Below are 72,089 nucleotides of genomic sequence, written 5' to 3' on the forward strand. Positions count from 1 at the left end.
AATATAGGTTGATTTGCCTCTGTCAATAAATTATGCTTCTTCTTGACCATGTCGACCAAGAGCATGGTTGAGCATCTCTTGCATATTATTAATGTCATCTATCTCATATGTACGTACAAAAGTATTCGATCCTGAAGCCACCCCATTATCGCCAGCAGTCGAGGTAGAAGGAATTTCTTCTCCATGAAATGTCCAAATCTTGTAATTTGGCATGAAACCTTTCTGGTATAGGTGAACTTTGACGACGTCATCTTTCAAAATCCGTGTACATTTGCACTTCAAGCATGGACATCGAATCCCTCCATCAACAGCAAAATATTTATACTGTCGAGCCTTGTGAACAAACTCTTCAACTCCTATTACAAAAGTTTCCTTCAAACCCCTTCTACCGCTATAACAACGGTCATACATCCACACCCGGTGGTTGGGATTATCGGTCATGTTCTGTGACAAGCCAAAACAAAATGATGTTCAGTCACACAAAAGTGAGTTCACATTCATGTACAAAATACTTTCCAATCAAATATCTTTTTGAATTGGTCAATCCTATTCAACAATGAAGGACTAAATTATTCTCTATTAATAATAGAGTACAAAATTCGTTACCCATTGAACAGAAGAAACTCTTTCTACATTTCAGATTCATATAACATGGATCTGTTATACCTATAACCAAGTGCCAAACAACTATAATGGGTAGGGTATATAAAACTCATGCTTGAGTCATTTATGTTTGCCTTCAAACATAAATGGGTATGCTCTTAGATGATTTAAGCAGCAACATGATGGTCAATCCTTCACATGCACCGAACAAAGAAGGGTTACGAACGAAGACGAAGAAGACAACTCACACTCACACTCATGATGACGGAGCCTCTGTGAAGGAAGAGCACAATAGGGTTGAAGGGTTCTTTCACTTGAAGAAGGGTTCTAAATGGTTCTAATTGCTTCTAAGGGTATGGGTTCTTTCACTCGAAGAGGGAATGCTTAATTTAATTTCTGACCCCTTTACCGGCGGCCCAAATCCTTCGGTAATGACCGTTAACCATATCCTTGCCTTTACCGGTGACCATAATTCTTCGCTAATGTTACAGTCAACGTTCCACCGGAAGATCCTTCGGTAAAACAAAATTACCGGCGGACCAAAGTCCTTCGGTAAATATCCGCCATAAATTTCATTCTTTCTTGTAGTGGTAGTAAAAAAAATTTTACCAGCTCACGAGCTTTTTGAATGATTACTAAAAACACTCAAAAAAAGATATATATAATCTGATAGAAGTTCCAGAAACCTAACATAATCACATCTAAAAACATAACTCCAGGAGGCTTTTGAAAAGAAATTTTTTTTACTCACCATCACCACACAATGACGCCACACAAGAACTACGGCAACAAGTACATCGACGATTATGATGGCGAAAAAGGCACAACCACGAGCAAGGAAAATGACGACCATGAAACGTGACGCTGCGTGTGAACCAGGCCACCGGAGCGCTACCACGAACGATAATGCTGCAAACGGCGACCACGAACGGCGATCACGAACAGCGACCACGAATGGCAACCACGAACACATACAATGGTGGAGTGAAGTACAACAAAGAAGAGGAACCTAATCAGGTCATTAAATACTAATCTCAACAAAATCTTCTTTATTCGTTTTTACCTTTTTTAAACTCGCCAAATTGCGGTAAAATCGAGATTTTATACGATTTTACCGAGTTCGCTAACAAGACCAACGAGTTTACTCATAAACCAAGTTTATTATCGAGTTAACTCGGCAACCATGACTAAGAACACAAACTTGTCTGAGTTTACGAGTTAAGTCGAGAGTTTGATAACCATGGTGATGATTGTTGAAGGAATTTCAAGGAGAAATTATTTGTGGTGATATTATTAATGTATGAATTGACATATGGGGTCAAAAAGGAGGTATCCTGAACTCTAATAACTATTTACACTCAACTAGAATAGAATGAGTTATGTGGTGAGAGTCGTAGGAGGTTCTAGCCACTATAATGTTGGTCCTAGACATGAAAAGGGACTAACCTTATGAGTAGTAAGGTGATAACCCTTTTATTTATGTCTTTACAGAGCATAAATACTACTACAAGTGCATACATATGTTGATGCCCTATGTCAAAGTCATGTATAAAACCCAATAAAAAAATATCTAAAACATGTAGTGGTCATGAATATCGTTATTTAAAATAATAAAAGATAAGTATTATAGAAACAAAGTGCAATATAGATGGTGAGATTTCCTTGACACATTCCGAATGGAACATATAACTATCAACCCATAACAAAAAAGTTATAACCATCTAGGCTACACTTCACTTTTATAATACTTATCTTTTATTAGTTTGAAAAATGATACTCATGACTACTACCTTTTCTAAATATTTATTTTTTCTCCGTCTTACACTTTATTGCTTTAATAGGCAAAAACAAGGTTGAAACTTTGAAGACAGTCCAACAATAATTAGGGATGAGAAATAAATAACATAGATTTATTTGTCTTTAAACACTTTGTCTATTGAGTTTATTCTTTTAAACTTATCAAGTAATAAATGCATAAATTTAATCATTTTTCATTTTCAAGACTTGTAATTAATTCTCAAAACTTTTGTCACCATTTATTATGGATCCCTTATGTTTGATTATACTAACTTCTTCACAAGAAAACCTTGTATCTATCAAACTCTAGAATTTTTTTAATTTCTATTTTAACATCAAATATTGCTTTAAATATATAAAGTTATATTTTTAAAGAAAATTCTAAATGTGTAATGTCTTCTTTTTCTTCATAAGATGAAAATTTTGAATAGTTTTCAAGAATGTGGATTTATCTTATCAGCAAAGAATATTTATATTTACATGAAACATTTTTATATCTCAACCTTTTTACAAATTTGTTGTTCCTAACAAAGATATAACAATTATACTTAAACAGGATCATATTTACTTTTACCTTTGTTACAAAACATCAGCTACAGATATTGCAATGTACCCCTGTTTTCCCTGTTATAATTGCCTCTATTTTATGAATAAAAGTTGTGCATTCCATGGAAGCAAAGTGAAATCCTTAGCACTGCAATACTTGTAGAGAGCATTTTAATCTAAAATAATAGCTTCATGCGGTATAATAAAATCCAGAGTTACTACAATAATGATTCCTATTAATAGTGAAGTGTTGTACGTCGAGAGCTCTACCCTCCATAGTAAATCCACCTCAGTAAAGATATGTAAAAAACAATAAAGACTTCTAGACAATAAAGTCTCATTAGGTTAGAACATTGACTTCCTCTACATTAGATTTTGAGTAGAGGATACTAGGTTATAGATTTAATGTACTCAATAGGGCATAAATTTCAATCATTATAAGAGAAAAAAAAATAATTAAGTCTTTGTATTTCATCCACGCCCAAGCATGTAATTGTGCCAAAGTAAAATTTTCCTCTGGATCCACTTTTCCTTGTCTAAATACAATACCATGATTCCATATGTTCTAAATAATAGAAATCCATAAGCATTTCCATAATTTATTGTTGGAAATGCATATCTAATTGATTTTGTTGAACTAACATATACCTGTCCATTTATTACACAAGTCTCAAACTCTGTTTACAATATTTCACGTTAAGAATAAGTAATTTGTGTTTTCCTCCATCAACCTGCATAAAGGACATAATGTTTGTGATAATTGTGACTCTCTTCGCCTCAAATTTTTGTTTGTTGTTATTTCGTTCAACATTGTCCTCCAAGCGAAATGTTGTGGTGATGAAACTTTGTTTATACTCTAAAATAAGTTAAACATATCACAATTTTCACTAAGAAATAGAGTTTTTAGTTTTAAGTATGAAGATTAGGCTTAATTTTTGTTCCTCATCCTTCCATACCCAAAGGTCTTTTCCTTCTTTCTGCATTTGTGTTTCATTTAACAATTGTTTAAAAGGTTTAAACCCTCTTTTGGTCCTCATATTTGTTGGTAAATCTCAAGTGGGTCATCGCTTTTTAAACTGTCAAAATTGGGTCCATATATTTGTAACATTGAGCCAATTTTGTCCCTTTCGTTATGTTTTGTAAACAGCGTTAAGAGATGTTGAGCTGCAATTTTTTAAAATAGTGTGGCATTGTGTATTAAATTGAATGGATTATGTGTTAATTCCACATCAGAAATTTTCATTCACAAAAAAAAAAAATTCTCCCACCCATTAACTTCGTCTTCTCCATAGAAACCCTAGCCGTCGTTAGCCATGCCCGCCACCATCCTCGCCCAAACCACCATTGTGCTACATAACCATCAACACCGTTAAGCCACAACCTTCCACTATCAACCTTGTTGGATCCACCATCTTCTTTTGACCCAACCAGAAAAAAATATTACCTTTTTTCTTGCACCTCCTTCCATTGTGTATTTGATCATTCCATATTAAGTTCAAGAATATAAATACATTCACCAGGATGAAGAATTCGTAAAATCCAGAGTAATCCACATCCAAACAATAAGATGTGATCTGTTTGTTGGCTATATTCTACACAGTCGAAACCTCTCTTATACCTTCGTTAAACGAAATCACAATGGGTGTGTTCAACCTCGCTTCATCTTCACCCAATGACCTGAACAATAGCAAAAGCAAAATAAACTCCATTAGCGACTTTCAACGAGTCACGCACAAACCGAACTCAATGAACTGAAAATTGGAGTTGGACTCAATGACCTGCAACGAACGAGAACCTGCACATTGACGCCTTTGTCCTTATCGAACTTGTTGTGACCATTGGAACTAGAATCCGCAGGTCGCAGATCTCACATTAGCTTGTCGCCTGAGCGCGTCGTCTACGGTGGCGATAACGGCACCAATGCGTGTGTGACTCTTCCCAGAACCGGTTGGTCCATACATCATGATGGTGCACTTGTCCCCAAGCTCAACTCCATTGATCCTCGACTCCACAAACTTTTTATAGAACACATCTAGGTTCTCTTCCTCAGACACAAAAACCCCATCAAGGGTGAAATCTCGGTACCCAAAATCAGCTCGAACCCGGATAGAACTCGAGTTGGAACTGGTTTGAAGAACAGATAAAGGCTTATCCTTTCGATCTGGGTAGTCACAGATTTTGGCAACTACTTCAATTGGGTGTTCAGGAGGGGGTTCCTTGTTTGTAGCACAATTTGGGTTGGGAGAAGGGTGCATTTACAGTGCTGATTTGGGGCCATGGAAATTGAGACGGTGCTTGGACTGTGGAGTCTTCATCTGGGTGGGGTAGTTTTATTTGGAAGAAGGGGTTGGAGCCATAATGGAAAATTTGACTGTGAGAAATAAAGATTGAACTGAGAAGAAAGAATTGAGAAGAAGAAGAAATTGGCGCCGGAGACAGAGAAGAAGCTGGAGACCCAAGACCATAAAGAATTTACTTTCCCACGTGGAATTGTTGATTCTAGAACACATAACCCATTAATTTAATATATAATACCACGCAATTTTAAAAAAAATACAGTTCAACATCTTTTAACGCCGTTTGTCAAAACTTAACGGAGGGGACAAAATTGACTCAATTTTACAAGTATATGGGACCCAATTTTGACAGTTTAAAAAGCGATGACTCACTTGAGATTCACCAACAAATATGAAGACCAAAAGAGGGTTTAAACCTTGTTTAAAATCCTTAAATTGAGGCAATTCCAACTTAAAAATCTTTTCTTCATTCCATTTTCCATTCCCAGCCATTGGTAGTCCATTCACCACACTCTCTTATTGTTTTATCCCTAGTAATTGAGTTTCCATTTATTATAGGAAACTTTCTGTATAAAGGTGATGATCCCACCCATATATCTTCCTAAAATATAATCTTAGAACCTGAACCTATTTTCCACTCTAAGTTTTGGTCAAACGATTTTCCTTCCCCTTACCACATACATCACATAAGTTCTTCCACCACCTTAATGTGTAATGTTTTCTATTGTGTCCTCTTAGGCCTCTCCAAGACCCATATTTTGATTGTAAGATATCCTTCCATAATCCTTGTTTACCCGTGCCTAATCTCCACTTCCATTTAGCTAAAAGAGCTTTGTTGAACACTTATTAGGGCTTTATAAAATGAATAGTAAAGGGACAAGGTTGTGATTATTGATTTTATTAAGCATATTTATCCTGAAAAAGATAAATATTTGTCTTTCCATTTGACAATTTATTTTTAATTTTTATAATCACTGGTTGACAAAAAATTGCTTTGTTAAGTTATCTTCTACAACCATACCTAGATATTTGGAAGGTACTTCCATTGTATTACAATTTAAAATATGTGAGTATCGCATTAAATCACTTTTATCCATCTCCAAAGCTCCAATTTTGCTTTTATGAAAATTAGCATTAATCATTTGTGTTAATTGATTAGCACTGAACGATTATCATATGAGATAATCGATTATTACTAAATGTGTTTTACTCTTCTTACATTTTTAAACACTAATGATACAATAAATCAAAAACTACTTAAAACTTAAATCCTATACAATAAATTTAGATTTATTACAAAAGCTTTACGTAGAAAATTACAAGTTGTGGTGAATTCTTGGACTTATTTTCATCAGCATCCTTGTTTTAATATCATCAAACTACTTAATATCATCTTTCACAACTTCCTTAAATATCTTTGGATCTTCTTTCCAGTTACCTTGTATTTCCAACCCTTTAATAGATTAGTGAAAAAATTTAGAGTTATTATCCCCTTGTTTGATCCATTTTATTACACCAAAATCTGCATCTATCATAAGACCGGTATTGGCTTGCTCCTTATTTGAACTTCTACTGTCGTTGTGTATCTAAGTCCTTCCATGATGTCATCACATTTTCCTTTTCTTATTTAATGAGATTTATTGGCTTTGTTCTTGAGACATTTTTCTTTCCTGTGTCTTTACTTTTTGCACTCATAACAAATGATTTTTCATTATTCTGTTTTGTCTTTCTTGTATATTGTCTCCTTCCATTTGGAGGACTTCTTCAATGTCTTTCTCCTTTTTGAGTAAATTGTTGAACTTTTTCAGACATTGTAACTACTTCAGGATTTGTTGAAGGGTTAAAAGCTTTTCTTCCTTTAAATCTTGAGATTTAGTAACTTCAAACTTTAATTCTTTTCTACCTTTTTTTCACCTTTATATCTTGTCTCTTTGACTCTAGTGAAATTCTTACTCAAGAATTATTGAGAATATTTACTTAATATTTTTTTTATTTAAATTAGTTTTTAAGAAATATTTTAGCCTTAAAAATATCTTTCAGTTTTAGAAATTAGTTATTATTTAGATTTAGGAAATCAAGATTGACATATTTAGGAAATCAAGATTGACATATTGTAAATATTTAATATTTGATATTATGTTACATTTTTCTCTTATATATAAAGAATACATGAATAAAATAAAATAATAATTTTTTTCATTCAACATATCTCTTATATTTTTAATATGTCTCATATCTCTCATATTTCATATCTATAATATTTGCAAAACCCCTAAAACAATTCTTGAACAGTAACAACCACAACAAAAACACAACAATGTCATAACTATAACCACAAGGTGTAAGTAAGTCATCATACACTTAAGGAGAAATATATCATTTAAAAGGGACTCATCCTTAAGAAAAGATATAACTATGAATAATTCAAGTGAGTCTAAGTCCTATATTGAATAAAGATAACAAAGTTAAACATCATATAAGATAAAAAAAAAAGACCTCACAAATCCATTGTCTTTGAGTTTTTGAGTTAAAAGTGGTGTCAAATGTCTATTATGGGGGTAAGACTCATGTCACACATATATAATCAAACCCAATGAACTTTTTCAAAAGATAAAAATAAACCCTCTATATGAAATAGATCCATCAGTTATATAATAACACTCATGATGATGATAGAAAAAGAAATACAATAAAGAATATCATATTGAATGAAGTTATGATAAGAGAAAAACAAAAATTACAAGCACAAAAAGAAAAGAAAATCAAGTATAACAAAAAGAAGAATCAAATTTAAAGATTTAAAATTAAATAAGCAGATATTAAGCAAGGAAGGAAGAAGGTTGAAAATATTTACTTAATATCTTTTTTATTTACTTTAATTTTTAGAAAATATTGTAGTTTTAAAAATATCTTTCAATTAAAAATTATTTATTATTTAAATTTAAAACATCAAAATTGACATATTGTAAATATTTTGTATTTGATATTATGTTATATTTTGATCTACAAGCATAAAGTTTATCCATACAAAATATATCTCTCCTATTTCATATCTATTTGCAAAACCTCTCTCAAAAATTCTCAACAAGAATGGACCTTCTACTTGATCCATGATTAGTAAATACACTTCATGAACTTTTAGAATACTTAAAAAGTCATCCAAAGGAAGGTTTTTTCAATTATGTGTCTCTCTGTACAATAACAATCCAAGACTCTCAAATCTTAAGCAGCTATCCAAGATTTTAAAGTTGAATTATACCTTTAAAGAGTTTTAAAAGAAATTGAAACTTTGAGATTATTTGAAAGCGATTAAATTACTTAAAATGAAAAATTTTAAATTCCAATAAAAAGTAAGAATTTGAATTTTTTTATATTCTCAAATTTATATCTCTTCTCTTTGAATTTCATATATAGCTCGACTTTGATTAGAACAACATCAACTAAGGTTGAGACATTGTTAGTTTAATCGTTTTTTAATATTATGACCTCAACATTGTTTTTAATAAATTTCGGTGAAAGTTACTTTTTAAACAAAGTTAATCATATATATTTTCTTGGCCAACATCATTAATGTTATTTTATTGTTAATGTTATATTATAGTAATTTTTTAACTGACGTTAGTAAGGATTTTCTTAGTCAACATAATAATGTTGTTTCTATTGATGTCATATTTTTTTTTCTAACTTATGTCAAGATGTTATTTTCAGTTTATTCTAATCAATATCAGTAGTTATTTTTAGATTATGTAAGTCAGAACTTATATATATATATATATATATATATATATATATATATATATATATAAATGTTAGTTAAGATTTTAACATTAAGATTGTGTAGACTAGATTCTTTTTATTGATATTATATAAAAAAAATATTTTTGATTAAAAAAGAGATTCATATATAAGATGAGTGAAAATTTAATGAAAAAATTTGATGGGTTGTGTATTTAAAATTTTCATATACAAAAGGTAAATTTTATTATAATCTTTTAACAAAGAAGACTACATATCACCTTAAGTTGGCTCATCTTAATCAATTGAGGCAATAACTATCTAAATGAAATAATAATTGAATTATTAATAGCTTGGATTAATTAAATCTCATTGGACCTTTATTTAATTAAACTAGTGGTGCATCTGATTAAAAGTGTAACTCAACAACTATTAAACTAGGTGCTACCTTTTATTTTTGAACTTGATGCACCTAACATAATTTGAATTATTGTAGTATTTTTTACGTTCTTAATTTAGTTTCTATTTTTCCATTAATATTTCTGAGAACCTAAGGAAAAATATATAAATATATGTGTAATGTAAAACTTTACCTCTTCCAAATGTTATATAAAAAATTTATATTTAAAAATAAATTAAAGTTAGTAATATATATATATATATATATATATATATATATATATATACGGACGTCTATATTAGTTTAATTTTTTTTAAATGTAATTAAATTCAAATTGAATCAATTATAAGTTTCTTGAAAAATTTTATAAAGTTAACTGATTTAAATCTCACTTATGTCAACCTCCATCCAACTTATTTTACAAATATATTAAGGGACATTTACTTAATAGAGTGTTAATTTAAATTACAACTATTTGATTTTAAGTTTGGATATTTTTCTCTCTTTCTTATAATGAATTTTGATGTTCACTCCTCAACTATTTTTTTATAATCTAGTTTCTTATATTTTTAATCATTATGCTAATCTTTTTCTTCAGAGAAAAATTCAAACAGGTTCATTACTAAAATATAATGTTTTTTAATAGGTCTATACTGAGAGTTCATTCCAAGTATTTTGCAGCAAATCTAAAACTACCATTTCAATCTTTTTCTTTCTCCACAAATCATACACCATTGGCAACTCTCATTTCATATACCACACGCAAATAAATAAATTTAAAAAAAAAAAAAAAAAAAAACTTCCCTGATCTTGAACATTTTTCAAGGGTCACCTTTATTGTTCATCATATACAGAACAAGTCCAGCGGCATGTCTTTTTAAGCCTCGTCACCATCACTCACGCAGACACGACTATCGATATAGAATTCAGTAGAGAACTCAACTTCATCAACTATCCTTCCTCTGTTGTATTCACACACACAATGACCCAAGTTAGTATAAACACCGTAACAAAAAAAAAAAGTGCAACTAAATTCCCTTAACCAATCAACAAAAGCCAATGCAAAAATATATATTAAAGATATATATTTTCTCCTTGATGCGAAATTAAAATTCGTTTTTTCAAAATTTTGATATATTTTGATATAAATTTTTAAAAATTCTAAAAATAAATGGATATAATATTTTTAACCCAATTACATAAAAACAAATTGATATGATAAATGTTTTTAAGACATTTTTATTTCAATGTTAACTCAAAATATATTTAACATGTCAAAAAAATTTAATATAATTAAATTAAAAGAATTATATCTATTAATTTTAAAGTTTGAAAATCAAAATGTATTAAAGTTTTAAACAAAAACTAATTATAATTTTTTGTAAAGGTCTAAAACCATTTTTAACTTATAAATTTACATGTTAGTACCTTTCAAGAACAAACTTCCCTTCTTTATACTTTTGACTCTTCTCGTGTGCAGATTCCTGAAAGAAAATAGTAAATGTTAAAAAGTTTTGTGACAAGCTAACAACCAGCTTGAACTAAACAATGACGGTTGATAGATAATATTATATATGCCATCAACCAATCACAAACAAAATGATTCAGTTTGTCGACTATTACAATCACTATCTCATATCAGCCATAATTTATAAGTAGATAACATTGTAAAATTCATTTTAGAGTGATGGTGTGTTGTCATGAAACTATCTCTATATGTATTAAAAATTCTGGGTCACTGATTCCTGATTACGTGAAATCCAGAGAGGGGAAGAGAAGAGTATTACGTATTTCCAGCCAATTATTTGACCACAACAACAGCAAAAGATATCTGCCACAGTATGCAATCCTGAAAGCATCATCCTTTCTTCTGGTGCTCCGAGTGTGAAGTTGACACTGGATCATAGTCCCGAAACATAAGCAAACACATCATCAGTATAGATTATTCAGGTCTAGCGGTATTTTCAACTAATAATGTCAAACTAAATATCCCCAAACTTTATTTATTTATAATGCAAACAGCAAGTAGGTTTATAAATTTCATCTGACCAAAGAGAGCAGGTTAGACATAAAGTTGTTAGTAAGAAAATAACATGTCAAATAAGAACACAGTAAAACAGTGCCAAATTATGCGTCTTCTCTGTCAAATTATTTTTGGCTGCTTGCCTTCTTCTATTGTATTCTTTTCTATAAATAACAAATATTACATTACAGTTCCAAATGACAATTAAATATAATTCCTGATCTGTATAAGCTAAAAACTGAAATATAATAATATGAACTATTAGGAAGATTCTATTCACTAAACAAAAGGAAACAATAATTATAATTGTTGAAATAAGTAATAAGTAGTGCATTTGGAATCAATTACCTTGTCTTGTACCAAGGAGTCTAGTACACTCTATGAGTTGTACACTCTATGAGTTGTACTTAGGAGTCTAGAATAGTCTTTGTCTAGAATAGTCTTTGTGATCTTCCCATTGTAAGAGTTTTCTATCATTGTATATGCTTAATACAAATTTTGGTCCCTAATTTTGTTAGTTATATTCAAAGTGGTCCTCCTATTTTTTTGAATTGTTTAGAGTGGTTCCATGTTTTGGTAAAATAGTTCAAGTTGGTCCTTTTTGCTGACGACATTAAAAATGCTAACGGTGTAATGTTTACTTTAGCCAATAGTTAATGACCTGTCTAGTTATTCATTATGTGGCAAGCTCAGGTCAATTGATGTGTAAATGTTAAATATTGACATGAAAAAGTTAAAGTTTAGGTTAAAGAAAATTACAATTAGGTTAGAAGCAATTCGCAAATTGGGATTGAAGAATCTAGTGAAATTGGTCTTCAAATTGGGTTTGTGGTTCGTTGAACTTGCAATTGGAAGATCGTAGGTAGGTAAGTGTTCTTAACCTGATGTTGTTCTTGTTGGTTTTAGGTGTTAGGGTTTAATTTGGTGTTGAATATTTTAATTTTGTTAAATGTATTATTTTGTTTTATTGGGTATGATTTTGGTGGTAAAAGTTTTGTAATTATGTGTTATTGATTGGTTAAATGTTGAATCTGTAGTTGTTTTGTAATTCGTTGTCGGTTTGGGTTTAAATATGATTAAAGTTGTTGCGTTTTGGAGGTTTAAGTATGGTAAAATTTGTCGCATTTTGGGGATTTATAATGGTCCCATAGGTGTTACTTTAAATTAATTTAGTGGTCCAATTTCCATTTGCAGGATAGGGATTGGGATGACTGACTAAAGGTTTGAGGTAGTGGTCCACCATGGTGGGACCTTGATAAAAGAGGTGCCCTTTAAGTATATAGATGAGGAGATAGCTTATTTGGACATTGACCCTGATAAATGGAGTTGTTTCTGAAATACTAGGTGTCCTTAAGGATGTGGGGTACCTTGAAGTAAAAGACTTATTTTACAATATACAAGATATTTTTTATAAGTTGTATCATCAGGTGCAATGAATATGATCAACGTGCAAAATATTTTGGGAAAGTTAACTTGTTTGTTGTACATGGCGTGGACGAGCAAAGGTTATAGAAAATGATGTCAATCAAATTCTTTATCTTTGTCAAGGACCTTTAGAGAGTGGTGAGGATAGTGAGGTTGGAGATTTGACGCATGTTGAGGATGGTGATGAAGGAAATGTGGAGGATGAAGTTGAAGTGCAAAAGGAGGTAAAGGAAGGAACAATTAACTGTGTGAAGTGGGGATGCACACAGAGGCTGAGGTGGACTTGCAGAATGATGCTTAGTTAGTGACTGAGGGTGAGTTGGTCAGTGAGGTTGAGTTGCTGGAGACAGAGGGTGGAGTGGAGGTGGAGACAGATGGTGGAGTGGAGGTGAAGACAGAGCATGGAGTGGAGATGGAGACAGATGGTGGAATGGACAGTGAGGAAGAAGTTGAACTAGACAATGAGGATGAAGCACATATGGATCATCTTAGTGGTGACGAGTACGTGGAGGAGGTAGAAGATGTTGGTATTAGATTGGAGGTACAAGAGAGCGATGAAGAATATAAGGCTGGAGAGAGTGATATTGAACCAAAAGGACATGGTAGGGCTTGTTAGATGATGAATGGGATTTTGAATTCCTGTTAACTCCAGAAAACAGTGCAAGTGAGGAGGATGACAGGAGGATGACACTGAGGATAGACCAAGTCATTTTCCCTTTCCTGCATATGGAAAACAAAAGTCAATGACAGATTACAAATGACAAGTTGGGACTACATTTACAGATAAGGATGAGTTCAAGGAGACCATTAGAAGTTATGTTGTTCATGCTGGAAGAGCTCTAAATTTTGTGAAAAATGATAAACGTAGGGTAAGGGTGAGATGCATGGTGGCCAACGTAAGTGTCTATGAGTAGCTTACTTTGAGTTTTTGCCATCACACAAAATTTAGCAATTAATGAAAATAGTTGGTACCCATACTTGCATAAGGCAATTTAACATTAAAATGATGAATAGTAAGTGGTTGAGAGAGAAATTAGATAGGTCTTTACAAGACAATCCTAATTTAAGGGTGAATGAGATATGTTCTAAAGCATTAAAGAAATGGAATACCAATGTTTCAATTTCTAAAGCACAAAGGACAAAGTTAATGGTCTCTAGTCAACTTGAAGGTGACTTTAAAGAACAATTTAGAAGGATTTATGACTATGCACATAAGTTGTTGAGGTGTAACCCAAGGTCTATAGTTAAGGTTAAAGTAGACATTGATAATGGTGACCCAATCTTCCAAAGATTTTATGTTTGTCTGAAAGCTTGTAAGGATAGTTTTGTGAGTTGTAGGCCCATTATCGGTTTAGATGGGTATTTTTTAAAAGGTTAGTATAAGGGAGAGTTGCTTATTGCTGTTGCTAGGGATCCAAATGAGCAGATGTTACAACTAGCTTATGCAGTAATTGAAGTCGTGAACAATGACACTTGGATGTGGTTTTTACAGTTATTAGTTGAAGACCTTGGGGGTAATGAAGTGTGTGGGTCATGCACGTGGATGTCTGACCAGCAAAAGGTACATGTAGTACTTTGATTAGTTTTGACTTCATGCATTGTAATTTTGATGTGGATAAGGGTTGGTGCCAGCTATCTAGGAACTTTTGCCTGGGGCAGAACAAAGATTCTGCATGAGGCACCTGTATGCAAACTTTAGGAAAATGTTTTCTGGTTAGACATTGAAGAATCTAATGTGGAGGGCTGCCACAAGCACCTACCCCAGCTTGGGAGAGAGAAATGCTCAATATTAGAGAAGTCAATGTAGAAGCATATAAATACCTCATAACTATTTTCCCGAGGTACACTTTTTTCCTTACATGCACATTAACGAAACTCATGTATGGTAACCCATTTTCCTTACTTTTCCAGAAACAGGTATTGGTCAAGATCTCAGTTCACATGAGTGAAGCTTTCAATCGTTTTATTATTCATGCTAGAGGAAAATCCATTATCACCATATTGGAGGAAATCAGACTTTATCTCATGAAAGGATGGGCTACGAACAAAACCAATGTGGCATCTATGGATTTCTCTATTTGTCCAAAGATTAAAAAGAGACTTGGCAAGGAATCAAATTTATCAAGATATTGGATCCCAACGTAATCTCATTTATGTTTATATCCAATTCTCATTTATGTTCATGTCCATTTTTTATTAATGTTCATGTCCTTTATTTCTTTCAGCTGATCTGCACAAAAGATGTTTGAGGTTAGACACGTTTCAGTAATTGGGAACAAGTTTACAATGGACCTGGACAGTGAATAATGTAGCTACAGGAAGTGGATGATCAGTGGCATCCCTTGTTGTCATGCAATTGCAGCAATAAACTACTCAAATGTAGACCCACAAAATTTTACTCCAAGTTGGTTCAGAAGATCATCCACATATGAAGAGGCATATGTCTCCATCATTTATCCTGTGAATGGCCACCTCCTATGGGAAACAACAAGCTTCCCAGATGTATTGCCACCATTTAAGAGGAAGTTCCTGTTCACAAAGAGCCAAAGCTCAATCTACAAGATTATCCAAAAGTACCCTGACACAAGAGCTCCCTGCCTTCTTATACCTAAATTGTTTCCTCATTCCTGCACCCATTACCCATTATAACCTATCATATTATATCCTATCATAATACTTGAAACCTTTACTATTTAGTGGAATCTTTTACAGTTGGTAAGCAGTATTAGATGTGGCCCAAGGTGAATAAGTATAAAACATAGTGTTTATTTTCTATTACTCTGTACAAGCCCTCCTTTGTGAAAATATTTCTGAACATATTCCAAAACTATTAGCCAACACCTGATTGGTGTCTAATAGATATCGTGTTGTGAAAAGTTTTTCAAGTTCCATTCAACCCTCTTTCAAACCATTTATTTCACCGAGAATAAGCTCTATTGTACACATTCTCTTCCATTGGTTTAAATTTATTAGAAATTTATATATTTTGTGTGTTCCACATCTTATTCATGAACTATCGATAATTGTGTAGTTTTAAATAAGTTTTAACTCAGAACCAGTAGAAAGTGTGGCTGCTGGTACTGGCACTCCTTTTTTAATTAAATAAGTTTTAACTCAGGACCGGTAGAAAGTGTGTGGCTGCTGGTACTGACACTCCTTTTTTTAAAATTATAACTAATGCAGTGCAATAGGTTGAAATGTGAGGGCTATTGACCCATGTACAGAAAAGGAGAGAAAAGTAGAACAGGTCTGTCAGCAGAGAGACCTGTTAATAGGTAATCGGCCACATGGATTTTCAAGCATTTTCAATGCCTTCAAACATGTACATGATTTTCCAATAAAAGGACAATACTAGAATTCAAAACATGAAAATTGCTCTAGTGGTTCAATTTTACCAAGCAATAAAACTATACAAGGTTTGAACTCACATAAAGACTTTGAAGGCTTTCAATGCCTTAAAACATGTTTTGCTAATCATATTACCCAGTTGAATTCTTTCAAAACATAAATTTAAAACTTATTTTGTAATGCCAAATTCTATGCAAAAAAAAAATAAAAAAATCTAAAAGATAGTGAAATTTGTATATGTTAAAATGTTGGAATTTATAATTTTGAAATGTTAATTAAGGCATAGACAAGTTTTCATATGATTCAATAAAAGTATAAGCCTCAGAGTCTTGCCATGATGATTATGATGATAACAAATAATACTATGTTTTGTTGTGTCTAACATTTTTATTTAGTGTGAAACAGGTGATATAAGTCTATAAGACCAAAGACTAGACTAAGTCTAAGCACTAAAAACATGCATAAGAAGTTTAGACAAAGTTTTCAAGGAAAGAGTAGACCAGAGATGGAAGTCTACAAAGAAGAGTAGAGACAATCTACATGAAGTGTCGGACATTTGGCAAGAGTAGACAGAATCTACATGAAGCACCAGATGCACTCGAAATGTAGTCTAAGTCAAGAGAAGCACTAGACAAGGACTAGCAAACGAAGTCAAGAGAAGCACTACATGAAGACATGCACGAAGCGTCAGAAGAAGTCTAAATGCAAGCGAAGAGAACAAACGCTTCTCAAAGAGTAGACAAAGCTTGGTACAAGACACAAGTAGACAAAGCTAACACATGAATATTACAAGACACAATCGTAATGCAAAGAACATCTAAAAGTCATGCAAGTTTAGTGACATCCCGAAGATGACTTTGACACAACATTTTTCTAAATTTGGTACTGTGAGAAACACGGAAGAGAATGTGATAAAGGTGTTCCATGCTAATCATGTTGAGTATAACAACAAATGTTATCAGAAAAAGGTCAACCATGTTCTGTAAAATACTGACACAAAAGACAAGAAAAGCATGCAAGTTACTACGGTCCTTTTTACGACATCTGTAAATAGAAATGAAACTGTGTAAAAACAATTAATGCTCTATACACAATATACACGAAACATTGCTTGAAAAGAGATTCACAAGCTTCTAGTGCTAAGTTTAAAGATAGTTTGCTAAATGACTTAGAGAAAGGGCTAAACTTGTAAATCCTTTTGTATTTCCAAGAGTAGCATAGTGTACTGGTTCTTTATCTAATGGGAAGATAAAGGGTTACTTAGGAGTGACTGAGTTAGAAGTAATAGTGAATACTTGAAACCTTTACTATTTAGTGGAATCTTTTACAGTTGGTAAGGAGTATTAGACGTGGCCCAAGGTGAATAAGTATAAAACATAGTGTTTATTTTCTATTACTCGTGTACAAGCCCTCCTTTGTGAAAATATTTCTGAAGATATTCCAAAACTATTAGCCAACACCTGATTGGTGTCTAATAGATATCGTGTTGTGCAAAGTTCTTCGAAGTGTTTTTCAAGTTCCATTCAACCCTCTTTCAAACTATTTATTTCATTGAGAATAAGCTCTATTGTACACATTCTCTTCTATTGGTTTAAATTTATTAGAAATTCATATATTTTGTGTGTTCCACATCTTATTCATGAACTATCGATAATTGTATAGTTTTAACCCAGGACCAGTAGAAAGTGTGTTAGAGTGTGTGGCTGCTGGTACTGGCACTCCTCTTTTAAATTATAACTAATGCAGTGCAATAAGTTGAAATGTGAGGGCTATTGAACCATGTACAGAAAACGAGGGAAAAGTAGAACAGGTCTGTCAGTAGAGAGATAAGAAGCAAAAAATGGAAGGAGAACGGAAATATAATGAAGTCAAAGAGTGCAGATATCCCATGGAAGAGCTAGATGCCAAACAGACTAGACAGCTGGCGGTAGACTTAGGGGGGAGAGAAATAGAGAATCATAAGGATAATGATGAGAGAAATCAAAGGGGGAAGGGCCAGAAGGACAAATACGCTTTAGTCCTTAGCATCTATTCCTTTTCTACTTTCTTCTTTTCATTTTCAGTTTACTCCATTCCTCTGTGATTGATTTTGATATAGTTTGGGACAGTTTACTATTTCTACTTTGAATTTCTGGTTTTCAAGAGAAATATTTTGCAATGAAAGGTGCTAAGCTGCATTTCTTCTAGAGTTTTTGATAGGATCTAAGGTAAGAGGATAGAAGAAAGAGGAAATAAGAGAGCAGTTAAGAAAGGCGGGAAAATGAGAGAGCAGTTAGGAAAGGCGGGATGAGAGATCTTATATAGATAGAGTTCTATTCATTGTTAGAGAGGAGTTTTTGAGTATTATTTTATAAATATGGACTTTGGCCAGAAGAGGGGGATTATGCCTCCGTTAGGGCTAAGAGGGGGATTAGACCTCGTTAGGGTTAAGAGGGGGATTAGGCCTCCATTAGCGCTATAGTGTACTTTGTTCTCAATATCAATACAGAAACTCATTCTTTCATTGTTCTTTCTATCTTTTGAGTGTGTTCTTGTTAGGTTCCAAACCCAGGTACCTAACAAATTGGTCCAACCTGTCGGATCTATATCAGAGGAGAAAACGGAGCGCGTGTGAAGAAGAATGGAGGGACGATTGAAGGCGATTGAGTCGACGATGGAGGAATCAAAAGTGGAGGTGCGAGCGATGACTCTCGCGTTCCAACAAGCTTCAGGACATCACACCAGGAACCAGCCTAGGAGCTCCGAAGGAAGTGGTGATTCCATCAATGCGGGACGCGAACGACGACTATATGAAAACTCGAAGGAGGAATCGGAAGAAGACAGAGGAGAAGTTCGACGCAGTTGGAGGAAGCACGTTGAACTACCTACATTTGATGGCACGGATCCCACTGGCTGGATCGCACAGGAAGAGGAATTCTTCGAGTTACAAGGGGTATCGTAGGAGGAAAAGGTGCGCCTAACCGACATCAGGATGGAGGGGAGCGCTGGCTACTGGTTCAGAGCCTGGAAGGGGAAAGCCAAGAATCGTTCATGGGATGGTTTGAAGGAAGCCCTGGTGATAAGGTTTGGAACCATTGTCGAGCGTTTGGCAGCATTGAAACAGACAGGGACAGTGGACGAGTATGTACAATACTTCAAAATATTGGCGGGTTGAACGAGGAGGATGCCGGACGAGCAGCTGTTAGGATATTTTCTTGCGGGATTGCAAGAGGACATCCAGAATCAAGTCCGACCGTATAACCCGAAGGAATTAATGGTGGCGATGTGGATCGCAAGGGATATTGAGGAGTTTCAGGGAGGCGCAAAGGTGGGGAACGGGAGCGGGATTGAAGACCAGTCGTCTTGGGGACGAACGAGCGCAGAGGTGACACTGTCTGAGGCCAATCATTATAACCCAAGCCGATCGAGGGTTGCTGAGCGGTCCGAGGCAATGCGCTATAGCCCAGGCCGATTGGGAGCCGCCGAGAATGTGGGGTTAGTACTGAACACCCGGAAACTGCCTTACTCAGAATTCCTGAAACGGAGAGAGCAAGGAAGAAGGTGTTTCAGGGGACCATTCGGTCCAGGCAACTATTGCCCAGAAAGGAGTCTACGGATGGTTAGGTTGGCGGAGGATGAAGAGGAGGAGACTGAAGGAGCTAAGACAGAATTAGACTTGAAGCAGACGGAGTTGTCCACAATTGAAGATCTTACAGCAACTCTGCCAAGGGTTGTTAACACGAGCCGAACGGTTGAAGGCAAGGGGGAGGAGCCAAACGGTATAAAGATAGGGGGAAGAAAGCCGAACGGTGTAAAGATAGGGGAAAGAGAGCTGAACGGTATAAAGATAGTGGGAAGAGAGTTGAACGGTATAAAGATAGTGGGAAGAAACCCAAACGGTATAAAGATAGTGGGAAGAGAGCCGAACGTTAGAAGAAGTTATTTTTCAGGGAAGAATAAGAAGCTCCTTACCTTCAAGGAAATAATCCAAACACGAAAATGGTCCCATAAGTTCTGTCTCTCATTTCGACCACTACCCAAGCCTCTAGACAGGAAGTTGTAGGTAGTAGCAGGTAGTAGCCAGAGGGTTCCCTTCCTATGATAAGACCATATCACAATGCTATGGGCTCAAACTTCATTGTTGCAACCTTGAGGACAAGGTTGTTTTGCAGTAGGGTGTAATGATAGGATCTAAGGTAAGAGGATAGAAGGAAGAGGAAATGAGAGAGCAGTTAAGAAAGGCGGGAAAATGAGAGCGCAGTTAGGAAAGGCGGGATGGGAGATCTTATATAAATAGAGTTCTATTCATTGTTAGAGGGGAGTTTTTGAGTATTATTTTGTAAATCTGGACTTTGGCCAAAAGAGGGGGATTATGCTTCCGTTAGGGCTAAGTGGGGCATTAGGCCTCCATTAGCGCTATCAATGTACTTTGTTCTCAATATCAATACAAAAACACATTCTTTCATTGTTCTTTCTATCTTCTAAGTATGTTCTTGTTAGGTTCCAAACCCAGGTACCTAACATTTTTGGTTGACTACTATCGTGAATTTTAGTTTCTATCAAAAAGCCTCAATGATAAATTGTTTCCAAAGATGTGGATGCATTACCATTAAATCCAGTTAATATGGTAAAAAAATGCGGAGGATTTCAAGTATAGAACAATTTAGTACTCATGGTAAATTACACAATGCAATTTCAATAGAGCTTTGACTTTTGCAGAACATGCAGAAGAACTCCGAATATGTTGCAGGCAATTTTCATCTAGCAATAAAAAATGAGTACCAGGCATGTCAGCTTATCAGTAATCATACACGACACAGTACGGTCATTACCTTTAATTTCTTAGTCACCAATGGATTATCCAAGAAAAACTTAAATATACTCACACGTTATTGAATAGGTATGCTTTTCCCCTCCGGCAATGAAACGACTGAAAGAAGGGTCACAGAAGATTAATATGAGAAGTAATTTAAGAATCCATGAAAGCAGTTGGAAACTTAGAGCATTATATTGGCAAAAACCAAGCAAAAACAGATGTACAGACATTATGCATTACTTTAGAAGTAATACATTTAGCTTGTTATCTTTTCCCAAATCTCAAACTATATGTGAGGTATATATTTAATTGAATGAAACATGATTTTATGAATATCATGGAAAGACACCACCACAGAATAAGAAGGATACAAGGTATCAAAAGCAATCAGGCAAGAGAGCAGTCCAAATTTACAAGGGCATATTGTGAGTTCCCCCTAAAACTTGGTACATGAACCTCTACTGTATATTCCTTGGATAAATAGTTTCTGAACTCATCATTCAGACAGATTTGGCCCCCTTGAGTATTTTACAAAGTACATCATTAATGGAAGAACTACCCGTTTCATCACAGTTCAACTATTTGCAAAGCACAAGGATTGAACTGAATAATATCAAGGACTCATACAGCAAAGCGCATATTATCCATCAGGATTTGTTGCCAACGTATCCATCTGAAATTCTTTTCCAGTAAGAATAGATGAGCAACTATGCGATCCACACTCAATCCAAAGGCTATTTATTGGCCTTTTTCATTAATCAGATGAGCCAGTGTATAATTTTGACCTTTTTTTTTAATTCTTCAGTGGATGTAGCAGGTGATGCAAAACGGGAATGCTTACAGGGGATAAGTATAATAGCAAAGAGTATTCATAAAGGGTACATAAGGCTAAGATCCAAAACTACGGTAATTCTCTAGAAAACCTGAGTTCAGAAAAAAGCACAAACTTTGCATTCAGATAGAGTAAGAAACACAACAATAAGCCAAGAACAAAACACAAAAAATTCCAATAAACATCCCCCACCCCAAAATTCGTTGCTGACCCGGATTTCAAAATTGCATAAACCATCTCAAATTTAACTAACAAATCTACCAACACAATATTCATATATTAACAATAACCTAACTCAATTCAGATACTCTGATCCAGCTTCAATCATGGTACAACCTACGATTACAGTTCAATGGGGCAAGTTGTGTTCATATTCCACATATGAAAACGTCCATAAAATGATTAACTGTGTCTGAAAATTGAATATGCCCTAAAGGGTAGTGTTCTTCATTCACAAACAGATTCAGAAATATAATCAAAGCAAGCATAAGGTTTGGTAAAGTACCCTTGAAATGAGATCATCTGCAAGGGCCAAGTGAGTACTACAAAACTTGCATCTATAAGACCTTCCCTCAAGCTCCATCACAAAGAATCTACCCATATTCTTTCTGCTTTCTCTGTTGTTTTCTTGTGTCACCACCGTCACTTGCTTCTATTGCTCATAGCGGTTCATGGGAACAGAAACGACAATACAAGTGCCTCTTTCTCTGGAAACTTGCTCTTCAAAGGGACACGTGTTGGTCTAGAAAATAAATTAAAAATAAAAATATTAATATTAATATTATTTTTTCTGAATTAATTAATATCTCTTATAGTTAATAGGTGTCTATTACGACCACCGTACACGCAAGTTTTAGTTTTCAGTATTCTGACTCCAAATTTGTTACCAATTGGTTGATGAAAGTTACTGATAAATAATTAAATAATAGGTCATTATATTATACTAATGATATATTTAACATCGATGAGTAAGTTTCCATTCAAAATTTTAAAATCGTAGTTTTTTTTAATCAATTTTCTTATTTTTATTAAACGTGAGAATTTTCTATACTTGAATTTATAATAATTTTATATAATTTTGAGAAATATACAAACAACAACTTCTTCGTCTTATAATAAATAAAATTATTTTAAGTAAATAAATGCGATTGGTAAAGAAAGAATTGGTCCTTTAATGTGATTAGTCTTGACAATAACTTATGATTAACTTTGTGTTGTGGCAATCTTTTACTAACCATGATGATGATGTTACATTTGGTTATTGAAAGTAATTCTTTGACATAATCCACGGTTTTGAATGTTTCTCCCTTCTCAACGTTGAATTTTCTGTTTTCTATTCCTCTCAAATTAAAAATTATTATTTTTACACATGATATTACATTACTTTAATTTATTTATTTTATATGTTGAATAAAAAAATATAATTTCAAGTATCATCTAGTATCTTAATCTAGTAGTATAAATATTAGAAAACAAGATACTATCTTATTGTCTATACCTCCTTTAAGGACACATATGCATAGTGTTATTTTTAAATGTGAGATTTTTGTCATTTTCAAAATGTGGATTTATCATACTAACGCAACCTACTCATCTCTCCTTTTGTGACACATTTACATAATGTTCTTTTTTTTCCTTCCGTAAATGTTCATCTACGTTTACTTTTATGATATTTATCCACAATTTGGCTTTTTGGTCTTTTACATGCGCATAATTTTTTTCTTTATTCTAGTTTGTTTGCTTTCCTGCAAACACTATTTTGTTAAAAAGAGAAATGATGGAGGTGAAAGACATCCTGGAGCAGGAATTTTAAATTGAGTTATTTGGTTGTTGGCTAACGAATGGGTTTGCTTTCTGCTTAAATCCATCTTCTCTACCACTTGTTTGTACTCGGTGAACTACAAAATTTAGAGAATGTGAGTTTATCCATACAGAATAAATAAATCTAGCAATATATAGATGAAATAATTATATGAATCTAATAACTAATAAATAAATTTAATATATTAGATGAATTTGTTCACCAACAAAATATATGTTTATTAATACACGTTAAACGAGTTTGTTTACTAAGTATAATAAAAATATTAGATAAATCATTTCATATATTAATTAGACAAGTTAAAAAATACATATTAAATAAATACATATTAAATATGTATGTTCAACATTAATTAAATAAGTCTAGCAACCACATACATTAATTAGACAAATCTATGAAATATAAATTAGATGAATATATAAATACACATTAGACAAAATTGTACATATATTTATTAAATAAGTCTATCAATACACATTAAGTTACATATATATGTCTTGTACATCGAATCAAGACCAGGGTACGCGTTTAGAACCACTTATCAACAAAAAAACCTAAAAGAACACCTAAACGACACATGCAATAGAGCCAACATCACATGCATTTGAAAACGTGAAACTAGAGAAAAGAGTAGAAACTAAATTACTCTTTTGAAATAACTAATAGGATGAAAATGAAGACCTTACCATGATCATTTAGGACCTTCATGATTAAAGAATATAAATAACCCAACAGTTAGAAGATAAGAAAAGATAGTAGAGAACTATTAAAAAAAGAGTTTTAAAGAAATTGTGTGTCTTGAATAACGAGACTTGATAGTTAAAATTCTATTTATACTTCAAGCTTTTTAATAGTAAAATAATTTAATCTCTCCGTTTAAAACACATTATCAACACTAAAACTCTATTTTCCAAACTCTAACAAATATTTCTTTATAATATTTTCTTAATTATTTTATTGTTTTTTCAACAATAAAACACAAATTTATTAATTTTCCCCAAGTCGTAAGTTTTGTTCCATTTCTAAAATGAAAAAAAGAGTAAAATACAAATTTATTATTTATTATTTATTTTTTTCTCATCTGTTTTATTTTATTTTTGAAAAAATAAAATAAAAAAAAATTATTTTGATTCACTTACCAATAAAATATAATTTGATAATACGATATTTTTCAGGTACATGAGTTGTTATTGTTTCTCATATAATTTTTTTTTTCTATTTCTGAAAAATATTTGAAATGATTTCTGAAATACTTATATTCTCCTGAGCGATTCTAGAGCCAGGTTATTATAGAAAAAAATTCTAAAGAAATAATAACTTAAAGTAAATTTATAAAATAATAATTTTAATTTTAAAAAAGTATTTATTTAAAAAAGTGGAGAAGCTTTGTGACTTGAAAGACTTACCATCTGGCTGCATATGGGTAAAATGCTGGTATACAAAAGTGGTAAAATCAAGCTCTAGGCAATACCCTTTATGATGTTTCTTCGGGTATGAATTGTGCCTTTTCCCAATTTGTCAATACTTGACAATTTGTCTGATTTGTGACAAATTTAAATCATTTTTTTGTTTTCAGATACTTTACATTTTACCAAAAGAAGGATAGTTTCCATTTACAAAAAAAGGATAGTTTACATTTTTACATATAGTTATGAATTCGTTGAAATGATGTCATAAACAGTGAACTGAAAAAAAAAAAGAAATTCTATAATAAAAAATGAAAAAAAAAATCTCTGTTTCTGGGCTTTAGGTTATATGAACCTAAAAAATCTCTATTTCTTTTACACAACTTCCTATTGCTTTCAAAGACACTGTTTCCTCTCTTCGTCAAACAAACCGTATACTTTGGGATCAGCATTACACTCTTATGTATTCAGAGCCTTCTCCACAAAGAGCACCACCCAGTCTTGTTCCAAAGAAAGAAATTAAAACCCAAGTGGTTGAGAATGTTGAGCTGATGCGAACCAGGCTAAGGATCTACTACAGCGTTTCAATGACAGTGCTTTGAAGGCAAGGAACAAACCTACATTTGTGTTCTATAATTAAGAAAGCAAAAATCGTAGAAGTGAGTAGAAGAAGTTTAAGATGACAAAAACGTGGAAAGGACAAGAGACTAATATCCATTGACCATCTTTACGTACCTCTTTTCCCATCATCGAGAATTGTCTCAAGTTTCGGTTTTTACGTGCTAGCTGGGATTGCTCAGATTCGAATCTGAGAATGTTCATCTCTCAGAGCATGTGAGTGGTATGTCACCTGCTGAATTGGCTCGAATCCAACTACAGATGATGTCTAATCCAGAGCATATGTGAGATGGCCTCGGAGAGCATGAAGAACATGAGTTCTGAAAACTTTAAACTTGCTACTAGCAGTTGAAGTATACTCATTCATAAGAAATGGTTGAGATTGATGAAAATATGGCCAACGCCTCAATCTCAGCCATTTCTTCTTAACGAATGTGCTTCGTCTGCAAGCAGCAAGTTTAAAGTTTTTAGAATGTTCTTCGACCATCTCATCAGCTCTGGATTAGACATCATCCGTTGTTGAATTTGAGCCAACTCAGCTGGTAAGATGCCACTCATACTCAGCAATTCTAAAGCCAGGTTTTTATAGAAAATTTTTTCTAAAGAAATAACTTAAAGTAAATTTGTAAAATAATTATTTTAATTTTAAAAATGTATTTATTTAAAAAGTAAAATTGGAAAAGTAATGTCAACACAAAAAAGAAATATATATATATATATATATATATATATATATATATATATATTAAATATATTAAATATATTATTTTACTTTTCAAAATTATTTATCATGATTCGGTGACTCTTGGGTATGTTAACGTATGTTTCAGAGTTTTGCATGTCTGAATATTATGGAATTATATAACCCATGCCTCTTGTAATACCTTATGTGATACAAAATTCTAATTTAATTTTCTGATAACTATCTCGTATTGACTCTATTATTATTTTCAAAAAGAAATATTTATTTCTCTATTTTAACACACTTATGGTTGTAATTTATGCCAAAAAAGCAGAAAAGTCTTACCTAGTTTCTTATATTTAAGAACAACTTGGATAATAAAAGTTGTGGACTTTGTACACAAGTTGTGGGTCTTAATTATTTTTATATGCGAAAATGTTTTACCTTAATTAATATATTATATTGATGGCAGTTTATAAACATTTTTATAATTTCTATAAGAATTATGAAATTATGAAACTGTAACATCACAATATTTAAAATGTGATAATCAATAATAATGTTAAAGAACTTGAAAGTTAGAATATGCTAAAAAGAGATGTGAACCACTTAATCAAGCCCTAAATTATTTAGAAGTTTATGTTAATATTAATTTTTGTAGTCTTTTATTTCTCTCATTACTTTTTTAAGATAAAAATTGTGATATAAAGTTGAGGTAAAAAATATAATAATTAATTATTTGTTTTCTTTGAGCTTTTAAATATATAGTTGGTATATTCTTTTTATTATTTGAATCAAATATGCATTTTTAATCCTATTTTTGTGGACAGTTTTGAATTACCCTTGTACTTAGTAAACAATGAAAATAAAAACTAATTAAACATTGAATAGACAAAATACACCCAATTTGATACTGGCAATTCTTAAAATAAATAACAATTAAAAAGTTATTATCGTCGATTTTAGAAGCACAAGAGTATTTAGATTATACTTTTATATTAAATAATTAAATAATAGTGTCAGTCTATCATATCAAAGCTTAATTTAAATAAAATATAATAAAGTGTTGCTTGGTTTATTTAACGCAAAAAAAAATTCTTAAATTGTTGTTGATTAAATTAATGTTATCAAGATGGTATATAGTCGACACTTATTAATAGGAAAAATAAATAAATAAATAAATAAATAAACTGAGCTATGTAAATCATCAATCAAGTATTCGTGTCATTTATTTCATATTTTTTTCTCTTTTTTTTTTCAATTTTCAATTCTAATTCTGACATTTAAAGTGACATTAGTTATATTTAAGGATGAACTAATATATTAACAAATTGTTATAAAGTATCAAAATCAAGATACTGAAAAACGGTATGAGGCAAAAACATAAAAAAGAATGATGTGATGTAAGTAAGAGAAGGATGTGGAGAATAAAACTAAAAGAAAATCGAGACACAAGGTATCAAGAAAGAATATAAAAATAAAAGTCAATATAGGAATTAAAGTGACCCAAAGAATGGTCAAGAATTCAAGCAATGCATTAAGAAAGGCAACATCTAGAAAAAGGTTAACTGGGCAGATTTTAGGTCATTGGTTTTGTAGATTTCTTATATCAATTTCTAGTTTAGCTTTAGTAATTTAGTTTCTTGCAATTTCTATCCTTGCAATTTACATTTCTAATTGATTACTCTAGTCCATTTTCATCTTCTCCACTTTCCTTTGTGACCTTTCACTACCCATACATCTTTCCATCTTTATACACAAAAGTACAAATTAAGATTATTGAAAAGAAATGCATTACTTTCTTACTAAAATCCACATCAAAAGAGAATCAGCTAATTGAATATCTTTGTAAAATTAATCCATTAATATTAGTGGCTTACACAATTTCATCTTAGTTGTGAAAACATAAAAGTACACACTCTAATGTAGATTGAAAAACAGTAGTTTACTAGTCCACTTGACAAAGAATGTACAAGTTGATTTTATTCATAAAAGAACAAATAATTGAATAAGTATTGAACCAAAATCCTCGAAGATATATGAACATGTTCAAAATGAAGTCCCTGTTGAAAGCCCTAATCGTGAAGTAGATGAAAAACATACAAGTGTGTGGTTGCGAGGAGGTAGAGATCAAGTGGTGTCCTTATTGAGCAAAGATTCTTGGATTGAGATTTAAACCTTTTATCATCATTGTTCTAAAGGTGGTTTCTCGAGTGAGTTTTCTTTATCTTTATGGGATTTTTTGTATTAAGTTTTTTTGTTTGGTGTTGCATTCAATAGTTCGAGTGATGGTGGAGGTATATGTTGGAATTGTCTAACGTGCACTAGTGCAGAAAAGACCTTTAATGTCACCCTTTAGACGTCTGATCATCGAATATTCAACGTAAAAAATGATCGGTGACATTTTTCATAAATAAAACAACTATTTAGACGTCGGCTATGGCGGAGCCCGACGTCTAAATACTCATATACGTCGACTCCCCTGAATAGACGCCAAAACTAAACGAAAAGGTAAAAAATAAAATTTATTCTATTTAAATGTCTGTTATGGGGGAACCGACTTCTAAAGCCATTTAGACGTCTGTTATGGGGGAACTGACGTCTAAATACATAACCCAGAAATTTAAAAAGTCACTTTTTGACTCTATTTAGACGTCTAATCCCGCCACTCCGACTTCTAAAGTCATTTAGACGTCTTTTATTGGGGGAACCGACGTCTAAATGTCGGCATTAAAACACTGCGAACGCGAGGTAGCCGTTACGCGTACTCATTGTTCATCATCTTCGTTGCGTTTTCTCTCTACGGGTTACGCTTTTCAGGTTCGTTTTCTCACTTTTGCACCGTTTTAAATTAATTTTACTCCGATTACATCACTCTTTGATGCATTATCTTTCATTTGAACCGATTAAAATGCGTTTTCGTTGGGTTTTGGTACAGTTATTCTCGTGTCCTTGGGCGGCGTTCTTCGACAGTGGTTTCTTGCGTTTTGCACTCCTCCAATTCTCTCCACTACGTTTTTAAAACCATCCAATAAAAAAATGTACAATACATTCTCTTCAACTAAAATATAAAGTTGTAAACTCGAATCACTTTGAGTCAAAAGCAACCTCAGAAACGTCTGACCTGTATGGATCCGACGTCTATATAGACGTCTGACCTATAGTGTCGGACGTCTCATTAACGTCACCCATATAGACGTTGGACAGAGATCAGACGTTAAAAGCCCAAAATAACAGACGTCTAAAGTCTTTTCTGCACTAGTGGTGGTTTTTTATAGTCACTCTTCATTACAACGTTTGACTTGACAATTTTAGTCTTGTCCTTTGCCATGATTTTCACTTGTGATGTGTCCATTTCTTGGATGAATTTGTTTGTTGAGTTTGTTATTCTTGTTTCGTGGTAGTAAACTTTTGAAAGATATGGTCAATATTTTATTTACAGCCAACTTTAAGACGAAGTTATTCGTCAGAATTGGAAAACAATTTCATAAGATTTTGACAAGTAGAATATTAAGATTTAACATTCCTAATTATGTATTATAATAAAATGTCACTAGTGCAAAAAAGGCCTTTAACGTCACCCTTTAGACTTTCGACCCTCGAATATCCAACGTAAAAAATGACCGATGGCATTTTCCGTAAATAAAACAACCATATAGACGTCTATTATGGAGGAAACAGACGTCTAAAGTCATATAGACGTCTGATGTGGGAGGGGGGAACAAACTTCTATGTACTAATTTTTGAAATCTAAAAAGTCACTTTTTAACTCCATTCAGACGTCAGATTCCGCCAATCCGACTTCTAAATCCAAATAGAGGTCTGATGTGGGGAGAACAGACTTATATATACTCATTTTTGAAATCTAAAAAGTCACTTTTTAACTCTATTTAGACGTCAGATCCCGCCAATCCGACTTTTACAGCCATACAGACGTCTGATGTGGGGGGAGTTGACTTCTATATACTCATTTTTGAAATATAAAAAGTCACTTTTTACTTCCATTTAGACGTCAAATCCCGCCAATCTGACTTCTACAGCCATATAGACGTCTGATGTAGGGGGAACCGACTTCTATATACTCATTTTTGAAATCTAAAAAGTCACTTTTTAACTCCATTTAGATGTCAGATCCCGCCAATCCGACTTCTACAGCCATATAGACGTCTGATGTGGGGGGAACCAACTTTTATATACTCATTTTTGAAATCTAAAAAGTCACTTTTTAACTCCATTTAGACGTCAGATCCCGCCAATCCGACTTCTACAACCATATAGACATCTGATGTGGGAGGAACCGACTTCTATATGGCTACATTAAAACACCGCGAGCGCGAGGCAACAGTTACGTGCACTTAATGTTCATCATCTTCCTCGTGTTTTCTCTCTACGGGTTACACTTTTCAGGTTCGTTTTCTCACTTTGGCACCGTTTAAATTAATTTTAGTCCAATTACATCATTCTTTGATGCATTATCTTTCATTTGAACCGATTAAAATGCGTTTTCGTTGGGTTTTGGTGCAGTTTTGCTCGTGTCCTTGGGCGGCGATTTCTTGCGTTTTGCACTTTTCCTATTCTCTCAACTACGTTTTTAAAACCATCCAATACAAAAAAAACGTACAATACATTCTCTTCAACTAAAATATAAAGTTGTAAACTCGAATCACCATGAGTCAGGAGCAACCCGAGAGGCCTCAAGCGGAAAAAGAACCAATCAAATATGGCGACGTTTTAGACGACTGATCTATAGTGTCAAACGTCTATGTAACATCCCGATTTTTTTTTCAAGATGTCACGTTGTAAAAATTTTCACAAAATAATTCCATAAAACAATCCTTTAATACAATCAAACTTTATTTGATTAAAATGCAGAAGAAAAACATAATTATAAACGTTGTCTGTTCAAAACGACAATATCAAAATAATCTCTTTTACAATAAAATAGAAAGTCTGAAATCTTTTAAATAGAATAAATGATCATTCCCGAAATAAAGATCTCAACTCTACGTTCGATCCAGCCTTATCTGCAACATCATTTACTCTCGTACAAGTACGATCATTGTAGGTGAAAACCATAACCACAACATGCAAGGGTGAGCAACCAGAAATATCATAACACACAATATACAATAAGCATATTAACTTCAGAGTATATAATCGTACAACATATTTCATCACAACATCAACATTAAAGCCAATCCATTCATGACCTAATGTTGTTTCCTTCTACTGTGTCGTCATAACCTGATTCGCAAAACAGGACAATTCGAGTCGTCTTCTATCGCAACTTCCGACCTATCTCCCCGACTTCTCAAGGAATTACGAGTAAAAACTTCGGTTAGGCGCACCCACCGAGCACTATACTCACACGAGCTGAAGTCATTTTGGGTGAGACATCCACATCCCCTCGCAGAGGGAAGTGACACTCAAATCACTATCTCTAAACGAAAGTCCAACACAATATTACCGTAGCTTAATACGAAAAGTTCATCCATGACCGGCCACACTAAAAGGAAATAACATAGTTTCATATTCACATCACATTTCCATACATATTCTTAATAACATGCATTGCTCATCCATCACAAGACTTATAATACAATCTCCTTACATTCCACCTTTAATCTCAATAATAGACGTTAACTCATCAATAATAAGCATTACTCACCAATTACAAGGTTTATAATATAATCTCAACACATTCCACACTTAATTTCAATAATAGAAATTAACACCACAACACAATCTCAAGAGCACACACACATTAATCATCGATCCAGTAAATTCAACCTTACTAAATCTTTGAATAACAACTTTCAATAAGACTTCCATACACAATTACTAAAGTATGACATCAAAACACTCAAATCATATATTATTTATCATAACTTCCAACAGTCCTTGTATACCACATTGCAATTGGCACATGTCCTTTTGATAATAATATTACCACATTAAACAAAATATCAGAATAGACATATCAGAGCTCATAATAGGCCATTTAACGTAAGGAAGAGGGTGATACATAAGCCTACTCAAGACCTTGCCTTCTCAAAAGAAAGATAACCAAACTATGGCCCATCAACACCTATCACTAGTAAAAAGGTTAACTAAAGAAGTATATAAACACATAAAACTCGTACTAGGCTACATAATCTAAAAAAGAAATGCACGAGAGTCAAACGTCTCTTAAGCCATGCACGAGACTCTCCCATGCATCCAAAAAGAAAAACAAAACACTTCCATCTTCAATTGCAAGTGAGATTCCAATGCAACTCCTATAGGAGGACTATCATCACATAAACCATTAGACCAGTAATAGCTGACTGATATTAAAACAAAATTATCTAAATATAAACTTTTCTTCAACTCATTTTGAAAATTAAGACAAAAATAGTTATTAATTAATTTTCACACATCTCCTTAACATTTTTATCACTCGGAAATATACCATAAATAAATCTTTAATACTAGAAAATATAAAAATAAAAATAAAAGATATTTTTATTTTATCGAGGTCTTACCGTCTATATAGATGTCTGACCTGTATGGATCGGACGTCTATATAGACGTCTGACCTATTGAGACCGATGTCTCATTAACGTCACCGATATAAACGCCGGACAAAGATCAGACGTAAAAAACCCAAAATAACATACGTCTAAAGTCCTTTCTGCACCAGTGTGTATTAATTGATAAACTTAATTTTCATATGTTAAAGCTATTTAACTTATGTTTTTCTAATTTGATGTTGAAAAAAATTCTAATAAAAAAGTTCTTAGAATTAATCAAACCTTTTCTAAATTTTGGTTTTGGACAAATAAACATCACATCCAAATTTAAAAAGAGATTATATAGTGATAGGAATACAAAATAAATGAAGAAAATTATTGCTATGATCAAGACATTTTCATTGTTGTATATATTTTCTTGTTGTAACAAAATTCGTTTTGGACGTACCTTCCTTTCTCTGGAGCATGATCAATCTAAAACTATGTCCATGTCTTTCAAAGTCACACGCGAAGTGGAAGTCTATAATAGACAACTTTAACAATATATATTAGACGAATTTGTCTATAATAGTTTGAGTTAGATTATGAAGTGAAATTCTAACCTTAACCAATCTAACTATTCAAACCAAAAATTAAGTATGAAGCAATGCATCAAATTCAACGAGGAATGAGATTATATTCATGGCATTTTTCTTCAAATGCTACATTATGACCAATTCGCCCTAACTGCCACTCTATGGTTTTTAATTCACATCATGTCACACTCTTAGACTCAAATATCATTATTACTAGTAAAGAAAATCTTTTTTCTGTTAAGACAAGATCATCTATAAGACTGAACTCTCTAAATGTCCTCGTATGTTTTGAAGTTTAACAAACAAGAATAAACGAAATGAGCATATGACAAAATGTTATCTTTGGAAAAATAATATTAAAAGATAAGTGTTTTATGAAAAAGTTTTGTGAAATCTAAGCGCTTTGAGAAAAGCTTTAGTAAACAAACGCACTACAAAATGATTTCCTCATAAATGCGTCAATGAGAGTCTCTTAAACACACTCGTGCTAATGCTTTGATAAACAATGCTAGACGAGCTCTCACTATAAGTTATAAAATGATGATTTTGGTAAAATTGTTAAAAGGTTCAAACATTAATCCAAAAACATATGTCGGAAGATATTTTGCTAAACGCACTCTTGAACTAAAAGATAAATTACTAAACAGGGTTGTTAGGAAAAGCCTTGCAAAGGCTAAACGATACTTGTGCTAAACAAAGTTTTCATCCAACGATTAAACTCTCATGAACTACTTGGTATCTTTACAAGAATGCTTAAACGATCAAATCCTGCTAAAACAGTACAAAACTTGAAAAACTTACAATTGTTCCAAACGACATTAAATGACATTAAATACACAACGTTAAAAACAAACAAAAGTTATAAGAAAAAAGACATATCTACCTACATGCATATCTACTCTACTTTGTGCAGATTACCTATGTCAAGCATTCACCTGCTCCACTGTATGCAAATCAGAGGTGAACATTGGAGACAAAGAAGATATTCATAGAATGTTCTCTCTATCAAAAGTCGTGTCTGAAAGTTCGTACTACCTACTTTTTAGAAAAAAGCAAGGTCAAAAGACAGGCAAATACTCTCACGCTTCATAGAATCATAAGCTTATTGTTATAAGAAGAGAGAAAACTCAAAGAGTTTGTTAGATTGATTTGTATTGTAAACATATATCCTCTATGTGATAGTAATCATCTAAGGACTTATAAACAATCTGACTGATTGAATATTTTGAAGAGAATACAAACACTTAACGCTTAACTTGGTGGTGTTAAAAGGTATGTAGACGGGTTTGTCTAGTGGAAACCAAGAGTGGATGAAACTCAACTAGACAGTGTATCAGGAAGATACCGGGAGTGTCTAGGGATACCAAAAGTGGTAAAGAATATTACACAATTAAGAGTTAGTGAAACTCGGTTCTAATGAGAGTAACGTGGGATACTTGGATTGACTAGGTGATACCAGAAGTGATGCAAATACTAAGTTGTAATCTTGTTGAAGATTATAGTGCAACCATCTAAAAGGTCTTAGAGGAGAACTAGACGTAGCTTAGTAGAGTGAACCAGAATAAAATAATTGTGTGTTTATTACTTCAGTCTTGCCAAACGTTTTTCTTACAAACCCTGAAGTTGCTTAATATCTCAATAGTTTGTAAAACTTTATTGTCACCAAATGCTATTTTTATCAAGAGCTATATTTCTTAAAACGCTGCAGCAGATTCAACTAGATGACTGAAAAACATTCATTTAAGAATTTGCAGTTTGAACAAAACTTTCAAGACAAGTGTTTAAAAACTTACACAAACCATTTAATCTTTATCAAAGGTTGTTAAACTATCGTTCAGTGAAAAGTTTTCCTATAACATTATTCAACCAACACCCCTTCCTTTTAGTATTTTCCATATGCTTTCACTTTACACATTGAAGGTGAAGTTCAATTTCACAATATGATGATTTTCTATTTTATTAATTTTACTGAGATTGTATTGTTTGTAAATTAGTCATAAAATATCCTGCAAAAAATATTAATTATTTTATAAAAATTGCCTTAATTAAATTTTACTATTATTGTAATGTTTTACTTTCAAAATATATTGATTTTAATATTAATATAAGTTTTCTAATATGTTTTAAAACATGAAAATCAATAAACATTAATTTATTCGGAAGGTATATATAAGGTAAATAACATTAAAATTTCATTAAAAAAATGCATTACAAATTCAAATTGAACCCTTTACTATGCCAAAAATGAACATAAGCATCGTATAGTTGAATAGTTAAGTTGGGCTAAAATTTCTTTTTGTCCTCTAATTTGATTAGAAAATTCACTTGGACTCATAATTATTATTTTGTGTAATTAAGTCCTTTAGTTTTTAAAATTAATCCATTTAAGTATTTGTCGTTAGATTGACATTACCATTGTCCAAATTTGTAGTATTTTTATTTTTTAAAAAATCTTTTTGTCACATGTCAGGTCAAAGTCATGTCACATGTCAGGTCGATGTCATGTCACATGTCAATGACAATGCCATGTCTTAATGGTAATGCCATGTGACACTGATGGTGTCATATGTCCTTATCTTATATTTCATTTAGTCCTTATATTTGAAATTTTAACTCAATTTAATTTCTTATTTTTTTAAATAGAGCAATTTTGTTCACCGATAGAATGGGATATATATATATATATATATATATATATATATATATATATATATATATATATATATATATATAATTTGTAATTAAGCTTAATTACTAATTTGATCTTATTTTGGAGAAAGACAAAATTGATCACTTTAAAAGTGAAACTAAATTGAGTTTAAATTTCAAAGATAAATACTAAATTGAATGAAAGACATTATCATGTGACTTTATCACGCACTACCACTACCACGTGGCATGACATTAACCTGACATGTGGCAAAAAAAAATTGAAAATATTACGAATTGACACGTGGTATGTACGAAACATTAACTGTTGAGATAAAATCGAAATTTCTAGCAATCCAAGTTTTGAAGCTATTCAAATAGCACTCAATAAAATATTGCTTATAAAGAAAAGTGTCTAAGGAAAGAAAATGTCTTTCAAATAAATCATCTAAAGAATGATACATGTAACAAACAACGCCTGAACGTTTAAAAGGTCAACTCGTCACAAAAAGCATCTTACTAAGATAAGCGTCTCTTTGAGACTCAAACAACGTTTTATCAAGCATAAGTCTTGTGAAACATATCATCTAACAAAAGTTGATAAACGATGTCGAAAAACATATATAAGCATATAATAAATAGAATGTTTATGAAGAAAGCAAGGATAAAAGAGAGAAATTTTTTCAAGAAAAATATTTTCCAGACTAGTGTTAAACGGTACAAACTCCTAACAAGAATATCCAAATAAGCTGGTGTCTCATGAAAACGAAAGTTTTTCTCTTGTATAACACTAAGACTAAAAGAAAATCTTATTCAATTACAGTGTTATCTCAAGCAAAGCTTTTTAAAGAATACAATTTCTGATGAATGACCGCTAAACAATATAGCCTTTAAAGAACCATCTAATGTTCATATCATCATATTATTATACATGTTATATGTCTTACCAAAAGATGCATTTATGAATGACATGAAAAATGATAAAATGACTTGAAGACACAATACAATCTAACACTTACCAACGTTCAAAATATTTAATGCATGTATGATAAAGTACCTTAATGCTTGCATACCTTGTTTTCTTTATATATATAGGAAATGACAACACCAAGCTTTATCTCAAAGCTCTAAACAAAGAGATGTTGAGAAATAAGAATGTCTCTTCAAAAGCCTCTAGCCTAAAAGGATCGTCCAAGCTACTTACGTGAAAAAGCATTGTTGCCCTACAATGTAGACATAAGTCTAATCAAGCTACTGAAAAAGGCTATAAAGCATATCTTGAAATCTACCCATGTCCAACGGACATCCCTTAAGGAATACTATATAAAGAAGATCAACTAAAGAGAAATCATTGTAGAAGGCAGAAGTAGAAGAGAGAAAATGAGAAAGAGTATGCTCTAGAAAAATCATCAAATATCAACACTACTTTATCTCAATACTTATATTATATAGTATGATGCTCTTCAATAGAGATGGTGAAAGCATAGTCAAGCAAGAAAAGATATGAAGAGAAAGTTATCATCACTTCTAGCCTTCTACTTTTTCTCCAAGCCTACAATGTCTGATACTTCTAGAATACAATAAGAAAAAAGAAAAAGAAAAGAGAAAAAAAAAAAGAACAAAGAGCTATTATTGAATATCTACTCTGAAGTTTATAACCGAGCTAACAATGTATAATGCTCATTCAAAGATGAGAAGAGATGAAAAGAGAGAAAGAACTTCATGAGCTTATATAGTCTACACATATACCTTGGTTTTTAATAGTTTCAAAACCTATCATATGTTGCTTGCAAAAAGTTTTAGAAACACTATTCACCCCACCCCATCCTGCCTCTAGGTTTTCCTTGTGTATTTTCATTAAGGTGAATCTATGATAAAAGTCCTATCATTTTTAAAAACTAGATGACTTGATTGCATCAAATAATAATTAAGGGTCTGATGAAAATTTTCAAACAAATTAGAGGTTAAAAAAGATATTGGAGCCTTAAATTGATAAATTTATGTATTCCTTCCCTTGGTCGTCATCTTCCTCATAACATTGCATTCCACGGTGGTTGGTGGGTAGCACTTGAGATTATAAATCACAATGTTATTGATAAGGTTCTTGATATGATATTCTCATCGCTGATAAACATTCTCCTACTAATGCCTGATTTAAACAACAAAAAACATCATTGAAAACTCATATAAGCGACGAGAAAAAGTACACACATGCTTATAGCTTTTGCCTCAGAAGACAAATTCATGTTGAAACAAGTGGAAACTATCAAACTGCACAAAAAAGAATAAGCATATATGGAGGAAGTTGTTTGAATTGGTACCCCATGAAAGTAATGGGCGAAGAGGGTTAACCAAAAGATAACTCATTGTTTGGTCGAAAAAGTCAATTGTATACCTAAAACTTAGTTTTTTAACTCATTTAATTTAAGTGGGTAATAGGGATGACAAATGAATTTCACATGCTTGTCATCTAATATCTATCACATCTTCATATAAACACCCTTAATTTATTAGGTACTCTAAATAACTTATATTATTTTTTCTTTGATCCTTATATTCGTAACTGATTTTTAAAACGCACATTTAAACAACTTTTATTCTTTTTTTACTCTTTTATAGAATTATTTTACTTTTATCCAATTCTTACTTGATATTTATAAAATTATAATTTTTTTCTCAATTTTTTACATTGGAGAAAAGAAAATGTATAACATTTTGACATTCAATAAATGATTTTTTCTTTTTTTGATTATTATATATATATATATATATATCATTTAGAATTGTAAAAGGGTGAGTAGGAATATATCGTTATCCTATTAACACTAGTGCAAAAATATCATTTAACATCAAGCATTTAACATTTAATAAACGAAAAATCAACGTAAAAGTTATTAGTGGCAGTTTTATACATCTGTCATCCTCAAATTGAACGTCAAATAATATACCAACAAAACTAAAAGTTATTATTTTATTAAATTTAGATGTCAGTCATAAGACGTGTAAGTCATATTAGACGTCTGATTTCATCACCACAAATGTAAAAAATGTGTGAAAATATACGATTTAGGTGTCAATATTAATTTTGTTTAGGGAACCGACATCTTAAAGCAATTAGACGTTAACTACAAAGGGACCGATGTCAAATGTGGTGCATTTCACAACTCCAAAACGCCAGCGTCAATTACGCGTTTTGTCTTCTTCCTCTTGCTTTCCTCAAAAAGTCAATTAAAAAAAAAAATAACAATTATTTTCTTTTGATTCACTTACCAGTAAAATATTAAGTGACATACATGAGTTGTTATTATATAGGTTTAATTGCTTCCTTTGTCCCCAGTTTGGTTGAATTGTGTCAAATTCATCCTCATTTTTAAAAAAGTTTCATTGTCATCCTCACGTGGTGTAAAAGTTTCATTGTCGTCCTCACGTGGTGTAAAAGTGTCAATTGAATCCAAAGATAGAAAAAATTTGTGTCAAAGTAGTCATTTTTCCTATATATCTGTGTCTTCCTTTCATACAATCAAGTACAGATATTCATTTTACCTTATCCAATTTAAGGCTTTTCATAACTCCAGAGAAGTGACATATGAAAGGAAGACACAGAAATATAGGAAAAATGACTACTTTGACACAAATTTTTTCTATGTTTGGATTCAATTGACACTTTTATACCACGTGAGGACGACAATGAAACTTTTTAAAAAATGAGGATGAATTTGACACAATTCAACCAAACTGGGGACAAAGGAAGCAATTAAACCTATTATATATCGTATAATTTTTTTTCTATTTCTGAAAATTATTTGAAATGATTTTTTAAATACTTATATTTTGTATTTTTTTCTTACTTTCTAATTAACTAATTTAAGTATTCTTATAAATATTTTTATATAAAAACACTTTACTGAAAATCTTAACTTATTATAATCATTTTTTAATTCTGATTTATTTAGTATATATTTTTCTTTTATAAATAAGTCTCTTTACATTATAACTATAATTTAATTATTAATTAAATAATTTTTTTTAAGAAAAAAAATCTGTTATATATATATATATTAATAATTTTAATTATATTAAATATGTTTATTTTTATTAATATATATTAGTGACAACTTGTATAGTTTACGATAACAAAAAATAATAAAAGTACTACTACTACTATTATTATTATTATTATAAAAATAAAATAACTTTAATGACTTTATTTTGTAGATGGTTTTATAACTAAAAAATATTAAATTTGTTAAAATTTTAAAAAAATTATTAAATTTAGACAAAAAAATACTTAACGTAAATTTATAAAATAATTATTCTAATTTTAAAAAACTATTTATTTAAAAAATAAAATTGGAAAGCTAATGTGAACACAAAAAAGAAATATATATATATATATATATATATATATATATATATATATATATATATATGTTAAATATATTATTTTACTTTACAAAATTATTTATCATGATCCGGTGACTCTTGGGTATGTTAACGTATGTATGAGAGTTTTGCATGGCGTATGAATGAATGTTATGGAATTATATAACCATTCCTCTTCTACTACCTTATGTCATACAAATTTCTAATTTAATTTTCTGATAACTATCTCATATTGACTCTATTATCTTTTTCAAAAAGAAATATTTATTACTCTATTTTAACACACTTGTGCTTGTAATTTATGCCAAAAAAAAGTCACAAGAAATTGGTATACCAAGTTTGTCATCTATTGGGCTAAAAATGACTGTGAATGAATGATTCTTCACTGATGAGCAAACTGTTGGAAGTATACCTACTCCTGCTGCAGATCATACTTCCTTCATTCCATAAACTGATTTTGAGAAATATGTTGTTGATCAATTTAGGAAGAAGTCTAAAAGGGATGAGAGAGTTGAAGATACTCTTTTCAGACGGGAGAAGAAGGGAAACAAGAATGACATTGGCTTTGAAACTGAAGATTCTAATGATGAGTCAGCTGATGAAGAATGAATGAAATCTTCTTCATAAGAATAGGGACTACTTTTGTATGTGTATTTTTTTTTTTAATATTTTGTAATCATGGCTATTAAGTCACCTCTGGTTTTATGTATTGCTTTCGGTTTTATTTTGAAATGAAATGAAGATTTATCTTAGTAAAGGATATGTGAATTGTGAATGTTGATTGCATTGTATGTGGACTAACCCTCAATCTAGTTGAGAAGAGAAGATTATGCAGTTCTGATATTGATCAAAAACTGATCACTAGTTTAAAAGTGCAAATTTCAATACACTGTTAACTTTAATCGATTAAGGAAGAAGTAAAAAGAAAAAAAAAAATTCATGTTTGATTTTAAAGAAAGAAGAATCATAAGAGTGCCACATTTTTCTATGGCGGAAGAAAAAAACGTCGAAGCCCCATCGAATACGACATTGTATTAAGCACACCATTAATGCTCCCAACTACTTCAATTCCCTTCACGTCCCAGCCCTACAGCCTTCGACGTTCTATTAATGCTCTCCTGTTTAAAAGAAAAAAGTAAAAAGAATTAAAAAGTAGAAACTTTTGGCTTCCAATACTACGTCTAAGCCCTTCAAATTCGACGTAACCTTTGCACTTTATAAGAAAAAATTAATAAAAAAAGGCACGCTGTTTTAAGAGAAAACGTCGAATTATTTGGGACTTCGACGTTGCTTTTAAATATAACGTCAAATTTTTATTGTATTCGACATGAAATTTATTATTGAATGTAAAAACATAACACAGTCTCATTGTTTGTTCGCGGTTCCATTTCTGCTTGAACTTTCTTCTTGGTGGACGACTGCGATAAAGAAAGAAGGTTATTTTTAAGTCGTTTCTGTCTTTGTAATGTCATTTGGTTCTCATTTCTAAGTTTGACCGATTGTTTTTTCGTTTATCTTTAGGCTGTTTTTCGTACGTGGTCAGCGAACTTCATCATCTTCTCCAAAGACACCATTTGAAGTATGTTTTTTTTTCTTAAAATACTCCGTATGATGTATGTGCTCGTGTTTGTGTTGTGTTTGTCGATTCTGAACATATGATATTTATATGTATAATGATACTATGATAGTTTTTTTTCCTTCAACATATGATATTTGTATTCGTTCGTGGTCAGAGAACTTCGTCATCTTCTCCAGTGATACCATTTCAAGTTTGGTTTTTTTTTCCTTCAATATCTCTTACGTATGATATGTGTTCGTGTTTTTGTTGTGTTTTCGATTCTGGACGTATGATATATGTATAACGATAGATATTTGTGTTTGTGCACGTATACTATGATAGTTTTTTTTTCCTTCAACGTATGATTGATATTTATTTTTGGTTCTCTACGTAAGTTAGTTTTTTTTTCGTGGATTCTTTGCTTTTAGTGTAGTAGTATGGATCGAAGCTGGATTCATCAGCGTCATATTAGTAAAGAGTATGAGCGAGGTGTTTTTGAGTTCATACAATATGTTAAAGAACACGCAAAACCAGTGAACAGGGCATACTTTTGCCCTTGTGTTTGTTGTCTCAAATCAAGTATATGAAGACTTGGACAACATCCATGATCATCTATTCATCTATGGAATAATGGGAAGTTATACAGTTTGGACTTGGCATGGGGAAGTATTATATAAGCCAACAACTTTAAGACGTTCGGATTTTGTCGACGAATGGATGAGTGATCATTTAGACGAAATGGTACGTGATGTTGGCGAAGAAAATTTTGGAAGAGCTCATTCATACGATAATCTTAAGAACAATTTAGAGCAAGAGTTGTTGATGGACAAATTTATGAACACCAATTTATGATGTCACAAACTTGTTTTTCAATCGGCAAGTATGACCGAATCGTTCAAGTAATAAACTTGGTAAGACCAAGTATCGTTCTTCCCAAAGGACTCACGGCCTAGTTTAGTTGTGTGGGTTACTGATTAGTTAAGACTTAAAGACAAAATATTTGGATTTTTATATATGCAAAAGACGAAAATTAAATATGTATGCATGAAGTTTTGATCAATGGCAAAAAGCAAAAGATAAACACTTTCAATGAAATTTATGTATGAATATGTTGTTGGGGGTCAATTTCATCTTATCCACTCTCATATATTTTAGGAATTCAACATTCAAATCATCATTGTTAATGCCACTCTCTAAAGTACCTTTCTAGAAGGCTTCTCCCTAATCACGAGTTCATACAATTCCTAGCATTCCTAATGATCAGTTCATAAGTGCAGGAGCTTAACGGCAACCAATATCATATTGGGAGAAATTCCCCGGATCTAGACTTCCCCGTACGTGCCCGTATCGACAAAACCAATAATCATGCATCGAATGAGTTAAACAATGCAGGCATTAAGCAAAGAGGAAAAACCCTAACTAATGATGAAAGAAAGCATAAGTCTTAATTAAAAGATGTAAAAACAGATTCCATATATGAGAGTTTCACAAGATTACATTGATTCCCCAACAAACATACAGAGTTTAGTTCACCATATTCATGGTGAACCTAGATGAACAATAATGAAAGAATGAAAGAGATAGAAAAACCCGAGAAAGAGAAGAGGAGAGCTGTCACCATCTCCCAATCTACCCCCAAGGGGTGAAAAAGAGAGTGTTTGCTTCGTCTCTGCCAAAGATACCTAACCCTAGGAAACCCTAAAGCTTAAATACCATTCGTAAATTACAAAAACTTAGGTCCAAGCCCATTAAAGTGCCGCTCAGCGGCAAAATACCGCTCAGCGGTAAGTGCGTGTCTTGTTTTCTCCCCTCAGCGGCCATTTTGCCCCTCAGCGGATCTCTCGTGGTGCCTGAGTGCCGCTCAGCGGTAAACTGCCGTTGAGCGGTGACTTCGGCTTCTCCTTTTGCACTTTTTGATGTCTTTTCTGATTTCATCTCTCCCCTTCTTCACTTCTTTCACCAAATTCACCTTAAAACCTGCACAAAAACACTGAAATCAAGCATAAACCTGTCCAGCTCTCTTATTTCTAAAAATATGAAGAAAAGCATGATTTCAAGCTAGTTTCTAAGTGTAAAGGTTGCTTTTAGTGTCAATTTTAATCATAAAAATAACAGTTTTTCAACTGTTATCACAACCCCAAACTTAAAACTTTGCTTGTCCTCAAGCAAATAAGATGTAACTCAATCTTCAACCAATTCATATGATGGTTCACTTTATTAAAAAAAAAATCTTCTTTTCAAGATAAGCAACAACTTCACTCAAACTTATGACCAAGAGTTCAATCAGGATGTGCACATGCTTTAGTGTTCACAAAGTCATTTAAATTCCAACAAATGCTATTTTTCATGAATGATCAATCAATTAAGCATGGATGTTCATGTGTTCATGGAATATTTCCTCACTAGATAAAGTGTTTCACTCAACACACAAGTGTATAAGAGGTAAAGTGTTTCACTCATTCACTCCACTATCACAATGTTACATGAATCAACTTTGCCTTTCATTTTACCACAATCAAAAACATTCACAAGCATGCATCATCACAAGGACTTTTCTATGGCTTATAACGTGGCTGGGCTAACAAGAAAATTGGTTTTTCTAGATCACAAAACCCTTGAGTTAAGAGAATCATACACACAATCATCTTATTCTTTCCCAACTTTCTTTTGCCTTTGCATTGAGCTTTGTTTTTTTTCTTTTCTTTTCTTTCTCTTTTTCTTTTTCTTTTCACATACTTAATTATTAGCCCTTAGCTCAATGCTTTCAATTTCCCTTTCTATTTTCCAACAACCCCAAACTTGAACATTTGTCAATACCACAAAATATTTTCTACTTAACTCAAGGTAAAGATTTTCAATCAAGGGTTTCAGTGTATGTTCAAGGCTAAAGGTTCAAAAGGATTGAACACAAAGTGTTCTCTTTTAGTGGGCTAATTTTTACAAATTTGGCCAATAAAAAGGTTTCCAACAAACGGCCTTGATCATATGATGCAAAACAAGCAATTAATTCAATCATAGAAAACCTGGGCAAAACCATTCATGCTTTCAAAGTAATAGCATTCAACAATAACAACTCTGGAGCTCAAAATCTCACATATAAGCTCATTCACATTTGACATACACATCCTGCTTAATTTCACAATCACAATCATGATATCATGCATTTGTTCACAAAGCTTGTGAATCACCTGTATAAGCATTTTAATGTGCACATCATCTCAACATCAATTAATCATAAGCATCATTCAGCATTACTTATCACACAATCACAGTTAATAGCAAACCATCACAAGAAACCAGGTTTCAAATAGAGTACATCAAACCCTAATCTAAAAACAAAAACAAATAAGTTCAGAAAACTTAAACCACAAAAGCATAATCATATGATAGCATTTATCAGTAAATGCTATCTCAACTCCTCATCAGTCTGAGCTGTCCTTTGTATCTTCTTCTTCTTCCTCATCTTCAGCATCTTCAAATGCATCATCATCATCAGCTTCATCTTCTTCCATCTCTCTAGCCGAAGCTTCAGCTGCTCCAGCTCCTCCTCCATGCACTGGCTCCTCTGGCCAAGTTACCACATTATGGAATTCATCCATAGTCCACCTGTGGGCTGGAGGTGTATCATACATCCCCACAATCATCTCAGCAGTGGCCACCTGCCCTCTGTGAATGGACTGCAACTGAGCACCTATAAGAGACATATACATGTCCCTCATCTGGAATGGTTCTGCTTCATGTGTATCAGCAGATGTCTGGCTCTGTGCTGGCCCTCTCTCTCTACGAGCCCGGCGTGGTGGAACTGGCTGAGCTGCATCATCACCTCCACAGTACTGTCTATAATAGGCCTCATCAATAGCTTTTCTTGGCCCCTCAAATGGTGGAATAGAAGTGTCCACCCCAGCTAGCTTGCAAAGATGAGTGATCAAAGAAGGATGTCCTAATGGTGCTTTGTTGTTTGAGGTGTTAGCACATACACTAATTTCATCAGCTATCACCTGCCCAATATTAACATTTAAATTTCTGATAGCACAGTAGATGAATAGTGCCCTGCTGAGAGTAATATCTGACACATGTGAACATGGCTGAATGTTGGCATGAGAAAACGCCATCCAATACTTTGCAAGAGGAGTCAAATCCGTCCTCCTAATGTTAACCACTGAGCCAGATCTATTCCTTTGGAAATGTCCTCCAGGTATACACAATACTCTCTCCACATCCTCATAATCAGCACCTTCCTCCATGCAAAGAGCAAACTGGCACTGCTCACCAGCCCACACAGTATCCAGGAAGTTATTGATAGAATCAGGATCATACCTGATAGCATAGCCTCTGACATAACCCAAATAATTCTCAGCTGGATAATCACCAATCTTCTTTGCATTAGTGTAAAATTCCTTTACCACAGCTATGTTGGCAGGTGCAGGATAAGTGGCTAGCTTTCCCCAATCATTCCCTAACACTTGCTCTCCAAATTGAGGAGCAAAGTTAGGTATCATTCCAACCTTTCTCTCCATCAGAAGTCTCCTGTCTTGAACCACCCTAAAGTGCTTCTCATGTTTCCTAGATAGGAACCTGCTAGATTGGGGTTGCTCTGGTTCCTTTTCCTTTCTCTTGGTTGCCATGGTTTTCAATCTTTTTCCTGATGAGGATGCCATTCCTACATTCAGAACACAAACAAAACCACAGAACATGATGTTAATCATTAGTAAAACACAGAACACAACTCCTTTCGAAGCTAAACCACCGCTGAGGGCCAGAATTCCCCCTCAGCGCCACCAGTACCACATTCCATATCACAAAAAACCAGAAAAATCAGATCTGGCAGAGTGCCGCTCAGCGGCAGTTTACCCCTCAGCGGTAACTCTGCAGATTTTTGAAAAACCTGTTTTAAAGCTTTCCTAACTCCACCCAAATGCAATTTTCAGTTTTCCAGTTCATAATCATGCAGTTTAATCGGTTCAAACATCAAATATATCATCAAATCATGCAAAGAAATCAAAACCCCTAAATCTTCATGCTTTGACAATCATATTCAAAATCAAAAACCCTAGAATGAACAAAATGCATTTTACTTACTTGGGTGGAGATACTAGATGCAATGAGAATGCTTCCAAGCTAGAATGCTCTCTTCCAACCCCAAACTTTGATGGCACACTAGTGAAAAAGTGAGTGGAAGAGAAATTTTTTTAAGAGGGAAGAGTGAAAAGATGTGGAAAACCTTGGAGAAGGTATGTGGGAGTGTTTATGCAGAGAAAAATCTGAAAGTGTGAAAGAATACGCAGCTTAAGGTTTAAAAATACCCTAATGGGCTCGGGTCCCGCTAAGGGGAACTAAAACCCAATCTGCGAGAGTACCGCTCAGCGGTAAAGTACCGCTCAGCGGCACTTTCGTGATGTGTTCTTCTCCTTCTTTTCTTAACCTACGTGCCTCCTAGACATGCCCCTCACTGGCTCCCTGCAATTCAATGTTCAAAATGCTTATGCAAACCCTAACTAAAACAAATCAACAAAAATATTCAATCAACTGGGTTGCCTCCCAGGTAGCGCTTGTTTAACGTCACGAGCCTGACCCAAAATCCACCAACACCCTTCAATAGGTGCAAAATTTTCTTACCAACACCCATCAGTAGGTGTTACAGCCATTGTATCCTTCAGTAGATACTTAACCACCTAGCATCCTTCAGTAGATGCTATATCCAACAAAATAAATACAAAAATAATGTTCACAAATTAAAAATTACAAAACCAAATCAAAAGTTTTTAAATTCACTGGGTTGCCTCCCAGCAAGCGCTCTTTTAATGTCATTAGGTTGACCCAATAAAGTTCAAGTTCCATCTTCTTTATAGTTGATGTTGTCATTCCACCAACTCCTTAGCTGTTTCCTTTGAACTGTTTTGGTTCTTCTAGAATATGGAGACTCTATCTCTATCATCTCCTTCTCTTTAAAGCCCTTCACAACCCACAACTTGTTCTTGATTCTAACAGGTGTGCCAAGTTGGAGTCTTCTTTTCTTCCAGTCTCTAGGAATTTCTTCTCCTCTTCCAATCTCTTCTTCCTGGGGTACCTGAAACAACAAACAATGGTTACTTGAAACCTCAAGATTTTCATCTTTACGGCTAGTCATGGGTGCATCTCGAAATGCAGCTTTATAACTAGCTTCTTCCTCCTTTGCTTGCGTCTCATCTTTGAAGACATCTACCACCACTCTCTCCTCTCTGTCCTGGAGCACCACTATACCTTCATTTACATCTATGATAGCCCTGGCCGTTTTCATAAACGGTCTTCCAAGTATGATATGTATCTTCTCGGTCTCCATCTTCATCACCACAAAGTCTGCCAAGAACTGAAGTTTGCCAACACAAACTATAATGTCCTCTACAATCCCACATGGCTCCTTTGAAGATCCATCGACCATTACTATTTTAACCTTTGCAGGTTTCACTTTAACATTGCCGATTTGCTCCAGTAAAGAATAAGGTATCAAGTTAACACTTGAACCTAAATCAAGAAGAGCTTTCTTTACCTTTTTCTTCCCTATAGTACAAGGGATAGAAAAACTGCCTGGATCTGATGCTTTAGGAGGGAATGACTCTTTCTTAACAGTTATACACTCTTTTACCTCATCATCTCTACGTCTCTTCTTTGTAGAGATTTCTTCATCAGATTTTGTGTAAACTGCAATTTTCTGTAGAATCTGTTCCCAAGGTGCTTCAATATCCACCACTCTGAATAATTCTGTGAAGTCCATTTGTTTCTCTTGATTTATTGGAAAAGGAAAAGTGTTTTTGCTCTCTATTTCTCTTCTTTCTTCTGTTTCTCCTTCTTCTAACTCAATTGTCTCTTCATTCACACTCTTTACCACTTTGCACTCTTCTCTGGGGTTAACCTCAGTATTAGCCCCAAAATTTCTGTTTGGCCTTTCTTCCAATTGCTTGGTAATCTGACCCATTTGAATCTCCAAATTCTTTATAGCAGCTTCAGTGCTCTTTTGAGAAGATTCAGTTTTCTGTATGAATTGCTGAAGAGTTTCTTCCAACCTTGTTGATCTTTCATTAAGCATAGATAACTGTTGCCAAAAGGTTGGTTGTTGCTGCTGCTTATTATATTGATTTGCTTGCCCAGTTTGTCCTTGACCAATGCTTGGATGTGGTTTCCACCCTTGATTGTAATTCCCTTGACGGTATGGAAATTGATTAGCCATGAAATTAACATCCTCCACGGCTTCCACTGGAAAAGCACATTGGCCATTGATATGATCACCTCCACATAATTCGCACAACTGGGTTTGTACCTGTGCAGCAGTTTTCAACTCTTTAGGTAATTGTGCAAGAGTTTTAGTCAGAGTCTCCAGCTGTTGAGTTAGAATTTTATTTTGAGCTAGCAAGGAATCATGTGTCTGTAATTGGAGAACCCCTTTTTGTTGCATAGGAGCTCCTCTCTCACTGTGCAGCTCATTATCACTAGTAGCCATATTTTCTATAATTTCTGTGGCTTCCTCTGGAGTTTTCCATTTAATATTGCCTCCTGCTGAGGCATCAAACATCATCTTGGTTTGTGAACCAAGCCCTCCAAGGAAAGTTAAGACTACTTCCTGTTCTTCAAAACCATGCGTGGGTGTTTTTCTTAGCAGACTTTTGTATCTATCCCATGCATGCCCCAGTGATTCTTCCATGCCCTGCTTAAATGAAGATATCTCTTGCTTGCCTTTTGTCACCTTTGATTGTGGAAAGTACTTGTTCAAAAACTTTGTTACCACTGCTTCCCACTCTGTGAAACTTCCTTCTGGAAAAGAATTCAACCAAAGCTTAGCATTGCCTCCCAATGAGAAAGGAAACAAACTAAGTTTGATCGCTTCGTCTGGCACCTCATTGATTTTGACTGTGTTGCAAATTTCATTAAATGTAGTAAGGTGCTCATATGGGCTTTCATGAGATAACCCATTAAATTGATTGCTCTTTACCAGTTGGATCAGTGCTGGTTTGACCTCCATGTTAGCTGCATTGACTCTAGGTCTAGCTATGCTGTTAAAGTGCTGAGGTCCAACTATATTGGTGTAATCAGCAAGAGTTCTTCTGATATTATTGTTCTCCATATTTTCTGTGCTATTGTCAGAACCTTGTGGTGATGGTTGCAACAGAGTTTCCGGAGGAGGGAAAAGTTCTCTAGATGTTCTGATTCTTCTCCTCCGTCTACTGTCTTCTAATCCTTCAAGCAGAGGTTCTGTTGTTTTCTTGCTCCTAGTTCGAATTGCCTCCTGCATACACAAGAACACAAAACCCTAGAAAAGATTTGGTTAGCACAAAAAGATATAAGAGAAGATATAAGATTCAGAAAATAAAAACAGAAAACAGAAAAACAGAAAACAGAAAAATAAAATAAAATAAAATCAAATAAAATACAAACTGAAAAATAAAAACAGAAAATAAAAACAGAAATTAAAGTCAAAGATAATCAATAATCACACAAATTAACCAGTTAAACCACGAGTCCCTGACAACGGCGCCAAAAACTTGATGGACAAATTTATGAACACCAATTTATGATGTCACAAACTTGTTTTTCAATCGGCAAGTATGACCGAATCGTTCAAGTAATAAACTTGGTAAGACCAAGTATCGTTCTTCCCAAAGGACTCACGGCTTAGTTTAGTTGTGTGGGTTACTGATTAGTTAAGACTTAAAGACAAAATATTTGGATTTTTATATATGCAAAAGACGAAAATTAAATATGTATGCATGAAGTTTTGATCAATGGCAAAAAGCAAAAGATAAACACTTTCAATGAAATTTATGTATGAATATGTTGTTGGGGGTCAATTTCATCTTATCCACTCTCATATATTTTAGGAATTCAACATTCAAATCATCATTGTTAATGCCACTCTCTAAAGTACCTTTCTAGAAGGCTTCTCCCTAATCACGAGTTCATACAATTCCTAGCATTCCTAATGATCAGTTCATAAGTGCAGGAGCTTAACGACAACCAATATCATATTGGGAGAAATTCCCCGGATCTAGACTTCCCCGTACGTGCCCGTATCGACAAAACCAATAATCATGCATCGAATGAGTTAAACAATGCAAGCATTAAGCAAAGAGGAAAAACCCTAACTAATGATGAAAGAAAGCATAAGTCTTAATTAAAAGATGTAAAAACAGATTCCATATATGAGAGTTTCACAAGATTACATTGATTCCCCAACAAACATACAGAGTTTAGTTCACCATATTCATGGTGAACCTAGATGAACAATAATGAAAGAATGAAAGAGATAGAAAAACCCGAGAAAGAGAAGAGGAGAGCTGTCACCATCTCCCAATCTACCCCCAAGGGGTGAAAAAGAGAGTGTTTGCTTCGTCTCTGCCAAAGATACCTAACCCTAGGAAACCCTAAAGCTTAAATACCATTCGTAAATTACAAAAACTTAGGTCCAAGCCCATTAAAGTGCCGCTCAGCGGTAAAATACCGCTCAGCGGTAAGTGCGTGTCTTGTTTTCTCCCTTCAGTGGCCATTTTGCCCCTCAGCGGATCTCCCGTGAGTGCCTGAGTGCCGCTCAGCGGTAAACTGCCGCTGAGCGGTGACTTCGGCTTCTCCTTTTGCACTTTTTGATGTCTTTTCTGATTTCATCTCTCCCCTTCTTCACTTCTTTCACCAAATTCACCTTAAAACCTGCACAAAAACACTGAAATCAAGCATAAACCTGTCCAGCTCTCTTATTTCTAAAATATGAAGAAAAGCATGATTTCAAGCTAGTTTCTAAGTGTAAAGGTTGCTTTAGTGTCAATTTTAATCATAAAAATAACAATTTTTCAACTGTTATCAGTTGTATCCAGGATGCATCAATTTTACAAGGTTATCAACTACTTTGAAATTGTTTTGTTTGAAAGCAAGAAACGAATGGACTGATAAAAGTTTCACTGAATTGTTGGAGTTGCTGAAGGAGATGCTTCTAGAAAATAACACGTTACCTATCCGTAATTACGACACGAAGAAAATTCTATGTCCAATGGGTTTGGAATACCAAAAGATACATGCATGTCCCAATGACTGTGTATTGTATAGAGATCAGTATGCTTCAATGAAGGTGTGTTCGACGTGTGGTTCGTCACGATTTAAGAAGAAACTTGATGGAAATAACGATGAACACAATGAAGGTCCACCGGCTAAGGTCATGTGGTATTTACCTATAGTACCTAGGTTGAAACGATTGTTTTCTGTTAAAGAAGATGCGAAGAATCTTATGTGGCACGTTGATGGAAGAAAATGTGATAATCTTCTTTGACACCCAACTGATTCCCCACAATGGAAGAACATTGATGGCACATTTCTCGAATTTAGTGCAAAGCCAAGAAACTTAAGACTTGCACTTGCTATCGATGATATGAATCCTTATGGCAACTTAAGTAGCAAACATAGTTCATGACCAGTTATTTTGATGATTTACAATCTATCTCCTATGTTGTGCTTGAAGAGAAAGTACATGATGTTGTCTATGATGATATCGGGTCCTAGACAACATGGAAATGACATTGATGTTTATCTAAAACCGTGAATTGAAGATTTAAAAATGTTGTGGGAAGAGGGTGTCGAGGTCTTCGATTCATATTCAGAAGAAAACTTCTGTTTGCGTGCAATGTTGTTTTGCACCATAATTTATTTCCCAGCATATGGGAACTTGAGTGGTTACAATTTTAAAGGTCATTTTTCATGTCCGATTTGTGAACAAAATACTAGTTATCTTCAACTGAAGCATGGACAGAAAACTGTGTACACAAGACACTGAAGATTCCTTCCTCGAAATCACCCTTACCGTAGATTGAAAAAAGCGTTTAATGGAAGTCCTGAGGATGATGTAGTGTGCAGACCACGTAATGAGAAAGAAGTATACGACCAGGTGAGGAACATTGAGGTTGTCTTCGGAAAACATAAAAAAAAAGACTGTTGAGAAAAACATTTGGAAAAAGTGATCAATATTCTTTAGTCTTCCATATTGGTGTAAACTGGATGTGCGACATTGCATAGACGTGATGCATGTTGAAAAAAATGTATGTGATATTGCTGTTGGGACTTTACTAAACGTTAAAGGAAAGACAAAAGATGGAGTGAAAGCACGACAAGACTTGGTTGACATGGGAATACGTTCTGAGTTACATCCACAATCCATAGGAAGACGCACTATCTTCCTCCAACTTGTCACACTCTTTCAAAAAAGAAAAACAATTTTTTTGTCAATGTTTACATAGTGTGAAGGTTCCACAAGGTTATTCGTCGAATATTAGTAGCCTTGTTTCTATGAAAGACTTAAAGTTAGTTGGTTTAAAGTCTCACGATTGTCATGTGCGACAAACACGAGCACATACATCATACGTAAGAGTATTTTAAGAAGAAAAAAAAATACTTCAAATGGTGTCACTAGAGAAGATGATGAAGTTCGCTGACCCCGTACGAAAAACAACCTAAAGATAAACGAAAAACAATCGGTCAACCTTAGAAATGAGAACCAAATGACATTACAAAGAAAAAAACGACTTAAAAATAACCTTCTTTCTTTATCGCAGTCGTCCACCAAGAAGAAAGTTCAAGCAGAAATCGAACCGCGAACAATTAGTGAGACTGTGTTTTGTTTTTACATACAATAAAAAACTTTCACGTCGAATACAACAAAAATTTGACGTTATGTTTAAAAACAACATCGAAGCCCAAACCATTCGACGTTTTCACATTAATAGAACGTCAATTCTGTTGGATTCGACGTTTTGTTCTTCCACCAAAAAGTACCATACTTTCAGATCTTTTTTCTTTTCTGCCCTCCCATAGGACGTCGAAGGCTTCCGGGCTGGGACATGAAGGGAGTTGAAGTACTTGGAGCATTAATTGTGTGCTTAATAGAACGCCGTATTCGATGGGGCTTCGACATTGTTTTCTTTAAAATCAAACATGAAATTTTTTCTTTTTACTTCTTCCTTAATCGATTCAAGTTAGCAGTGTACTGAAATTTTCACTTTTAAACCAGTGATAAATTTTTTATCAATATCAGAACTGCATAATCTTCTCTTCTCGACTAGATTGAGGATTAGTCCACATACAATGCAATCAACATTCACAATTCACATATCGTTTACTAAAATAAATCTTCATTTCATTTCAAAATAAAACCGAAGCAGTACATAAAACCAGAGGTGACTTAATGCCATGATTACAAAATATTAAAAAAAATCCACATTGAAAAGTAGTCCCTATTCTTACGAAGAAGATTCCATTCAATCTTCATCAGTTGACTCATCATCAGAATCTTCAGTTTCAAAGTCCAATGCCATTCTTCTTTCCCTTCTTCTTCCATCTGAAAAGAGTATCTTCAAGTCTCTCATCCCTTTCAGACTTCTTCCTTAATTTATTAACAACATATTTCTCAAAATCAGTGTTTTGAATGAAGCAGTATGATCTGTAGCAGGAGTAGGTAAACTTCCCTCAGGTTTGTGTAGAAAACCTCTACCAAATCTGGATAGCAATCTTCTTTCATATGGACAAAATCAGTAAGCCCTTGATATGCAATCCATTCTTGAAAAAGGAACCCTTCTTTCTTGAACAATTGCAGGTCCAAATACTTGTGAGGAACTACATATTTTATAACTCTCCAGAATAAAAACATTCCTCAGAACCCTTCATCACTTATCCATCCAGATGGGTTTGTGTTTCTTGTAACCCAGACAACCTTCTCTTTTCTTCTAGATGATCATGATGAAGAAGCCATGTCTGGATAGAATTCTTGGAACGTCTTTCACAATGTAGTAGTTTTTAACTTCTCAACTTCGAAGCTTAAAATATACAATGGTTACATCAAATTTTACTAGGCTTTGACGTACTAATATTCAGCCGAAGACAAAGAGTTTGACAAAAGACAAAGGATACGTCGTATTCTGCGGATATACGACGTTTTCTTCTTCATCCTTGCGCTTCTTTTTTCCTTTTTAAAACCTCTCATAACCTCCTAGTACAATTATATTTTAATATAAGATTTACATTTTAAGATAACCTCCTATTAGAAATGCAACGTTACGGATATTTGAGGTTTTCTTCTTCAGCCTCCTGCCCTTTTCTGTGTTTTTTTCCTTTATAAACCTCCCATAACCCAGCATTACCTTTATATTTTAAGATAAGATTTACAATTTTATTTTTATTTTTATATTATATAAATTTGTTTAAATTTATCTTGTAATATTTACATATTATAAAATAAAAGAATGATTTGTCGGTAAAATTTAAAGATAATACAATTTTGTTTCTTTAAAATATTAATTTTATTTCATATGAAAACTCACAATAATAATATTTTATGAGAATTGTGTTTTAGTTATAGATCACAATAATTAAAATCATAATAAATATTTTTATATTATTAAAAGTAATTTGAAATGAATGTTTTAGGCTAAAGAAAGGTATGCTTATATTAAAAGACTTTGATTGATTTTTAAATTATAATACTTTAAGTTTGAGAAAAAATTAAGTTGACTGATATACTAAAGGTTAAGATAGAATATCGTGGACAAAAATTGAGATAGCTCAGTTAGAAAAAAAAAATATTTAGACAAGTTAACAATAGAGATGCATCACACCAAGTCAAAGATAGAGAAGAGACAACGTGTATGGAGAATAGTCAGATAGATCTAGACCAAAAATTAAGACAGAATGGGTTTGGTCGAAGATTAAGGCAGGTTAAATTTGACGGTGGACTGGTTGACCCAAAATGAATGTTCGGAGATTAAGACTAAAGGTCCAAACAAACTAGCATAAGTTGAAGGTAGACATGGGCTGACCCTAGCCAAAGGTAGGATAGAGGACTATCTCCTGAATAATAATTAGTATAGGAAATAATCCAAATTGTATTTTTCTTACCAAACATTAACATCTTTGTGGCAAATATTTCTTTTAGGGTTTCTTAGGTGCCTTAAACATTTATACCTATATACAGGGACACCAAATACATACGTAGACATTTTGGAAGTCATAAATATGCATTTGCAACATTGAGAGAGGATTCTTTTGGTTCTTGGTTTACAACTCTGATTCTTATCAAAGATTAACATCTTTGTGGAAAATATTTCTTTTAGGGTTGCTTAATTAGGTGCCTTAAACATTTATACCTATACTATGGCGTTTCCATCTTTATCTTATGAACTTCCAGTAAAAATTTAAAAAAGTTGAGACGGACGAGCCAGGACATGAAAGAGATGGATCTGTATATTTAAAACGGACCGATCACAACTACCACATAAGCGTTTATAAAAAAACTCGAATTTAAAAAAGTCGACGACGATCAAAGATCAAACGAACTCTTACAACAACTTTTATTGTCCACATTGAGATAAATTATTTTGAATAATTTAATAATTATAATTAGTTATTAGTATAAATTATTATGATTTAAAAAGTCGACGACGATCAAAGATCAAATGAACTCTTAGAACAAGTTTTATTGGCCACATTGAGATAAATTATTTTGAATAATTTAATAATTATAATTAGTTATTAGCATGCTTATCAAACTCTCGACTTAACTCGTAAACTCGTACGAGTTTACGTTCCCAGACATGGCTTCCAAGTTAACTCGGAAGTAAACTCGTTTTCTGCATAAACTCGATAGAATCGACTGTGAAATCGGTAGGATTGTGTAGAATCGCGAGTTTGGAGCGATTCTGCGAGCTTGAAAGTTATATATTTAATGAAATTCATAAAAATTAATGATAATAATCCAAGTATTTATGTAGACAATTTCTTGGGGGGGGGGGGGGGGGGGAGGGGGCGGGACGTCAATTTGTTTTTATATGAATGAAACTCAAATTTGTAATTTTTTTTTCTGAGTGATGTTTAAAGGTCAAATTCGGAGGGGCTTCGACGTCCAGACGAGATAGTCATAATTACACGATGTAAGTCATCGGTTCATCTATACATATTGCATCCAACACGTAATCCACGGCCTCCTGTTTCCGTATTGAACATATTAGGATTCATGTTTTTTATATCCTTGGTGTTTTCCTTTCCTTAGATTTCGAAACATGTCTGCTCTTTAAATTGCAATTTGCTCGGTTGAATGTCAAAGTGCCTCATTCATGTCTTAGTTATGAAGGTGGCCTTTGACATTCAAGTGAACAAAATTCTTTTTATAATACAGAAATGATTAAGTTATCTTAGTGAAAGGGAAGTGCTTGGGAAAAAGAAATATGGTTCACTATGTTTAATGCTGTAACAATTTTGAGATCTGAAATAATTATATAAAAATGTTGTTCAACTTCATCATTGAAAATTGTATGATTCTTTTTTAAATTGTCCATAAGTTGCACTCCTCTATTAGATTTTAGAGCTATCTTTTTTCTAAGAGAGGATGCAACTTAAGGACAATTTAAATTTGGAATCAATTTACACAATTGACGTTGAATGTTGAGTACCCTTGATGCAAAGACCTGGAGTTTATTCATTGTTCACATCCATTTTATGTGATAAACGACGTCCTATACCCCCTTAAAACACAACATCTAAAATGAATCTAAAGATATTGATTACTTTTTCACTGAATGATATTTTAACGTCGAATGCGGCTGGGAATTGACGTACATTTGGATCAAAAAGTACATTTTGATGAAGTACATTTCACTAGATCAAAATGTATCGTACATTTCGATGAAGACATGCCTATGTTTAGTCAGCAAGGAGTTCATAAGAATCCAAAGAGATTTTTTACTTTTTCAGTGAATGATGTTTGAACGTCGAATTCGGCGGGGCTTGGACGTTCAGAAAGTTAATGTCAAATATTTCTGCTCGAGGACGTCCTATATCATTATTCATCATAGAAATGGCTACGTTTAGTCAGCAAGGAGTTCTTAAGAATCCAAAGAGATATTTTACTTATGATGTTTGAACGTCGAACTTGGCGGGGCTTCAACGTTTTGGAAATTAATCATGTGTACGGCTTTTAAAATGATTTTATTTTCCTCCGCGAATCATCTAATTTTTAGTATTTTTTCTTTTTAATTTTTAATCATTCAATGGCACGTCCGAATCTGTGAAGCAGTGGGACATTAATGGTGTGCATTTTCCAACGATGTCTTTAACGTCTTTTGTTGGGGGTTGGACGTCAATTATTTCTTATGGTGGAAACAACTGCAATACAAATTAAATTTGTACAATTGATGTCGAGTGTTGACTGCAATCGATGCAAAAGTCTGGAGATTGTGTCAAATATTTGTGATCAATAACGTCTTATATGATTATTTATGATAGAAATGTCTTCCTTTAGTCAGCAAGGAGATAATATCAGAATCCAAAGATATTTTTTAGTTTTTCAGTGAATGATGTTTGAACGTCGAATTTGGCGGGGCTTCGACGTTCATACAATGTGGCAGTTTCTAATCATAATTACACGATGTACTGCTTTTATAATGATTTAATTTTCGTCAGCGGATCATCTAATTTTTAATATTGTTTTCTTTTTAATTTTTAATTATTCAATTGCACGTCTGACTCTGTGGAGTAGTGGGACAATGTTTCCAACGATGTTTTTCACGTCTTTTGTTGGGGCTGGACGTCAATTAGTTCTTAATTGAATCAAAAGAGATGTATTACTTTCCACTGAATGATGTTTGAACATCCTCATTTCATCTATAAATATAACTTAAATTTCGTGTAATCCCTACCATCTTGTTTCTCTGTTGAACATATTAGGATTCATGGTTTTTATATCCTTTGTGTTTTCTTTTCCTTAGATTTCAAAGCATTTCTGTTCCTCAAATTGCTATATGCTCACTTGAATTTCAAAGTGCCGCATTCAGGTCTCAGTTCATATGAAGGTGGCCTTTGAAATTCAAGTCCATAAAATGCTTTTTATAGTACATAAATGATTAAGTTATCTTACTGAAAGGGAAACGCTTAGGAAAAAGAATAATGGTTCACAATATGTTTAATGCTGAAACAATTTTATGATCTAAAATAATTATATAAAGAAGATGTTCAACTTCATCATTCAACAATGTTGAATCAATTTTTAAATTGTCTTGGAGTTGTCTTCTACCAGTAGATTTCAGAGCTATTTGATTTCTGATGGTGGAAACAACTCTAAGATAAGTTAAATTTATAAAGTTGACGTCGAATATTGAGTGCATTCGACGCAAATGCTTGGAGATTGACGTCTCTTTTTGGGATCAACGACGTTCTTCTCCTTCTACAAAACACAACATTTAAAATGAAGACCAAAGATGATGGAAGACATTATAACCAAAACCGGGAAGTAAAAAAAAAACAAAGGAAAAAGTTAACATCATAAGTTAATGTAGGATAGGTTTTGAAAGGGTCTATTTGAAATTCATAAGTGTTAACCTTTTCCTGTGTTCCCCCCCCCCCCCCCTCCCCCCTCTATTCCTTCATGGTTAACAAAGAAATGTCTTCGTTTAGTAAAGGAAAAGAAGGAAAACACAAGAAAAAAGTTAACATGATTTTGATTACCGAAGTTATGTGGGATAGGTTTTCAATGGGTCTACTTATTTATCAACGTGAAGGGCATTGGAGTGGTTGGGAAGATTAATTGTGTGACAAGAATGTTACATCAAATTCGGATGGTATTGACGTTTTAATCTTCATCCAAAAGCCAAAGTTCGCTCCATTTTTTATTACTTTTTCTTTTTCCTTTTAAACTCTCACTTTAACGTCCAAGCTTTGTAGATCTTCGATGTTTTTTTCGTCAGAAGCACCAGAGATGTTTTTACTTTTTCACTGAATTTATTTACAACAATGCCACCAGTTATTGTTTACATTGGCTGTTATTTTATTTGACGTTGAACGTGTGACGTTGCGCACCCTTATATACATTGAATTTGAAAATCTTATGTACAATGAGTTGTTTCTATATTGGTAAACCCTAATACTGAGGAAAATTATCTGGTATCCAAATTCAAATGGCTTCTTCATCACATCCTTCAACAGATAGAGGAAAGGTTGTTGTGGCTGCCAGAAATGCTGATCTCTCCGGGTGGATCAATGATGAGGAGACTCGTCTAGAGTTTATTAGGTGGACAGAGTTTAAACATATTGTTCCTCACAAATATCTGAACCTCAACTTATTTGAAAAGGAGGGATTTCACTTCCAGGAATGGATTGAAACTCAAGGTCTCTCTACACTTGTCCATATGAAGGGTGATTGGTACCCTGACTTAGTAAGGGTCTTCTACAACAATATGAGAAACATAGATGGTGTCCTTCATTCTCAAATAAAAGGAGTAAATGTTCACATTGACAATGATGTCTGTTTCAACTTGCTGGATTAAAAGCCGAAGGGTTATTCTCCCACTTACGGTAATCAGAAACAAACAAATGGCTGAAGAAAAAGGACATGTACAATAACTGGTTAAGGTTTCCTAGGAGATACACAATTGAAAGATTATATGTGCATGAGGGACTAAATAAAGAAGAAAAGATAACAACACACATTCTTGCTTGGGTGATTTTACCTGCTAGACCTGTACAAGTACAAGACAGAATGACAACTGAAGATGTTTTTCTGTTGTATGCCATCAAGAATGATGTTCCTACCAATTGGGTGGAAGTAATAAAAGATCATATGATTGATGCAAGAACCAAACATGCACGACATCTACCATATGTTGTGTTTATCAGCAAAATCCTAACCCTTCAAGGTGTGGATGTTAGTGGTGAAAAGAAATGCTCTTGTAACTGCTCAAATGTGATAAATCGAAACACCTGGACTTCCATTGGCCTTGTGAAGACCACAAAGGGATGGTGCTTCAAGGATGAAGAGACTATGGTTCAAAGTTCTGGAAGCACACCTGCACTAAATGAAGACCGCACCAACTTCGTCTCTGAAACCAATTTTGAAAGATTTGTTGTTGAAAAACTCATGAGACTCGAACAAAAGATAGACACTATGGATGAGAAAAAGAATAAAAATGATTCTCCAACTGAAGATTCAAGTGAAGAGTCTAGTGAGGAGGATTCAATGGAAATATTCTAAATTAGAATAGAGGCTAAGAATTTTAGTATGGAGTCGGTTTTGTGTTTCTGTTCTGTGTCTGTTTTGCTTCTAATCTGATTGTAATCACTATGAATATGAATGAAATTGAACTACTTGAAACGAAATCCAAATCTGTTAACTTATTTCTTATGTCTCCTATAGTTCTTTCATGTGTCACCCTAACTTTTGTGACCTTGGAAGAGCTATGAGGAACCATAAAAAATATGATATCAGATGACAAGTTAAGACTAAATTTTATGAGTGGAGGACTAGATCAAGGATGCGCAAGTGTATTTATAAAAATGGACTTGATCTTTGACGTCAACTTTTACAATATGCGACGTAACATTCATTTTTTCCTATTTTATCTTTTAAAACGTCGACATTTTTAAGAATTGGACGTAAAAAAACTTATAGGATTAAAAAAAAAACTAAAATAACGTTAAACAAAGGAAAAATATGAAAATATAACCACGAAAAGTATATATTAAAATTTCAAACAGAGTTCATACAGACAAAAATATACAAAAATATATTAAAATAATACATTAATTTTAGAAAAACAAACTAAAATGGACTCTTCTTCCTAATCTGAGTCAGATGTCTCCATAGACTCAACTTCAGTTGTGTCGTCTTCATCATCAGATTCACTTTCTGAGGGAGATATGAGAGCATTGTCTTCATCTGATTTCTTGTGAATCATGATTAGAGATTTTTCAACTTTTGAAATTCTTGTTGAAAGCATTCGAAATTGATCCATAACAAATCTTTCAAACTCAGCCTGTGGAGTGAAGGTAGAAGGAGTTTCGTCAACATCCTTGAACACCCAGCCATCTTTTGTTTTCTTTAGACCATTATGTCTCAATGCCGCTTTTCCTATTTCATTTGATTCGGTGCACCAAATTTTTTATCAGCAGTAAGATCAACTTGATGATGCTTCAATACACGGCTCATAAAAACACTATATGGCAGAATATGTCCATGACTACTTGCAATTTCAATCATGTGCTCACTCATGACAGCAACCCAGGGCATGAACCAAAAATAAATCTGCAGTAGTTAGACGATCACGTAAACATCTTCCGGGTAGTATTACCTAAGTAAGTACAAAAGCACACATTTTTTCTTCCATTTTCAAACCATCAAGTAGATACAGCTTGTATACCTTTAGCCTTGTTGGACTTCTCAGATATTCCTTATAAATTTTCTTCTTGTTGGTCCATTGGTTGAGTTCATAATTTCTTTCATGAGACATGAAGCCTTCTGCTTTGAGACCAGTAAAAGATAGCCATATCTCGTCATCAATTTTAATATCGAAACCTTTCACCCGAGAGCATATAACACCATCGACAACCTTCAGATTGTGGTAGAAGACCTGTACCAGATATGGATAACAATCACCGGTCATTTCTACAAATTTTAGAAGAACAACATCTACAAGCCATTCTTGAAAGATAAACCCTTCCCTTCTGAATAATTCCACATCCAAGAACTTGTGAGGGACCACCTTGAAGAGTTTTCTATAACATCCAAATTTGTATCGTTCTTCGCCATCACTGATCCACCCATTTGGACTAGCATTTCTTAGAAGGTGTGCAGCCTTCTTTCCATGCCGTGAAGATGAAGAAGCCATCTGAGAACAGGATTTAGACATTTACAAGAAGGGTTTAAGAATTTTTTTTCAGACAATGATACATGATAGATTTAATCAAACTATATGACGGTTTATTTGCCTGCAGGAGTATTCATTTTTAAACCTTGATGTTTATTAACTTTTAATTTCCCTGTTAAAGTTTGTCGTCGAATTCGATTTCTATTCGACGTCCTATATCTATAGTGTAGGTTTCCAAAAGGTAGTTACAATGGATCCGAAACTGTATTTAAAGAAAACACAGGAACAAGAAACTACATTAAAAAACACAGGAATTAAATAATAAAACCAGAAAAACATGGAGAATGTTTTTGAAATTCATAAGTGTTAACATTTTCCTTAGGATTTTACATGAACAAGAAACTACATTAAAAAAAAAACAGGAATTAAATAAAAAAAAGCATAAAAACAATGGAGAATGTTTTTGAAATTTTTAAGCGTTAACATTTTCCTCAGGATTTCCACCATGCCTTCATCGTTAACAAAGAAATGTCATCGTTTAGTAAAGGAATTGATGGCGATCCTAAGGAAAAAGTTAACATGAATTTGGTTATGGAAGCTCTGTAGTGTAGGTTTTCAAAGGGTAGTTCCAAAGGATCCGAAACTATATTTAAAGAAAATTCTGGGAGCCAATAATGCGCCCAACTACTCTAGCGCCCATCAAGTCAATCCTTATATTGTCAGAGAATAAAACGTCGAACCCTGTAGAAGTTCGTCATTGCTGAAATTATTTTATTGGGATATATAAGATTGAAAATTATAATGTCAGGGTTTCGCATAATAAAACGCCGAACCCTTTATAAATTCGTCGTTGCTAAAATTATTTTATTGGGATATATAACAAGATTGAAAATTATATTGTCAGAGTTCCGCATAATAAAACGTCAAACCCTTTAGAAATTCGTCGCCCATCAAGTCAATCCTTATATTGTAACAGTTCAACTTCAACCGCATAATAAAATGTCGAACCCTTTATAAATTCGTCGTTGTTGAAATTATTTTATTGGGATATATAAGATTGAAAATTTTAGTTGGGCCTAAAACTGATAAGATTTGATGCACAACTTTATAAATACTAGATTTGAAAACACACTCAGTGTTTTCTAAACTGAAGAGTTACAAACCCTAGAAATGTGAAAGACGTTCCAGAATCTGATCAGAACTGGCTTCTTCATCATTGTCAAGAAGAAAATGGAAGGTTGCCCGGATTGCAAGGAATGCTAATCCTACAGGTTGGATTAGTGATGAAGACATTCGATGGAAGCTTTTTAGTCTAAGGAAGATTAAAACCGTGGTTTCTCACAAATATCTGAAACTGGTGAGCGTGTTCTACTCCAACTTAAAGATGAGTGATGAAACATTTTGTAACAAAGTCAAGGGGGTTGATATGAAGCTAATCAAAGAGGTTTGGATTGGGATTGTCGTTTATCAACCGATCAGCAAAGAAGTCTTTCTCTTTCAAATTTGGATTCGTCATCAAGGACTTATTGGATTCACCAAGATAAAAAATGATGATCGTTAGCAAGTCTATCCCATATCTAATTCTTGGAGTGCAAACAAAACAGACTCGACAAAAACTGAAGAAAATGAGTGGGTAGATGGTTATGTGGTGAAAATAAATTGTATGTCAGAATCGCTCAAAAAGATTCTTGGGGCTCAAGTAAATTGAAAGTTGACTGCAAATGAAGAATATGGATTTTCGTTCTTCGATTTTAATTTTGTAATCATTGGTTTCTTAAGCCATCTTTTCTTTTGCTGGTTGTAATCATCTTTTGTATGTCAGAATCGCTAAAAAGATTCTTGGGGCTCAAGTAAATTGAAAGTTGACACAGTCATTGACAAAAGACTCTAAGGATTGAAAAATCACCGAAAAAATGGAAAGGAAGGTGATGTGAACTACCAGAAAGGGATGAACAATAATTCTGCAACAGAAGAATATGGATTTTCGTTGTTTGATTTTAATTTTGTAATCAGTGGCTTCTTAAGCCATCTTTTGTTTTACTAGTTGTAATCAATCATCTTTTAAATATTAATAAAATTCTCTTTTGGCAATAACATTAGTGAATGGTGATCGAATTGTTTAAATTGATTAAATCACTTGTATGATTGTAATTGGAATTTTTAATGTTACATCATTACATTCAATATACCATTGCACTTTTTTTGTTTTTTTATTCTTTTAGAACACCAATAGTATGTCGATTAGTAAAGCTACTCGACGTAATATTAATAGAAAAGTTATGAAACGAAGAGGTTAACGTCATTCTTCAGACTTCGACGTATTATTATCAGTCACATTACTCCCTTTTTATTTCTTTTTCCTTTAAACCAACAATAAACGTCCAATTTCTTGGGCATGTGACATATTATTCGTTAACCAAAACCCAAAGGTCGCTCCCTTTTTTATTTATCCTTTTCAAATTCAAATAGAACGTCCAACTTTATATGGGAAAACTCAGTTGGTTGGGCTTGATGAATGTTGTGTTAGAAATGAAGAGATCCATGTCCTATACTGACACCACTATACGTCCAGGTATATGGGAAAAGACTGTTGGCAGGGCATAATAAATGCTACGTTAAAACGAAGATATACACGTCCAATATTGACACCACTCGACGTCCACGATATTTGGGAAAAATACATAGGGACGTCATTTTTCCTTCAGTATTTGACGTAAAGTTATTTGAAGGATTTCTAAAAGAAATCCATTATTACGTAGATTATAAATGGAAACGAATAAAGGAAAAACATAATAACACTAAACATACGAAAAAAATGAAAATCAAACCACGAAAAGATCCGCAGGATTGTTAAAATGTAGAAGGATTTTTGTGAATGGAAGTTGTAGCGTTTTAAAAGGGTGCAAAATCCAAATCTTTCAACCTTTTTCTTTGTTAAAATGTTGAAGGATTTTTTTGAATAGAGTTTGTTTTAAATTCATAAGTGTTAATATTTTCCTCTGGTTTGCTACCATGCCTTCATCGTTAACAAAGAAATTTCTTCGTTTAGTAGAGGAATTAATAACAAACCAATGGAAAACATGAATTTGTTTACAGAAGTTTTGTAGTTTAGTGAAGGAGGAGTAGCGTTTTGAAAGGATGCGAAATCCAAATCTATCAACCTTTTCCTTTGGTTTTCTATATTCATTCAAGCTTTTTTGTGTCCTTGAAGGAAATAACAGAAAACACAAAGAAAAAAAATTAATAGATGGAGTTCATAGCAAAAATTTTATAAATGGATGTCTACAGGTTATCTAAGTCTCCGAGACTATATTTATAGAAAAAAAAAGAATGACTATTGGGAAAGGCCTGATGTGGGGTGACCTTTGGCTTCAATAATAAAAGGCAGTCCCAAGGTAAAGGTCGCTCCTTTTTTTCTTTTTCCTTTTTAAATTCTCATAGAACGTCGAACTCTAGGGGACTTTGACGTGAAAGGTTTGTGATTATTCATTTTTTGTTGTTACTAGAGATTTTGAATTAACTCTATAAATATAATGCTTAACTCTATACAATTGCACAGTTTGATCATTTTTTAATAATTCATTTTTTAAGTTTTCCTGAAGTTGTTTTATCGGATGATTTAAAAGAAAAAATTAAAAACATAATTTTTGGCAAAAGAAACATCATCATACGCCTGACGTTGGTCGCTCCTTTTTTTTATTTTTATCTTTTTTTATTTTTCCTTTTCAACCTCATACAACACATCTATTTTGAAAGGCATTCGAGTCGTTGTGAGCATTAATTTTGTGATGTTACCAGAGGGACGTCCACGTTATTTGGGAAATACATAGGGACGTCATTTTTCCTTCAGTATTCGATGTAAAATTATTTGAAGGATTTCTAAAAGAAATCCATTATTACGTAGGTTATAAATAGAATCAAAACAAAGAAGAAAGATAATAACACTAAACATACAAAAAAAATGAAAATCAAACCACGAAAAGATCCGTAGGATTGTTAAAATGTAGAAGGACTTTTGTGAATGGAGGTTGTAGCGTTTTGAAAGGGTGCAAAATCCAAATCTTTCAACCTTTTTCTTTGTTTTTCTATCGCTCTTTCAAGCTCTTCGTCATGAGGCACTCTTTCAAGCTCTTCGCCATGAAAAAGAATCAAACCACAAGGAAATTACTCGCTTTGGTGGACTTGAAAGAGATGATAGCGAAACAGAGAAGAAAGTTAACAGATTGTTATGAGATGTTTGGTGAATGAAGGTTGTAGCGTTTTGAAAGGGTACGAAATCCAAATCTCTCAACCTTTTCTTTGGATTTCTATTACTCTTTCAAGCTTTGCACAAAGAATCAAACAACAAAGAAATGACTCGTTTGTGTGACCTTGGAAGAAATAATAGAAAAACAAAGAAAAGAAGTATTTTTTTTTGGTTTTGTACAAAAACTTGTACTGCAGTACCCAGCTGTTAGAACGTCACTCCCCAAAGGCAATTTAAGTTTTTTTTTTTATTTTTTCAATGGATGAGACTTCTTTTTAGTGTTTAAGTGGGTGTAGAGCTAGAAAACTGAGGTTTGGGCAAGCCATGGTGGAGGAAAGACATAATGTTGGTGCAATGACCAAGTTAGGTGAAGTCCTCAAACAAGTGTAGGCCATACAATCCCTTGTAATTGATTACAATGGACTTGTAAACGATTACACGTACAAAAATTTGGTTTTGTACAAAAACTTGTACTATAGTACCCAACTGTGATAACGTCACTCCCTAAAGGCAATTTAAGTATTTTTTTGCAGATTTATTCAATGGATGAGACTTTTTTTTAGTGTTTAAGTGTGAGTAGATCTTGAAAAGTGAGATTTAGGCATTCCATTGTGGAGGAAAGACCCAATGTTGGTGCGGTGAGCAAATTAGGTGAAGTCCTCAAACAAGTGTAGGCCATCCAGTCCCTTGTAATCAATTACAATGGCCATGTAAACGATTACACATACAAAACTTTGGTTTTGTACAAAAACTTGTACTGTAGCACCCAGCTATGAGAACTTCACTCCCCAAAGGCAATTTGAGTGAGATAACATGTTGTCTACTTTGACCTTTGCTGATTATTTTTATCATAACTTTTCTCACAGACCTCCAAATGATGCGATTCTTTTTTTATTAGAAAATAGACTCAAAACTCTTTCCAATGACTTTTAGTTTGTGATTTTTGGACATTTGAGTAGGTGTGTTTAATTACTTAAAGTTAACGTTTTATATATTTTTTCCACCTATGACCTTTGCTAGTTGTTTTGCTCATAACTTTCTTCATCAAACTCCAAATGACTTGATTCTTGTTTTGTTGGAATGTAGACTCAAAGATCTTTTCAAATGATTACTACCTCATAATTTTTAAACCACTTTAGTAGATGTAGTTAATTTCACAAAAACAACATTTTTCTAAGCTTCTTAAATGAGTTTACTTTCAATTTATTGTTTCATGTTTCATATTTTATTCTATTTTATTTTATTTCTTTAGAAATTGTCCATAATTCAAGGTAAAATATATAGTAGTATAATTAAGGTGTGATGTGATTCTTTTTTTTAGGCACCAACACTCATCCTAAAAAAATTCGTCGTAATTGATTACAAATTTTAGGTAATCGATTACAGAATGAAACCTTGTTTTGTTCCCCAACACTCTAGACTGTCACAATTGTTTCTCTCTCCCACTTTCCCTCACATATCTAAACCCTTCAAAATTTCTTCCCCCTTCCAAAACCTTAAACCCTAACAAATCCCCAATGGTAGAACGCGCTAATTAAAATCAAAGGGCTTCCTCTTCCATAGTGGCATGTCGTTGTTGCGACAACCCACTCCCATCCTCACCACCAACTAATGAGCTTTTCTCCACGGCCGACCAATATGAATGGTGTATTTCCAATAACGGTCCTTTGTTCCGGGTCAATCTTCCTTTCAATCCAGAAACAAATTAACTGCATGACAAATAAAACAATAACCAGCGACCGAACTCAAAATGGAAATGGGTACATCCAAAAAGACCAAAGAATAAATGAAAATGGAGTAAGGGAAAAAAGGGAAATGGGAAATGGGAAATGGAAAATGCAAAGGAGAAAGGAAACACCTTGTCACCGGAGCTTTCCATTGCTTCACCGGAGTCTCGTCGGATTATCTCGTCGGAGAAGATGACCCTTTATGCTTGCTTCGTGAGAGAGAAAGGAGAGAAAGCGCACACAGAAATTGCAAACGAAAATGCATAGTGGAGGGAGAATGAAAACAAAAATGGCAGGAGTATTTTCAAATACTAAATTCATTAACTCTTGCACGCCACGAATAAAATATTATTTAAAATGGTCAAATAACATTTTGACACATGTTCGTTGTCAAAATGTTGTCAAAACAGGTTGTGAATATATCGGGATCTAAATGAAAATGTTCTAAAAAAAAAGATACTAATACAGAAGAGATTTACTTTTAAGAAAAAAATTATTAAAAATTTAATGGTTAGTTTAAGATGATATAAATAAGAAAGTTATATACATCATAAAGATAAAATTCCAACATTCACAATGTAAAACATTTTATAATGTAGATTTTACTTCATGTCATTATACAAGGTTTAAACTTAAAAGTAAAAGATAGACAACCTAATTTAAAATAAATCCAAATTTTCCTATGATTGTAATTTATAATTGGAATTAATATAAACACATTGTTAAATTTCTTTAACATTAATTACAATTTTAACGTTAAGTAAGCTAACTATAAAAAAGACAATACTATTTCTATTAATATCTATGTTTTTAATGATCTAATTTAAAATAATATTATTAACTGCTTAGCGTTAATTTTTGTATCTTAGCATTGACTTTTTGACTAATTCCAATAAAAAATTTAAAAAAAATCCGTAAATAACTTGTTTCAATATTAAGATTACTTACATAAATATATATTAAGTAAATAAATTTGCCGAGATAAAAAGAAAATAACAATAACACATTAATAATTAAAAATCGAAATGTGACATTTTAATATATCTTGATTATAAAATTAATGAAGTGTATAAGATAAATAATTTAAATTTCCTATCGACTCATCATTCTTATATTTCCATTATGTTGAGCTGTTACTGATTTGAAAGGATAATGCTTCAAGTTTTGTTCACTCTTTAAATTCATACGTGACTTTAGAATATGAATAACATTGGTATCTTCCATTAAGATTTAGTAATTTCATTCTCCTCTTATTATATACATTAGATATGTATTTTGCTGATAAAAAAACATTATATTTATATAAATTTATCTTTAAACGCCTATATGTTTTTAATGATTTTAATTTGGATAATTTTTTCTCTTAGTATTTAATTTTTTTTCCTTTTTCCAATTTTCACAAAATAATTTTTGTAATCCAATGTTATATTTATTGTTGACTTGGTTGTTAATGCTAAATATAATAATGATGTAACATCCCAAATACATTATTTAAACCATAAAGAAAATATCATACAATGTACATCACTTAACAAGCTGGAAAAAAAAATATAAAGTCATTTCTACAGTCATCCAAAAATAATTATAAAATTAATTTTATATACAACAAGTATAAGTATCAAAACTATGCACAAGAATGGTGTATCAAAAACCACCACTATAAGCTAACCAATAAGGAAAATAACATACTAAAACTACTACACGTTCGTCGCCTAATGCTTGCTCAACGGTCACATCATTAGGCTTTACTCATACCCACCAGATGATCATCGCCAAAAGAAAAACACATAGAACAAACAACCAAGAAACATACAAGAAGGGTGAGCTAATTGTAAAATGCTTATTCATATTAAGGTAAATACAATTTACCATTTCAAGCACATAATAGTTATAACATTGTTTTCCTTAACACATACCGACTCAAACTTGGCCAAACTCTTTACTATCTAGTATAAATGTTGAGCCATAGAAAGCTTTGCATCTGTGTGGTGAAACAACTAAATCACTCAAAGCTGCCACACAAGGTTAGTCCTTAAAATTCCCCTTGCCACCATGAAGAAAGGTCCCCCAAGCTAGGACCTCCTGCTCCTCTCACGATATGACTCATCACTCTCTAATTGAGCATGGATGATCATTAGAGTGTCAAGATAACCCCATATCAGCTTCTTACAATTTATATTATTTATACACATGAATCCCCTAATAAGATATTCCTCCTTGGAATTCTCGTTAACAATAATTCAGTCATACCTAGATAACCTCATTCCACATTTTATCCACACAATTTAAACCATGAAGCATTAATGAAAGAAATAAAATAACCCAGACCAATGCCCTAGAATACCCAAAACAACTCAAAAATCCACCCTGCTAGCTGGCACTCAGCGCTGCCGAGACAGAGAGTTGGCACCCAGCTGGCGCTCAGCATACTGTCACCCGAGAGCTGGCGCTTAGGCGTAAAAAAAGGACCGCTCAGCGACATGACAAATCCCATTTCCTCTTTTTCTTTGACTTTACTCCCTTGACCTTCAACTTCTAATACTTCTTAAGACCTTAAAACACTAAGAAACCCATGGAAATACCATTGTACTTAGATTTGCCACTCCAACCTAATTTAAGCTCTCTAAACAACCCAATTTCAATTCTAACTCTTAGACCAATCATGTTACTGATTTTCCTACACAAACAACTTTAAATTGACTCGAAAATAAACCTTAAGCCAACTCTTACTCCACAGAACTGCTCTTTTACAAATTCACTACCCAAAACCCTTTTAATGGACTTGAAATCACTTCAACCAATCTTCACCAACTCATTTATGCATAATAAACCAAATTTTTACTGGTTTAACCACTCTCACAAGTCCAAATGGACTTCAAAACAACCCCTAAACATCCCTTTTACCCAACCCACTACTTACTAAAAAATCCACCTACCAAAACCCTTAATTTTCACTCCAAAACAAGTAAGATTTGAACTTATTTTATCTTCCTCCCTTAACCTTCTAAACGTTGACCATCTAATGATGATAACCAATCATAAACCACTCCAAAACAAATACCAAACTGCATATTTCACATTATGATCATTATTCCAAAAATTGACATACCCACTTCATCAATTTAAGCAACAAATTGGACTGTAGTTTTCATACCTTCCCAAACATCATTATTAATACCCTTTTATCTCATAATACATTAAGTTCATCATGCAACAACTCATAATAGCAACCACACCTTCATAATTCTAAAAACACATCATAAGTTTACAAGCATTCAACACTTTTCCCTAAATTTAACCTCATAAATTACCATAGAATCACATACACAAAATTCACAGATTTCAAACATCTTACTATACCTATGAAAAACAAATTGTCTTCCCTTACCTTAGGGAAAACTAAGATAGTTCAACAATTTCTCGCTTGACGCTCCCACCACGAAGAATTTTAAGAAAACACCTACAATTGACGAAATGATA

The 72,089-nt window shown here is 33.2% G+C and overlaps 1 protein-coding gene across 1 annotated transcript; it reads right to left on the reverse strand.

Annotated features, from left to right (window-relative positions):
- Positions 1–9,997: 9,997 nt before the first annotated feature.
- LOC148196594 (protein yippee-like At5g53940) lies at positions 9,998–22,493 on the reverse strand. The gene is made up of 5 exons (XM_088092723.1): positions 22,307–22,493; positions 21,040–21,083; positions 11,166–11,274; positions 10,807–10,862; positions 9,998–10,340 (listed from the first exon to the last, which is right to left on the reverse strand). The coding sequence occupies exons 1-5, from the start codon at positions 22,400–22,402 to the stop codon at positions 10,256–10,258; spliced, it is 390 nt and encodes a 129-aa protein (XP_087948849.1). The 5' UTR covers positions 22,403–22,493; the 3' UTR covers positions 9,998–10,255.
- Positions 22,494–72,089: the final 49,596 nt, after the last annotated feature.

Source organism: Vigna umbellata, chromosome 6 (genome assembly GCF_029865625.1).
Source record: "Vigna umbellata cultivar VRB3 chromosome 6, Vumbellata_1.0, whole genome shotgun sequence".
In the NCBI taxonomy this organism is placed as follows: domain Eukaryota; kingdom Viridiplantae; phylum Streptophyta; class Magnoliopsida; order Fabales; family Fabaceae; genus Vigna; species Vigna umbellata.

What these genes read in the sequence shown, in the direction of transcription:
- LOC148196594 (XM_088092723.1), bottom strand. Translation starts at nt 22,402, where the DNA reads ATGGGTAGATTCTTTGTGATGGAGCTTGAGGGAAGGTCTTATAGATGC. An exon ending in GCATACCTATTCAATAACGT is followed by an intron (nt 11,275 to 21,039) that starts GTGAGTATATTT and finishes ACTATGATCCAG; the next exon opens with TGTCAACTTCACACTCGGAG. An exon ending in GGGAAGTTTGTTCTTGAAAG is followed by an intron (nt 10,341 to 10,806) that starts GTACTAACATGT and finishes TGAATACAACAG; the next exon opens with AGGAAGGATAGTTGATGAAG.